The sequence below is a fragment of the Ochotona curzoniae genome, unplaced genomic scaffold (genome assembly GCF_017591425.1).
Source record: "Ochotona curzoniae isolate NIBS_2020 unplaced genomic scaffold, NIBS_Ocur_1.0 scaffold_3223, whole genome shotgun sequence".
NCBI classification, from domain to species: domain Eukaryota; kingdom Metazoa; phylum Chordata; class Mammalia; order Lagomorpha; family Ochotonidae; genus Ochotona; species Ochotona curzoniae.
The window spans coordinates 263817-334330 of record NW_024467108.1 but is presented as its reverse complement, the minus strand read 5'-3'; the positions used below and the strand labels follow the sequence as shown (position 1 = coordinate 334330).

The following is a 70514-nucleotide window of genomic DNA, read 5'->3' as shown; positions in this document are numbered from 1 at the left end:
TGAGCCAGGCCAAAGGCAGGAGCCAGGAGCTTCTTCTGGGTCTCTCACATGGGTGCAAGGGCTTGAGAACTCAGGTTTGGGCCGTTGTCTGCTGATTTCCCAGGCCATAAACAGGGAGCTGGATCAGAAGTTGAGCAGTTAGACCTTGAACCAGTGCCCATACGAGATGTCTATTCTGCAGGCAGAGGCTTAGCCTGATACCAGCATGCCAGCCCCTAAGCTTCATTTTTAACTGGTTGGGAACCCTATTTCCAATTGACACACTAAGATGTGGGATACTGGGGTAGAGTCAGAGTGATGAAATTGGAAATAGAGATACTAAAGAGAAATCTTGCTGTGAATAGGTATGGGGTTTTCCCTGGGAAAATTGATGAAGTGTTAAAATGATGCAAATTTAAAAGAGGGGCTCACCGAGACCCTCGGAGCATGCCCCACATCAGGGACCTGGGATGGGTGGGAGACTGGGTGGGGCTTCTCCCTTTATCTCCTCCTTTACCCTAGATACAGAAAAAAAAAAGGTGGAAATAATAGTCTTACCCACTTTCCTGTAGCTCTTGAACCTTTGTACCCTAATTAACTACGTAAAGATTGCCAAAAATAAAGAAAAAAATGAAAAAAGGGGGACACTCACAAAAAGAAATTTTGTCAAGTCTAAAATCCAGAGATTTTGCGCAAAATATAGAGGTCTCTTCCTTTTGAGAAGTGAATAAAATTCCAAATTAGAGTGTGCTGTGCTTTCCTCTTTGACATTGAATTGCCACTCTGAAATTGGTCTCAACTCCTCCATAAAGAAACCTGCTGATAACCATGTAGGTTATTGGTAATTTGGGGAAGACTGAAGAGAGAGAAATGTAGAAGAAAGAAAGATGTGCCCTGAACATCTCCTCATTTATTTCCTGAAGAGAACCATCAAATGGACTATAAGGTTGAGCTGCTAGTGGAGACAGGCCAAAGTGGCAGCTGGGGGGATATTCATGATGATAGCAGAACATTGCAGGGACAATCAACACAAAGAGAGTGAAGCGTAAACTTTTCAACTCCCTGGAAACGACAGGAGACTGCTCTCTAAAGAGGAAATTGGAAAGGCTAGATATTCAAAGTGGCAAGATGTCATCTCATTAAAAATTGTTCCTGTCTCGGGTTCAGACACAAAGTTCCACCCAGCCTAAAATATTCACACCTGCCGAAGGTTCGCACATCCCTCTTTGCCACTTGCGTTCTTTCACTTGAGTTAGGAGTCAAGCATAGTTTTTTCATCAATTTTCACAAAGAAATACATTCTGTACGTGGAAGATTGGTCACAGGAAATGCATCGTCAATTTTACAGCTCCTATTTTCCACCCCCATCCTCTGCTTCTTCCCTTCCTTTCCATGGTAATCAGCAAATGCTTTTCCTATCCAGTAGAGACATCTTGCCCATACTCAGACCCCTAAGCCTCTAAGCTCCTATCTCGAGTGAGCTTGTCATCAAAGTTCTTTCACAAGACACCAGTACATTCTCTGCAGCATGTCTAATAATATGATTTCTTCCATCTTGTAAACTTGGGATCAAATGCTAATGGGTCACAGAATCTAAAGACAAGAAAATTCTGGAAGACCAAAGTAAGATCTGAGAGCCAGTCTTCTAACTCTGAAGAGGTTCCTGATCTCTTCCCTCCATACCCCCTATTTGCCTACTCCATTCTGCTTGCTCTGTAGCTGGGCTTTCTGTGGCTGCTTATCAGGAATGTGTGTGGTGGAAAAATGGCCATTCAATCCAGAAAAGTGACTGCCATTAAGTGAGAACAGATATTATGGCTTGGTTGAAATCTTGAGTGATGAGAAGGGGGTGCATCTAACTTACAACCTCAAATCAGATCTAATCAGCTGCTGCCTGGGATAAGGGAATAAGATGAATGGAAAGCATGGTCAACTCCTCCAGAATCTGTGGGCGGGGAGACAGACGACTGTCTTAACAAAAGTCATCTATCTGTTTTTAATAGCTGCGGGAGGATTTAAAGGCTACAGCGTCTTATATTCTGGTCTTCATCCTAAGCTCGGAGTCCATCGAGATACAAAGCAAAAAGCAAACGAGACTATATTACATATCAAATAAATTGCTTATTCTCATTGCTTCTTTCCCTTTTAGCTAAGGTCAAGTGTATGAATTTTTTTTAATTCTGAACCTTAGGATTAAGGAAAATAACCCACCCACCTGCTCACACACTGTACAGGGAAGCAATATCTGTCCTACCCCAAGACATATGGGGATGATTCAGAATTGATGGTGAGTTGGTAATTGTTAAAGTAGGTTTTGGCTGTGTAGATTGTTTTACTATTATGCTATTATCTTTCCCTTTTAAGTGCTCTGCTTTCAACACTTTCAGGGGGTAAAATTCAATTGTGCAATTATATCTCCTCTCTGAGAGAGACTCTGAAATATTCTGATCTTCTTCAAAGTACAGAAGTTTGCAGTGGTAGGGGCAGCATTGTGACATAGCAAGTAAAGCCAATACTGTGTGCAATACTGGCATTCCATCAGCTCTCATCTTAGCTGCTCACTTCTAATCCAGCTCTTTGCTTATGGCTGGGAAAAGCAGTGCAGAATGACTCAAACTGTAACATGTTGGGTCACTGCTCCTGGCTCTTGGCTCCTGGCTGTGACTTTGTCCAACCCTGGCCTTTCACCTGAGAAGTGAACCAGAAAATGGAAAATCTCTCCTCTCTCTCAACTCAAACTCCAACTTCTAAATAAATAATTATCTTATGTAAAAAAAAAAAAAAAAAAGAAGTTTGCTACAGTACCACTTCAATCACCAGACTATTTTCATCAGTCTCCAGACTATTCAAAACTTGCTAAGTTCAATACCCCTATTGAGCTCCCAGCTGCTGGCATCTGAGTATATGCCAAATATATACCTGCTGTATCAAACCCCCCCGTCTATGGTGTTCTGATATGTTGAGATGGGAACAAGGAGCACTTGGACCTCCTATTCTCCAAGTGACTACCACCGCTGCTTACTGTGAAGCCCCGCTTAGGCCCTAGGGAGCTATCTCCACACTCTGCATTCTTTCACACTAGGTAATGACCACCGTACCAAATTCCTGAACTAAAGATGCTGTTGACATTTGGAAAGTTGGGCTTAAAAATAGAGTGACCAACTCTCTGGATTTACTTTGGATACAGCATTTGCAGTAATAAACTCAGGAAAACCTAGATAATTGGTCATCTAGCTCAGACCAACAAATAACTCACTACTATTTTCTACTGGTTTTTAAAAAGTTTAGGTTTTCTGTATCACATTTTTCTGCCATTTGAACATTTGTTTTAACTTATTCTAAAGTTTTTCCTTGCAATTAATCATTAAGACATGAAATCAGTGAGTTCTGATGAAACCGAAGCACTCATCATTCACAACTTGTTAACCGTAAGATCATTGCTGTGCACAGCAGGTGAAACATGCAGAGCCAGCATCCCATACGGGTGCTGCTTCCAATCGCTTCTGCTCTGTGCTGATGTCTGGGAAAGCAGTGGAAGATGTCCCGAGTGCTTGGGTCCCTGTACCCATGTAAGAAACCTGGATGAAGCTCTCAGTTCCTGGCTCCCATTTTGCCCAGTCCCAGTCATAATAGCCATCTGGGGAGGGAACCCATGGATAAAAGCTCTCTCTCTCTTCCTCTCTCTGTAACTCTGCCTTTCAGACTATTAAATAAACCTCAAAAATTCTTATCCAGAATTAGATCATTTTACCCAGGAGATACTTTCTCTCAATAGGCAAGCATCAACTCAAACTGAGGCCCTGTTCATTATTTTTCTTCCTGGTTCCACATTAAGATGTCATATATGTTCCATATCTTCTCTTAATTCAGAAATATTTCAGATATGTTCTTTAAGTGCACAAGCAATGTCCAAATACCTCATAAACACAATATTATGTTACCTAGAATCCCCTATGATGCTCTGAGTACCTTGTAGTGGCTTTCCCAGTTCTGTATTTCTATGACTTGGCTGATTTGCTTGTTTCCATCTTTGAGAAGTGGATCCCTAGCTGTTTATACTATGATCTAATTTCTCTCTATATATCTGTCTCCATCCTTTCCTCTCCTCCTTTCCCTCAGAAACAGCTTCTCACGCTTTTTAATGATTTTCTGGATCTCGACTGCTTTTGAAGGAGGTATTCCAATCAACTCAAACTCTGGGTTTTCTGTTTTGTAAAATTCACCTAGAATCTATTCACTATTAATAATTTCATCTCACCCTGTGCTGATGCTCTCTTGTAGAGTGTAAACACATCTCCTTTTTCCTATTTTTATTCATTTGTCTTGATCTTTTGAACACGTTGTGCAGGATGGCTCTTCAGCCTGAGATACACTGTAAAAGTTCAAGTTGTGTCCTTCCTTGCTTCCTTTCTGTGTTGAAGTCGTTTCCAAGCAACATGTAAGAGTATGAGATTTGGTGTGGATAAGTAATTGTCCTGTATTTCCTGCAAACGCACAGGTGCAGAAGGACTCTTTCTCTCCGTGACTGAAGCCTTGTTTCAGTTGCTCCCATCTACGAGGGCACTACATCCCCGCAGTATCTCTGCGGTCCCTACGTGGCCCATCTACCTGTGCCAAATCTATTTTCTGTATAGGTCTGCCACACATTTCACCCAAGAATCTCGTGTTTGACGTGGCTGTGTCTCACTTCTGAGACTGGTACACCCAGAGGTGCTTGGTAGGCATTGTGTAGCAGGCATCTGTTGAGGCCAGAATTGGCTGAGCTGCCCACAGGCCCTGCCCCAAGGGTGTCTGACTAAGGTCTCTCTGTGTGAATGCTGAAACCATCAGCATGCACCAAAGCAGAGGCGTTTGCACTGAAAGCAGGCAAGGCTCTGCTATATCCTGCTGGATATTACTATATGCCAAAGGCAGCCCACTGTTCTGCTTCTGCAAAAACAGATCCTTGCCTGTGGATAATGTTCTGGAAGTTGTGGAGTGATGCTGTGGCATAGTAGGAAAAGCCACTGCCTGCAGTGGTTGATTGTTTACCTTGTGGTTCCGGCACTCCATATGCTTGCCTATATGGTTGCTGGTTTGTGTCCCAGCTGCTCCACTTCCCATCCAGCTCTCTGCTTATGGCTAAGAAAACAGCAGGTGATAGCTTAAGTCCTTGGAACCCTACACCCACCTGAGAGGCCCAGAAAAAGCTCCTGGCTCCTAGCTCAGCTCTGGCATTGCAGCCATTTAGAAAGTGAAGTATTTGAAGAATCTCTCTCTCTCTCTCTCCTTCTTTCTCCATAAAATCTGCCTTTAAAATATAAATTAATTTTTAAAACGCCAAATAAACACAGAATACCATACCTGTGTAGCCAGCACATACTTGCTAGACACTGTGTGGCAAGCATCTACGGAGGACAGCATTCTTATTTTCAAATAAAAACTAAATGCCTATATATTGCTTTTATTGCTCATAAGGTTAATACTGAATCAGATGATTTATATCACTAGATAACTTTCTATTTTAAATATTTACTTTTATTTTTATTAGAAAAGTAGGTTTACAGAAAGAAGGAGAGACAGAAAGATCTTCTGTCTGCTGGCTTACTCACTGATGGCCACATAGCTGGAGCTGAGCTGATCCAAAGCCAGCAGCCAGGAGCCTGCTGCAGGTCTTCCATGCGGGTGCGGGATCCCAGTGCTTTCTCAGGGTCCACTACTGCTTTCCCAGGCCATAAGCCGGAAGCTGGATGGGAAGTGGAGCAGCCAGAACATGAACTGGCACCCATATGGGATCCCAGCATTTCAAGGTGAGGATTTAGACACAGAACCATCATGCCAGGCCCTAGTTAAATGAGCTAATAGTGACTTTCATCAGTGGAGAATGGGTTACCACCATGGATTTTATGGATAGCCCAGGTCTCGTCAGCCCCCTTTGGAGGCTCCCACAGCAAGCTTGCCACTGTGCTCAGCCTGGTTGCCCAGAAAGCAGTAGGAGCTGAACAGAGATGGTTAGTTGTTCTTCACAAACCACCCTGCAGCTGAGTAACAGAGGCCAGAATCAAACCACTGAGGGTGGAAGGGAAGCACTTCTCCCCAGCAGTGGTCAAGGTTAAGCATCCAGCGCATGGACACCCCTTTGATTTTTCCACTTTTCTCAGGAGAAATGTGAAATAACCCCGTTCCATTTTCAATTTAGTAGAATAATTATTATGGCCTCTGAATGGAAATATTCCTGATTTGAATAGTGAAAAAATCTTGGTGTCAGGAAACCAATATTTGGAAATGATTCTTAAAGTGTAATGACATTTCCATTTCTACCTCTTAATCCTTGAGCCTATGTGCTCTAATTCTGGAAAAGGGTGTTGGAGATGTACACTTCCTCTCTCTCTCCTCTCCCTTCCTCTCTCTCTTTCTCCCTCTCTTTCTCCCTCTCTCTCTCTTTCTCCCTTCCTCTCTCTCCTCTCTCTCTGCCTATACCCAAATCTGGATCTAGATACATATGATATAGATCTAAATGGAGACACCTACAAATCTGGCAGAAAGTGTTTAAATAATCATCAGCAAAGCAAAACAACTTGCCAAACCCATGAGAAATCATTCACTATCTAGTGTCAAAGCTGAGCAATCCTTCTCTGTAATACCTTCTTGATGGGATCTATACCACATATCCTACTAATTCACAAGGACACTCTCAGAGTTCTTAAGATTAGAAACCCCAAATCCAGGTCTCGGTAAGGCAGGCTCCTTCCTAAGGCTCTGGAGAAACCCTGCTTTGCTGTTCCTGGCTCCCAGCAGTCCTTGGCATTCCTTGGCTTGCTGCATCGCTTTACTTTCTGCTTATCTTCACGTGGCCTTCTGTCTTTTGTCTCTGTGTATCTCCAAATCTCTTTTAAAAGCACATGCTCATTGGATTTATACAGTGTGATTTTAACTTTTTTTTAAAGATTTATTTATTTTCATTTATACAAAGTCAGATATACAGAGAGAAAGAGAGACAAAGAAGGTCTTCCATCCAATTGATTCACTGCTCCCCGCCCCCGCCCTGCCCCACAAGCAGCCGCAATGGCCAGAGCTGAACCCATCCGAAGCCAGGAACCAGGAGCCTCTTCCAGGTCTCCCACATGGGTGCAGGGTCCCAAGGCTTTGGGTCATCCTCAACTGCTTTCCCAGGCCACAAGCAGGGAGCTGAATGGGAAATGGAGCTGCAGGGATTAGAAAACCAGTTCCTATATGGGATCCCATCGCGAGCAAGTTGAGGACTTTAGCCACTAGGCTACCATGCAGGGCCCAGTGCGATTTTATTTTAACCTGAATACATCTACAAAGACCTTATTTCCAAATAAAGTCATCTTCGTAGGCACCAGAATGAGACTTCAACATTTGTTGGTGGGAGAAGGCACAATGCAACCCACAACAGGTCTGATGACAGCATGAACTTTAGTTCAGTTTCTTGTTTATTTTTGCTATGAAGTGAATTTTGACAAACCTGTGTTGTATTCCTTACAAAAATGCACACCTCTAAGATGTAATTTTTCACAGAACAGCCTACTATACAATGAGAGAAGCAGGACCCAGCCTTTCACCTCGCCCAATCTCTAGACATGTGTAAACGAGACCATGATAGACTATGCAACTCCCAGCTTACCAATAAGATGGCCAATAGACCCACGGACAGTGGTATGTGGTTCCTGTTGTGGTGAGCTACTAACTTTGGAATGGTTCACCATGCAGCATTAGATAACTGACAAAGGAAATAATTATGCATGTATGTATTTTGTTTATGTATATATATGTGTGTGCATGTATGTTATTTATATATGAATTTTATATAGTAATTAATTACATAATTTGTATATATACAAATAATTCCGTGAGAACATATAAGGAACTCAGTAGGTTCACAGACAGTGTTGGCAGAAGCGTGACAAATAGAGGAGAAATATGCAAATCCAGGGTAAGTATCTATTTCTCTGAGGACAAGTTTCTATCACTTATGTAATGGGAAGTGTCTAAAACAATTCTAAGCTGTTCCCAGTAGCTGGCAGTTCCGCTTGAAATGTGATTCTATGACGTAGATGGGGAATTTGTCACTGTTAACTGGCAATTTGGGTACCTGGCAGTGGCCAGGAAAATTTTATGATGAGGAAATTATATTATGTCAAACCTGGTTGACATCTCTGATCTCACCACCAATTTATCTGTGAATCCATCATGCAATGAGTGAAAATGTTGGGGAAGACTTGATTAGGTTATCAGACACTTGTGCCTTCCACACATATTTTCTTGGATCTAATTTTTCTCCAGCCATTGTCAACCACCTCCATGTTTATGGAAGGTGTCAGCAGCTGGATTCAGTTTCACTTTTTTCCCAGGACACACTTCTATATGCACAACCTTAAAATGTAAAGCAGCAAACATCCCAGGGCAATTCTTGACCAATGGGAGATGAGGCCAGCACACAAGTGGATGCACGGAGCACTTTAGAAGATCCTGGCAGACGGACCTCAGCTGCTCGCCTCGGTGATTAAGCCCACTCTGTTAGCTCATCTTCCTCTTGCTTTGCCATTCTCTATCCTTACACCTGCTGTCTGGGATCACTTCTATAAAGCCATATACTCAAAAAGCACTTGACTCGGGCTCTGGTTGATGTGTGTGGCACAGGAAGAGCAGGTGGGATTGAGGAGGGAGGAAGATGCTCAGGATAACACAACTAAGGGGCACAGACTGAGTCATTCTGCCCACCCAATAGCTAAGAATATCTTCTGCAAAGGGAAGCTTCTGGTAAGCATTCATCAAACATGAATATATTTTGTTTCCAAGCTCATTCTGAGAGGTTTTCCATGAACCCTTCTCCAAGTCTTTCCAACTGATTTGCAATCTTGCCCTTTCTGGTCTCTAACCATCTGTAAAATGGGCAGATACCACCCAGGAATCAGTGCCTATCTGTCCTAGGACACGTGTGCAAGATGGGCTCCCCGCCTCCTACCCGTGTGTGCTTGACTGTGTCCCATGCAGAGCAACACGCAAGTCAATCATGTCCTCTCTTCTGACAACAGAGCCCGGGTAGGACTTTAGGGACGTGGCATGAGTTCTCACTCACTTGAAGATTCCCTCATATTCCATTGCAAGAAACATTCAATCCCACTTATTTTTAAGTTTTGTGTATCTATTTATTTGAAAGGCAGAACAACAGAGAGACAGAGGGAGAGAGCCAAGAGGTTGGAGAGAGAGAAAGAGAAATCTTCCACTCTCCAAATGTCCTGAGCAGCTATGTGCAGGCCAGGCTGAAGCTAGGAGCAAGAAACACTGTCCAGGACTCCCGCTGGGTGATAAGGGCCCAAGCATTTGACTCGTCCCCCACGGCCTTCCCAGGCACAGCAGGCAGATGGACCAGATGACAAGCTGCCAGAGCTGGCACTCACACAGAGGGTGTACAGTGTCCCCAGCGGGGGCCTCTCCTGCTGCCCCACAGTGCTGGCCCCAGGGACGTAGTTTAAATCTCACTCTGGAGGCAGTACGGAGAATGGCCTGCTGCAGGACGGGACTGAATGTGAGGAACCAGGGGCTGCAGGGACACAGCCAGCTGTGTGGCCTTGGATACGTCACATAGTGCCTCTGGGTCTCAGTTTCCTCACTTGATAATCATTTACACCTTAGAGATCATGATTCCCGAGTTAAAGTTCGGTCACCCGCTGCATCGTCCCCAACAGGGAACCACACGTGTGACGATGTTGCTTAGTAACATCGCAGCTTTGTCATTCGTGTAAGAACTCTCCACGATGTCTGAAGTGACAAAACTGCCTGATGTATTCCATCAAGTGACACTTAGCTGTATCGCAGAGATTAAATGCTTATTGAATATCAACATGTGTTATTTTCCTAAATTCCTCATGCTCCCTTACCTTTCACATCTACTGGGACACAAAATCTTACTCATCCCCCCGCCAAAGGTCCCTCCAATCTGTTTTCTGCTCCTGGGTGCCTGCCTGCAGTCTGTTCGTCTTGTCATTTCCTGGGCATTTTAACCACGAAACTGATTAAACAGAAACCTGAATATTTTGTCTACCTGCTTGAAAACTCTCCTGAATCTTCAAGGACCACGACCAGGCCCCAGCATGAGACCAGGCCCTGTGTACAGCTGTCATTGCCATCCTCGCTCCCAGCTCACCCTCTCCCTCGGGGTCTTTCAAGTAGCCACGTCCTGACTCCTCGTCTTCTTTTGCCTCATGCATGCTTCCCATGCTGTGAGGCCCTGCTTCTAGGCCAGCTGTTTGTCCCCTTGTGCTCACAACCTCCTCAAACTGTGCATTTTATCTTTCCTGGCCTCCCAAATCACTGTGTATGTCCTTGTTTAACAGTCCTTACCACATATTGCAATTTTTAAATTTATGTTAAATGTTCACCCCCAAAACTGTGAACTTTTCAACAATGGTGACCTTCTGTAATCACCCTTGAATCCACAAGACCTAGCATAACGCACACATATACATGCACTCATGTGCACTTGCTCAGTAAATGAAGGTACAGGCGAATTAAACAAGTCACTCTGCACTTGGAATTCATTGATCCGTCAGTAACAAAGTTGGCTTCTAGGTGACCCGTGCTTAGGGAATCTGCCTAGGGTTGTCCAGTTCGGTTCTTTCCTGCCTCCGGGGAGTCTGGTCAGAGGAGTCACTAATGTCCTCTGTCTTAGCTACCTGCACCTGGGCCCCACCCTGGGACTGCAGCCAGCTCGCCCTTCCACGTGTGTGGCTGCAGTGCCCTCTAGTGGAGATGAGAAAACCTGCAGGTCAGGCTTACAGTGGCAGATGGAAAGGGAGCTAAGAGCATTATTGTGTTTTAACCCTGCCTTAGTCGAAGATTTCACTCCACACTGGACAGTTTCTCCTACCTGTGGGAGCCCACAGCTGACGACAGACCCTTTCAGCTATCCTTGTCTCAGGGGTCAGATCCCCTTTCTTGAGCCCTCTCAAAGCCACAGCCTCAGTCCCCTGAGAAGCTGGTAACCCTAAGTCAGTGACCCACAAATCCTCCCACTCATCTCAGGACACAGCCTGTCACTCAGGCCATTGACCACACTCGAAAATCTGTGCAGGCAGCTCCGCTTAGCCTTGGTGGACATAGAGAGCTCCAGCAGGCTCCCCCATAAGCAGGACCCCTGATGCAAACCCCCTTTCCCAAGTCCTGGATGAACAGGGCAGCATGTCCAGGCCTCTCTCTGCCCAGAGCCCACCTGCAGCACAGTTAGTGACCACCCCCCTTAGTGACCGGTGCGCTGACAAAGCCCTCTCAGTGGTCAGAGCTCCACCCTCCTGCCTGCCCTCACTCAGGTTCCTCACTCAGCCCCTCTGTGACCGGAGCCATCAAAGAGAGACCTCTCCACATTTCAGGGTTGTTTGTAAAAAAAAATGCATGTTTGCTAAAAAGCACTGCTGTGACCATCAATGGGACAAACCCAAACTTCACCAGCCTTGCTTCTAGTTTTAGTAACAGATGGGGACCAACCATGATCTCTAAAGTGTTTAGACCTTAACACCTTGAACCTGCCCCATCCCTCGGGGACTAGTCTGCACCACTCATCATTTGTGGCTCGGGGCTCAGCTGCCCAAGCACTGTCACTAAGGCCTAGTGAGCCTAACGAGGGCCAGGCAGCTCCCCGCAGTGCACACACAGTTATCCTCCAGCATCCTCTGGTCCCACACAAAGGTATCATCGGAGCCTCTTGCCAACCAGGGTTGTCCCTGAGCACTTTGTCCAAATGGAAGCCACAGCTGCGTCCACATCTCTTGAGGAGGGTCTGGCCTTGATGGGGTAATTGGCACAATCCAGGGACCGTCCCCCAAAAGGCCAGCTTGGGCCATCTCTGCCCCAGCTCACAGGGATCTGGAGTGATTAGCAATTACTATCTAAAATGTTGCTCACACACACACACATCAAGCCATGTAAACAATGTCACAGAAAAACAAACCAATATCCACGTTTATTCCCAACCCTCTGTACATGGCTTATCGGGGGAACTGAAGGTCAGATGTAGGGCACTGTGACCCCCCCCGCCTTTTATTGTTCTGTCTATCCTAGCTCCTTGGCCTTGACTGAGCTGCCCACATTGGCCACTGACTTGGTCACCAGCTGCCCCAGGGCCTGCTTTTCCCTCTCTGTCTTCACCCTTAAGGCCTCATTTCACAGCAGCGCAGTACATTCAGTTCATCAAAGGTCAACAGAGACTACCATTGGGTTCATCTCCCCACTCATTCTTCCCATGCTGTATGTTGTTTCAGACCCTGAGCTCAACTGTGCTAGGTGTGCGGGACACATTGAGACACAGATAGGACCTTTGTACTTATGTGACTCACCTCCATCCGGGTTACACAGACAGATCAAGTCCACAGTTATTTATTAATGGAAAGCATGATGCATGCTATCAAAGAGATGGGCCTCACAAACATCGAGGCCTTGCCCTTGCTCTAGGAGACAGCAAAGAAGCGAAAGCACACAAATCTACTACAAGGATTAGAAATCTAGGTGGACAGCTAAGGGCTAGGGGAAGGAGAAATTGGGAGAGACCTCTAAGTAATGAGAGAATCGCAGAGCTCCTGACCCCTGGTAAAGAAAGTGTGCTGAGTCAACAGGCCCAGGACGAACGCAGCTGCCCGAGGCTGGCTTGCTGGATGAGTGGAGATGGGCCAAAGAAGAAGGCAAGCTGCATTTACAAAGCCTAGTGGCAGAAGTGGCCCAGGGATGCTGACACAGAGGATATGAGCGTATTTCTCACAAATAAATGGGCTTGTCCACGCGTTCATTCAACTGTGTGTGGACCAAGGCCCGGCCCTGTGCTGGGCGCTGGCAGTACAGTCATCAACGCAAAGGGTTCACACCGGGCTAGCGCAGTGATGTAGTAGGCAAAGCGAGGCCTAAGATGCCGGCATCCCATATGGGTGCTGTTTCAAGCCTCAGTTGCTCCACTTCCGATCTATTTCTTTGCTATTTCTTCACAGAAAGCAGAGGAAGATGTCCTAAGTACTTGGGCCACCGCACCCAAAGAGGAGACCTGAGAAAAGCTCCTGGCTCCTGGCTTCTGTCTGATCCAGCCCTAGTCATTGCAGCCATTGGGGGATTGAAGCAGCAAGTGCAAGAGCTCTCACACACATGCTCTCTCTCTCTCTCTCTCTCTCTCTCTCTCTCTCTCACCCTCTAACTCTGCCTTTCATATAAGTAAAATAAATCTTTTTTAAAAGACACAAGTTTGGGGCCCAGCGCGGTGCCGCAAGTGGTTAAGGTCCTCGCCTTGCACGCCCGGGATCCCATATGGGCGCCGGTTCTAATCCCGGCAGCCCCGCTTCCCTTCCAGCTCCCTGCCTGTGGCCCGGGAAAGCAGTCGAGGATGGCCCCAAAAGCTTTGGGACCCTGCACCCGCGTGGGAGACCCAAAAGAGGCTCCTGGATTCGGACCAGCATAGCATCGGCCGTTGTGCTCACTTGGGGAGTGAATCATCGGACGGAAGATCTTCCTCTCTGTATATCTGACTTTCCAATAAAAATAAATAAATCTTAAAAAAAAAAAAAGACACAAGTTTGAGAGATCAGTAATGTAAACAGGCAGACACTGATACAAGACAACTGTTATTAAAAACATATACACGGGCCCGGCGCGGTAACCTAGTGGCTTAAGTCCTCGCTTTGCATGCACCGGGGCATATGGGCACAGGTTCTAATTCCAGCAGCCCTACTTCCCATCCAGCTCTCTGCTTGTGGCCTGGGAAAGCAGTTGAGGACGCCCCTACAGTCCTGGGACCTGCACCTGCATGGGAGACCCAGAAGACGCTCCGGGCTCCTGGTTTAAGATCGGGGCAGCACCAGCTGTTGCATCCGCTTGGGAAGTGAATCATCGGATGGAAGATCTTCCCCTCTGTCTCTCTTCCTCTGTATATCTGACTTACCACTAAAAATAAAATAAATCTTTAATATATGTGTATATATATGCATGATTCCCAGTGGGATCCCCTCATTAAAGCTATCCCTAAAATAATGTCATCCTCGCTCACTTGAGAGAGCAGAGTTGCGTCACAGCCAGACTTGCTAACCAAGTCTCCAACGCCTGTGCTCCCTGAGCAGACAGCGGAAGTGGGCAGACTGTGAGCACAGCAATGGTGCTGCCAGCTCCCAATCCTTGCAAAGCCACTACAGTTATTTTTACCATTGGCTTTGATTTGCTGCAAAAGCTCTTACAGGGATTGGATAAAATTGGGTTTACCCTTTGAGAGTGCGGATGAATGTGGATGCCATCCACGGTGTGTGGGCGGCAGAGAGAAGATGGAGAAAGGCAGCCAGGCAGGGCTGACATGAGTCACCATCCTGAGACCAAGTAGGGAGTTGAGCAGGTGGGCCCAGCAGGAACGAGTGACAAGAACAAAGAGGGGTCATGTCACTTGGAGGAAACAATGATGACGTCGGCAGACCTCTCCAGCGTGGCTTCCCGTGGAGGTGCCCAGATCTGGCCAGGCAGGAGCCAGGAGAACGGTGCCAGGAGGCCCCGGGTGCCAGAGCAGGCTTGCCTCCCTGCAGAATCTGAATACTGTGCCTTGGAATCTGACTGGGGTGAACTATTTATATCTCCTATTTTTTCTTCCTCTCTGTTCTTCAGAAAAGCTTTTAAAAAAAGCCATCTCTGCACTCTCTCTAATAAGTTTGTATTGCCCATTCAATTTTCTTAAAGGATATTCATTAAAAGCAATACTTTGAGAACAGCCATAAATTGCAAATGCCAGTTTGAGTTGTGAGCAAAGAAATCAAAGTTTTGTCCATATTCCTGGACAGTTGTGAAAAGGGGAAGCCCAGCCTCAGCTGGGGGCTGCAGACCAGGGTGGTCTCCAGCCAGTTCTTAAAGCTCTCAGTTTGAGGGGAGACTTGGACAAGAGTCTGAGCCCTTGGCCATTTCCCGGCCCCAGTGCTCAGAAGCACCCCCGCTGCCAGCCTCTGGGCTTCAGGGCAGCTTCTATGAGTGACTTTTCCATTATACCTAGAACATGGCATCCTTCAGCTCCGGCCTGCAAAGCTGGAGAGCATCAGGGGAGCTGGTGTGCAGGAGTGCCTCACAGACATGAGAATGCCTGACGTCCATTTCTGCGAGAACAAGCCCTCATTCCACCGCACCTTGGGCTGGCTCCTCTCCTGCCACTCCTGAGTTTCCCTAAGTGTTCAGATTAAGCAGCAACTCCATGTCTTTCCAACTTTTGTTAACCATCTGCTCAGATACGCTGCCTGTTTAGGGGGCCACACTGTATCCTTTTAAAACTGACTTGCAGGACTGGCCATATTTCTGTGGCTTCTTTCCTGTTGCATTTTGTTTCCTTTTTATTTTGTTGTGAGCTAAGTTTGAAATAGGACCATAGCCAAGTTACTCAACTGCTTCCTTTATGACTGCTTCTGTTGCCTCCAAGACGGAAGCATTATTTCCTCCCAGAGAATTGATAAATATTTACTTGTTTCTGGATTTTTCTTCTTTCAAATTCCTTAGTCCATCTGGAAAGTTCCTGGTTGTACAATGTAATGAGAAGTGCCAGATTATTTTCGTTTAACAAGTTTTCCCCCAAAATCCCATGGAGGATAAATTTTCCTATTACTTTTGATCACGTATTTTTAGTATATTAAATACACACCATTCAGGACCATATTCTTTCCCCTCAATCTATATAGTTCCAAGCAAAGATACATGACTGTGTATTCTAGATTACTCTCCATTGTCTACGTTTAAAATCATCTAAAGGAAAAACCGACATACTTTGTTCCCAATTGCTCACTCAACAAATATCTGCTGAATGTTGACCATGGACCACATATTTGCCAGGTGCTGAAAATAGAGTGAATAATAACATATGCATCGTATATGCCAATCCTGTGCAATGCTAATAACCAACTCACGAGTAACAGTGGGATATAGAGAGTGTTATTTTATTTGATTTGCTTGTTTGAAAGACAGAAAGAGACACAGACGCTCACACAGAGACAGATCTTCTGTCTGCTAATTCACTTCCCAAATGCCTGCATAGGGCAGGGTTGAGCCATGCTGAAGCCAGAAGTCAGGAGCTCAGTCCAGATCTCCCAGGTGAGTGATAGGGCCTCCACCCCTTGCGCTAGCACCTGCTGTCTTGCTGTGTGCACGTTCACAGGAAGCCAGAATGAGGAGCAGAGCCAGGACTCAAACCCAATCACTTGGACACAGGATGTGGCTCTCCAGGCAGCAGCTTGACCACTGTGCCAAATGTCCACTCCCACGGAGTGCTGAACAGCAAACTGTGCACCCTAGGTGTGATGCGAGGGAAGGCTCCCTGGAAGCTCCCATCCACCACCTGAAGCTTGCGCTAAAACCAAGAGGAGCAGACACGATGCGACTGGGGCCAGGCGGCTTCTGATCCACTTCCACAGGACCAGTGAAACCTTACAGAGACAGATGAAGATTAGAAACTCAATAACCCCAATGTGAGGGCCTAGAGCAGGAAACAGGAGCCGCTCTACGGCAGACCGCACACCGACATTCCACAGGATTCTCCCTTCATTGCCAGCGTCCTCCATGAGGTCACTTCATTTACCCTCAGCAGGGACGGGGAGACGAAGGCTTTACCCACTGACCTAGAATATGAAGTCACCTAACTAACACTCTTCTCTTCTTCCTCCACTGACATCTTCATTGTTTAAGGACTCCCCAGTGCCCTTGGATGGACAAGGGCCTGGGTCATGTGCAGCTTCCTTTTTCAAGTCTGAAGTTCTCCACCCAGACACCCTTAGGGCCCGATGAGCTCGTAGTCCGCAGGCCTTGCTGGTTGTTGCGGATAGCTGCACCAACACTTCAGAACAGTTTTCACACATGCGCGTTTGCAGGATCCTTTTGGGATGCCTTTCCCATCCCTTTGTCCCATACCGGCCTGGATGAGGCCGCCCATTTGGCTACCATCTCTCTGTCCCCTGCACCGCTGAGCTCTGCCTATTGACAGCTTCTGCATCTTCTTGCTCTCCTGCCAAACCACTGGCAGAATGTCTGTATACCAGTGCCACCCTACAGGCCAGGCCAATCTCAAATGGCTTGCTTCCAGTTCCTGATGAAATAATAAGGTCACAAATCAAGAGTAAGCAAGCACTTTAAAAAAATTCCATAGCAGTTTAGAAAAATAATTGCATATCATTGGAATCTAACAATAAAAACTGCACTAAATGCAATGTGGCATCCTGGATTGGATCCTGAAATAGAAAAGACATAGTGGAGGAATTGCTGAAAATGGAAGGCAATCTTTCCTTAATAACACATTCCAAAGTAAATTTTGTTAGTCTTGACACATAATTCGTGGTTATCTAAGATGTCAAAATTAGAAAAGCTGACAGGAGGGTTGCCTGCAACCTAGTTTCAATTTTTCTATAAATCTCAAATTATCCCGAGAAATAAAAGTTTAGTTTTAAAAAGTAAATTCACACTTGATGAGTGTTTCAATGTTATTTTCCCACTAATCTGCCCGTGTCTTATAAAGGGTTCACAGTGCAAATTTAGCAATGCAAGTGGATTTGTCATGACAGATGGTGGAGAAGCAGCGTTTCCTACATTCTGTGTCCCCCATAACACTTGTCGCCACAACCACTGTGAACACCAATCGTAAATGCTTGTTAGCCAAACCCCCGGGTATCGGTGAGGGGATCGGTCATTGCACACTGTGGACAAAGCCACAGCCCTGAGCTCTGGCCCTCCTTAAACACAGGCACATCCCAGGGCTCTGTCATAGACCCTACACAGTCACATCTCAGGGCCTTGTCACAACCCCACTGTCACATGTCAGGTCCTGTCACAGCTCAGAGACAAGCATCAACTGCAACACGACCCTGGGAGGCACCGACACAGAAAGACCAACAGGACAGGCCCTGGACTGCTCTCATGTGTAGCATCGTGGGGTATGCGTCTGTCTGAAGGCTGACAAAGCCCTGTTCTGCATGGGGTGTGACAAGGCCATGAACGTGATTGGGCCCTGTGGCAGGAACTGATCCTAATCCTGAGCCTGACAGCTCTCGGGGACAGAGTGCTCATGTTCAGGCTGGTTCCTGGTTAGCCTGGGATCTGTAGTGTCGGGGACTGCAGTCAGCCGCAAGACAAAGCACACCTGGGTATGTATGTTAGGCCAACTTTGGAGTGAAGTTTGTTCTGAGCCCCAGAGCTATTGAGCAAGCCTGCCCCACCTCCTGAGACTTGGAACAGACCAAGGCCTGCTAACTCAGAGCCTGGAATTCTCTGCTTCCAGGGAGGGGCATGAAGCAATCTCCCAGGGGAGCTTGGTCATGTTCGTCTAACCCCAGCAGCTGTTGAAGCTGGGGAGGCTTGCACCTGAGGCCTGTCCCAGGTGAGCTTCCGTTAAGGACTGCCTGTCTGCGGCCCAGACCTTGTGTGGGGTGAGACCACAGTGCCACCTGCTGGCCATTGTGAGCCGTGCAGGTCAGGCCTAGAACAGGCACTTCTTCCCTCTCAGCTCGGTGTTAGCAGAGGTGCCCTTTGCCGGGTGACCCCACGACTCATGTGTCAGCGATCAGAGCCCCCTACTCAAGAGTCAGTGTCCTCAACCATCAAGGCTCCCCACTCACCTCCCAGTGACCAGGGCCTCTTCTCAGGATCCCTAAATCTGGATGCTCGGGGCCTCTTGCTCATGCCTTATAATAACCAGAACCCCTCACTCAAGCTCCCCAGTGTTAGCGGCATCTCACTCAGACCCCCCAGCCCAGGGACCAGCGTCCCTCAGGCAGGCCCCTATGACCAGGGCCTTCCCATTTGAGATCTTTTGTGTTAGGTAACCAGAGACCAGCGGACATAAGGAGGGGCATGGGGGGTTCCTCTAGTTCCTCTCCTCTTGCCATCACAGGTCCCGTGTTACACCAAGGCCAGATGCTTTTCAGACACGGCATCGCATCAGCCCCTCACACCTGCCTGGGCTCCTTGTACCGGTACTTCCTCCCCTCCTCCCCTCCAGTCCCCAGCGTAACTACCTTTCTCCATCCCACCTGGGATCATGTATTTATTTAAACAGAGCTCCACTGAGCCTCTGCATGTGGAAGGAACTAGAACCGTGGAATGTGGCCGTGGACATGGAGGGGATGCCGGCACAGGGACCCGACTTAAAGGTTCAGTAGGAATTTGTCATCATGTCAACCAAGGGAAAATATTTGAAGAAGAAAGAACTATATGTGCAAATGCCCGGCTAGACAAGGAGCTCAGAGCCACACAGCCCTGTGGAGCACAGTGTGAGCTGGACGGGGAGGAGGGAGGAGCCACACAGCCCTGTGGAGCACAGTGTGAGCCGGACGGGGAGGGAGGAGCCACACAGCCCTGTGGAGCACAGTGTGAGCCGGACGGGGAGGGAGGAGCCACACAGCCCTGTGGAGCACAGCGTGAGCCGGACGGGGAGGGAGGAGCCACACAGCCCTGTGGAGCACAGTATGACCTGGACGGGGAGGGAGGAGCCACACAGCCCTGTGGAGCACAGTGTCAGCTGGACGGGGAGGAAGTAGGGGCTTGAACAGGCAGGTGTCAGCAGACAGCCACCTTGCACCTGACCTAACGAGTGCAGATATTGTCCACCAAGGATAGAAAAGTCACTGAAGACCTCCAAGGAGGGAATAAAAGGATTCTCAAAACTGCTTTCTCTAGTTACAAAGATCCTTCTAGTGGCACGGAAGAAGACAGACTAGGAAGTGTCCGGAACAAGCAGAGTCTAGCCGGACAGCAGTGAATATCCACCACATGCTGCGTTGGGTTGGACGGGGGCCTCCAGGAGGCACATCCATGTCCCAGATCCCATGAACGTGACTTTATTTGGAAAAATAGATCTTTGCAGACGTAATTAAGGTAAAGATCTTAAGATGAGGTCCTCCTCGACTATGTGTGGAGCCTTCATTCCAGTGACAGGGAGTCCCTATAGGAAACAGGCCCAGGAGAAAGCTGAGTGATTACAAAGGCCTGAAGGATGGAAGCACGCAGTGCCTGCAAAAGCAAGGCAGCACTCAAAACCTTCGACTTGCTTCCTCCTCGCCTCTTCAAATCTGTAACCATCGGGGCCAGTGCAGTGGCACAGTATGATAATGCTCTGCCCTGTGGTGCCAGCACCCCATGCGGGCACCAGTTCTGGTCCTTACCACCCCACTTCCCATCCAGCTCTCTGTTTATGGCATGGGAAAGCAGCAGAGGACTGCCCAAAGCCTTGGGCCTCGACATCCACGTAGGGAAGGCAGAAGCTCCTGGTTCCCGGCTTTGGATCAGTCCAGCACTGACCATTCTGGCCTTTTAGGGAGTGAGCCAGCAGGTGGCAGAGCTCTCACTGCCTCTCCTCTCTTCCCTGTGAAATCTCTTTCAAATGAAAATAAATAAATCTTCTTAAAAATTCTGGAACCGTGCCTGGCACAAAATAAGTCTCTATATTAATTATTGAATTAATTAACTGAACAGGGAAGTGAGTTAAATAGCAATTTCAAAAGAGAAGAGGGCCTGGCACAGTAGCCTAGCGGCTAATGTCCTCGCCTTGCGTGCGTCAGGATACCATTTGGGTGCTGGTTCTATTCCCAGCAGCCCCACTTCCTATCCAGCTCCCTGCTTGTGTCCTAGGAAAGTAGCGAAGGATGGCCCAAAGCCTTGGAACCCTGCACCCATGTGGGTGACCCGGAGGAAGCTCCTGGCACCTGGCTTCAGCACAGCTCTGACCATTGCGATCACTTGGGAAGTGAATCAACGGGCAGAAGATCTTCCTTTTCTCCCTTCTCTGCTTCTTCTGTCTCTCCTTCTCTCTGTATATCTGACTTTCCAATAAGAAGAAGAAGAATAAAGCAAACCTAAATGCTAGATTCTCTGCATGGTCCATGCCCACAATGATGGAATTATGACTGGTTATGAGCTGTGCTGCTGTAATAATATGGAGGAAATCAATATGGGGGGAGGGGTTGGGGGAATCCCAGAGCCTATGGAATAAAAAAATGAAATAAAATGAAATAAAAAAATAAGAATAAAGTAAACCTTTTAAAATTTTTTTAAAAGAGAGTGGGAAGAGCAGGCCATGGAAGAGAGGTTTTGTGGTACGGCAGGTTAAGCTGCCACTGGAGACACCCACATCCCACACCAGAGCCCACTCAAGTCCTGGCTACTTGGCCCATTCCAGACCTCCCAGGAAGCATGTGGGAAAGCAGCAGAAGATGACCCAAGCACCCGGGATTCTCACATATACAGGAGATCTAGATGAAGTTACAAGCTCCTGGCTGCAGTGAGACCCAGACCTGGCTACCGTGGCCATCTGGGGAATGAGTCAGTGGGTAGAAGACACTACCTCTCCTTCCATAACTCTTAGCCTTTCTCACTCTGCCTTGCACATAAATAAATATGCAACGTTCTTTAAAACAAAAGTCAACATTATGACAATGTAAATTCTGCATTTCCAAATAAATAAATAACACTATAAGCAAAAAAAAAAATTGAACTGGAAAAATATAGAAACATTTATTGATGTTTAAAAACTAATTTCTCTAATATGGAAGAAGCTTCCAGAAATTAGTAATACCAACAATCCAGCAGATTGCATTGGCAAGAAGCTTGAATCGGGAGCAGAGCCAGGACTGAAACACAGGTTCAACTCCGACAGGAGATGCAGATATGCTAATATGTATGCCAAGAGTCTGCCCCGGGTGTTTGAGTACTCCTGGAAGGGTAGGGAGAAGCTGGCAACAGTACCTGCCTCTGGGAGGGGAAACTGGCTGGCTGGGGAGCAGGAGTGCAAGTGAGATTATTACTTTTTTAACTTTTTTAACTTTTGCAACTTTTGAATTTAAATTTATGAGTGGTTATCTATTTTAAAATGTTATTAATATATCACTTAATACATTAACACACATTGAAGTCGATAAAAATGCTCATAGGCTCAGCCCATGTACTCGGGATGCCGCATCACTCTGCTTGGTCTATCCAAAGCCAATGTGCCCAGAGGCCCATGACCTGTGTCTTTCCTCTGAAGCCTTCTTTGGTCACCTTAGCCCGCACTGACCTCTCCCTACCCTGAATACAGTGACCATTATTTACACGGAAGGTGAAGCAATGCATGGGGCAAACTAACAACAAACTAAGAATTAGAAAGCCTGGGTTCTAAGCTCTAACAATTAAGCCATTCAAAAACTCAGAACCTTCTCCGAGCTTCTATGGGCCAGACTGTGCAAGTGTGAAATTGCCAAGAGGGAACAGCAAGGTGAGCCTCCTTAGACCCAGGCCTGGAGGAGGAGTACATGGCGACAGAGGAGATGGCGCCTCTCAAGACTGCCCTCCTCTCCTTCCTCGGCACACAGCTGAGCTGGATCTGAGCTGGTTCCCCCAGCCCATTGGGCCGAAGGATCTAGTGTGTGAAAATTACTTCCACGTCTCAGTTACCAGCAAGTCCTCCCCTTCCCTCTCTCTGCCACGCTTGTGCTGTCTTGATTTCAGCACCCAGAGCCACTTCAGGAGCCATGAAGTACAGGTGACATATAGCTGCTCTCTGTCTGGGTTCCACTGACTTCTCTTTCACCAGAATCTGCTCTTATCTTCCCTCCAGACTATGTGGATTAAGTCCTGGCTGTGGTAATTGAAAATAAGAACTCGATCGTATTTCATCCAAAGGTGCACACTGTACAACTTGGAATGAGACGAGGCTCGCAGGGTTTTGCCCTGTCAATTCCCATGTGTATTTGAATGTCACATTTCTGACGCGTGGTTTATGCTAGAACTCTGACACATGGTTATGCTGGCATTCTGCAGCCAGAGAAGGAGGAGGGGGAAGGGGAGGAGGAGGGGGAGGAGGAGGGGGAGGGGGGTGGGGGAGAGGGAGAAGAAGAGTAGAATCCATCAGCAGCTGTTGATAACTGGGAAGAGTAGATAAAGGAGAAAAGCAGTTTAGAAAGTCACGTACTTTCTTCTCAGATAGAAGCTAGACAAAAAAGGGTAAGAGAACTACAAGAGGGAAGGTGATAGGCAGATAGCAGGCCCAGTTAAAGGATCCGCCTTGTCTGTGGTGGGCTTCTTTATGCCTTTAGATGAGGGAGGCTGAGATTAGCTACCTTAGCTGCCTTGGATAACAGGAAGTTCCTCCATCCTGTTCCACTCCACCAAAACCCTGCATCAGAACATGAGGCACACGTGGTATAGGTTGGCTCTGCCAGCCAGGCATTAGGGAAACCAGCTTCCAGAGGGTCAAGCACCAGGAACAGAATGCAGGACGGCTGGTGCCCTTGGGTGCCGAGAGCAGAATCGTGACTTTGCTTATCAGCCCAGGCATGTTCATTGCACTTTTGAACCCTCTGCTGCTGCTAGGAAGAATTTCTACCCAGGGAGGAATATACATCCAGTCCTATACTGCAGGATGATAGTTCAGTCAATAATAGGTGGCCCTATAAGTATACAATGTAGCTGAAAATTCTTACTACCTCCTGGGGCTGTGCCTATCATTGGGTAACAAGCACCTGCAGTACTCAATACAATAGCATGCTATACAGGTTTGCTACCTAGGAACAACAGGCTACAGGCCAGAATGGTAAGCCATACTGCCTGCGCTTGGGTTAGCACACCCCGTGATGTTTGCACAATGACATAATTGCTTAATGACACCTTTCTCAGTGGAGCCACTCGTGATCGTACGAGATACAGGACAAAAGAGACCGTGGGCGAACAGCAAATGTCACCTTGTGATTGCAGCACCTGCTATAGCTCACGAAGCTCCGAGAGCTCTGGAGTAATCAGACGAGAAGGGACAGCAAGGGCAAGGAGCAGATACAGGTCCAAGGGCGGGGGCACCAAGGCTGAGTCACCAGGAAAGCCAAGCAAAGAACATGGAAGACAGCGAGAGTACTCAGATGTGTCCAAACCAGAGAGAAGAAACTGAAAAGTGTGCCTTTGATGTGCCATTGGGGCACCATGGCATCACTAGCCATCTTAGCAGGTGGAAGAGGGCGGGAGGCACTAGAACAAAGAAGTGAGAAGATGGAGGCAGCTTGGAGGATAGGGAGCTAGCTCACTTTCTTAAGAATGAAACAAACAAACAAAACAATTTATTTATCTAAAAGACTTACACAGAGAGAGAAGTATTCCATTAGTTCACTCCTCAAATGATTGCAGCAGCCAGGGTTGAGTCAGGCTAAACCAGGAGCCAGGAGCTCTTTCAGGTCTTCCCAGTGAATACAGGGTCCCAAGCACTTAGGCCAGCCTCTGCTGCTTTCCAAGGAGCATTAGTTGGACCAACAGTGGGGAAGCTGGTACATGAACCAGCATCCATATGGGATACTGCAGCGTCACGGGTGGTGGCTTAACTCACTATGATACAATGACAGCCTCTAGGGAACTCTTTATATACGTGTGTGTGTGTGTGTGTGTGTGTGTGTGTGTGTGTGTGAGTTACAGAGAGGGGTGTGAGTGGGAACATAGAGAGATCTTCCATCTGCTGATTCATTTCCCAAATGGCCATAACATCTGATGCCAGAAGCCAGAAACTTTTTCTAAATCTCCCACATGCTTGCAGGTGCCCAAAGTCTTGGGCTACCTTCCACCCATTTCCCAGGCACATTAGCAGTGACCTGAATTGGAAGTGGAGCAGCTGGGACTTCAACTAACTGTATAGGATGCTGGCATTGTAAGCAGTGGCTTAACCCATTACGGCACAATGCTGGACACCTGGGAGATTTTTTGGGAGCAGAGGAAGGTTACATCCGGAGATACATTTATATCTGTCTTGTGCTGATTTCCCTCATTTTGAGTTTTCAAGCAGTCTTGGGTGAATTTTTAAGCTGAGTGGAAGAGGTGTCGGAAAGGAAGAAGCCGGCTCTGGGTGTCGGTGCCCTTACACAGCCATTCTCCTATATTCTACAGTGCCTGAATATGCGCTTTCACGGGGTAAGCAGTTACCGGAAACCAAAACCACAGTTTTCCTCCCCAGCAGCCTCGTAGCATCGTGTGACCAAGCTCTAGTCATGAAAGCAAAGGCAAGTATGTTGTGTGCAGCTTTGGGGAGTGCTTTTAAAGGAGACGGCTGTTTGTTCCTTGCCCAGTCTTTCTTCCTGCTGGTTGGAATGTGCACATGATGGCTGGAGCATGAGCCATGACATAAAAGCTCATTTGTGAAGCACGGTGGCAAAAATAAGTTCCTGAGTCCTGGGTGGTCTCAGGTTCAATGATTATTGAACCAGTGCTGGGTGGCTCCATCTCCATAAGAGAGGAATAACTGTTGACTCTGTCTGAAGCCGATGTTACTTTCTGATGACTGTCATTCACTGCAGAACCTAGTTTTAACTAAGAAAGAAGAGGTGACTAATCTGGTTAATATCCCAAGTAGAATGAATGACGTGGGGCTAACGAGCATTATAGAAATATCAGTTCTTTGTAGGAGAGGCACTTCTGCTGTTGGGAACTGGACTCCACCACTTGCTAACTGTGAACTTAGGCAAGTTGCTTGGCCTCGCTGCGCCTGCTTCATCTGAAACAGTGAGGGGAGGGTTGATGCCCTACACATGAAAGTGGGTTTTGCCATGGCTGTCAGGACGAAGGAGACGGCTACAGAAGCACGGAAGTTTTTAATCTTTGCTAACAAAGAGAAGGGAATGTCTGTCTGGGTGACTCCTAAAATATATGTAGAATAGGAAACAAAATTATTTCATGACTGTGGGTGGTACAGAGACAGAGGAATCAGGTATAAAAAGATCTGTGAAGTTGCAGAGCAGTTATTAGACAGGGCAGAGCAAGCTAACTACAGAAACATGGAAAAATAACCAGGCAATAAATGCCAAGGTCCCAGTCCGAGGCTGGAGATCATGACTTCGTGGCCACACTACTTTACCCACTGACAGATTTTTCAATAACGATTTCAGCCACTCATGTTCAGGAGCAGAAAAGAGGAATGGTTTTGGACCATTAGAGACTTGAGTTCAACCACATGAACTGATAAAAATATTGAAGGCATCTAGGAGAGACACATTAGGTCAGAGAATTTGAGTTAACACAGGCAGGAATCCACAAGAGAGGGGCAGGCAAACAGAAGAAAAAGAGGAAGATCTAGGTGCAGTGATGAGGCCAGAACTGGGCTGGGGGGCACCTACCCATGCATACCCCCTTGTACCAACACAAACGTGCAAGCACAACCACACTTGTCGGTTTTCAAATTACTTCCGTTTCCTGGCTGAGATGTGATGCTAAGGTCTCTCCGAGAGACCAGATATGGCAAGAAATGTCTATCTTTCTGGCCTGAACTTCCCAGCAAGTGCAGGGCTGAGGCCATCTCTGGCACATCACAGCCCCCATGACTTTACGGCTCAGTGGGAGTGGCAGTATCCTGAGTCACTGATTGCAGCATGTTCACCTGCAGGCGCACAGCAATGGTCCGGGTCACCGATCAGTCACCTTGCTTCTCCAGACGAGGAAGAGAGCTGTGGGTGGAGAACCTTCCCTCAGGCACGACTGGCAGATCATCTGGCAACCCTGGTGACAGGAGGTGACTGTGTCACAGCTGACAAGTCTGGGGAGGATGGCTCTTCTGCCACTTCCTCAACTTGACTCTGAGTTTAACCCCACAGAGGCCCAAGGCAACGAGAACATGGTCCCTGTTGTGAAGACACCCAATGTGGCTTTCAGACAATGTCACCCTCCCATGAGCTCTGTGACCAAGGATGTATCTGCTGTCCCTTAAGAAGGAGGAGCTTCTTGTTGCTGGACAAAAGAGGAGTGATTATCATACGTGAATGGGATTGAAATGAACCGCCTTAACCAAAGTCAAGTCTATCGGCTGTTATCAAGTGTTCTTAGATATTCTTCAAACTTCAATATTATAAATTACCATAAATCCGTCTTATTTAAAACTGACTCAAATATGTACTCATCCTATAAATAAAATATAAAAACCGTAACCAAACTGGGGGTTCTGTAAGCAAATTCAAGTAACCAACTGGTTGTTAAGCCTTCCATTTGACTAGAGAAGTAAACTTGAACTCTGATCTTCCGATCAGACTGGCTGCTGGGGCATCCTGAGGGCTACAACAACCTATTCTAACCTGACCTTCTCACTTCAGACCTTCCCACAACCTCCTTGCTGATAGAAGGACCTGAGGTTTGAGTTGTTCCAGGGCCAGGATGGGAATCCGAGCTACGTGCCCATCTACTAAAATAACATGATTCTGTGCCTTGAACTTCTTTCCTTCTTATTCCCAAAAACTTGGTTGAAAGTAAACACATACCTGCAGGCACACACCGAAACCAGGCTGACCCTTTGCATGGTTTCTTTCCTGCTAATAGCTTCATTTTCTCTGTGATAACATGATTACTTTTCCACATCTAGGCCAGAGACAGCAGCCCTTCTCTCCAAAGGGGCCGGGTCACAGATACATTAGTCTTTGAGGGTCACACCACTGCTGCCAGAGTTACTGCAGCAAGTGCTCAACTTTTCTGCCAGAAAAGCAGAATGAACACAGCTACATTCTGATAAACCATTATTTTTTAGATACCGGAACTGAATTTTATATAATTTCTTTTTCTAAATTATTCTACTTGAAAACTGTAGGTGGAGTTTAACATCAAATGCAGCATACTTTTGATTTGGAAACATAAAAATGAATTAAAATTTGGGAATATAAGTTGTACTTGATATTGTTTACAATTAGTTTTCTTATGTTTAAATTGGAATCTTCTGGACCTGGCATAATGGCCTAGTAGCTAAAACCCTTGCATGCACTGGGATCCCATGTGGGCACTGCTTTGTGTCCTGTCTGCTCCACTTCCCATCCAGCTCCCTGCTTGTGGGCTGGAAAAGCAGTCGAGGATGGCCCAAAGCCTTGGGACCCTGCATCCATGTGGAAGACTCAGAAGTTTCTGGCTCCTGGCTTCAGCTCAGCTCTGGCCATTGCAGCCACTTGGGGATTAAGCCAGCGGATCTTTCTGTCTCTCCTTCTCTCTGTAAATGTCTTTTCAATAAAAATAAATCTTTTTTTAAAAAAATTGGAATCTTCTATACCCTGTCCTTCTATTTGTACAAATGCAGGGGCTGACACTGCAGAGCAGCAGGTGAAGCTGCTGCTTGCCCGTATCAGAGGGCCAGTTAAAGTGCCAGTCATTCCACTTATGATCCGTCTTCTTGATAATACATAAGCAAAGCTATCTGATGATGGCCTAAGTGTTTGGGCCCACACAGAGATCCGGTTACAGCTCCTGGCTTCTGGTTTGGCCCGGCCCAATGCTGGCCATCATGACCATTTGAGGAGTGAAGCTGCAAGGAAAAACATATCTCTCTTTTTCTCTCTTGCTCCCTTTCTGCCTTACAAGCAAGCAATAATTCTCCTTTAAAAATCTTGAAAGATTTGTAAGCAGAGTTAAAGGAACATATAATGCTTTGTTGCTCTTTGATGTTATTTTTAGCTGACAAAATAATTATGCATATTTACAGAGCACAATGTGATATTTTGATATGAGTATACATGGTATAATGATCAAATTAGGTAAATTAGCATATTTGTCACCTCAAATACTTATCATGTTTTTATGATGAGAACATAAAAATTTCTCTGGTGGGCTCAGCGCCGTGGCCTAACGGTTAAAGTCCTCACCTTGAATGCACCAGGATCCCATATGGGCGCCAGTTCTAACCCCGGCAGCTCCACTTCCCATCCAGCTTCCTGCTTGTGGCTTCGAAAAGCAGTCGAGGAAGGCCCAAAGCCTTGGGACCCTGCACCCGTGTGGGAGACCTGGAAGAAGTTCCTGGATCCTGGCTACTAATCAGCACAGCACCGGCCGTTGCGCTTGGGGAGTGAATCATCGGACGGAAAATCTTCCTCTCTGTCTCTCCTCCTCTCTGTATATCTGATTTTGTAGTAAAAAATAAACAAATCTTTTTAAAAATTTTTTCTCTGGTATTTTTTTAAGATTTATTTTATTTTTATTGGAAAGTCAGATAAACAGAGAGAAGGAAGAGAGACAGAGAGGAAGATCTTCCATCCGTTGATTCACTTCCTAAGCAGCCCCAACGGCCAGAGCTGAGCCAATCCAAAGCCAGGAGCCACGAGCTCCCCCAGGTCTCCCACACAGGTGCAGGGTCCCAAAGGCTTTGGCCGTCCTAGACTGGCTTTCCCAGGCCATGGCAGGGAGCTGGATGGGAATCAGAGCCACCAGGATTAGATCCGGTGCCTGTATGGGATCCTGGCACATGCAAGGTGAGGACTTTAGCCACTAGGCTACTGCACTGGACCTGGTAGTTCTTTTGAAAAATACTTGACACACATGGCCAAATTAGCACCTAGAAAATCGTCTGATTTAGTATAGATCAAAGTTGAGATCTTACATTCTTCTATGTATTCCTTAAAACTGTCTTATCATTTTATATGGTACATCTGGTAAGAGAAGATGAGATATTTTGTTTCAATTTGTGTTTTTGATGTCTATTCAGTTTGACCAATTTTCATTAGTTCCCTACCTACTTTCTGCTGATTTGAGACATTGCTTTGCATATGAAGATGATTAATGCTTTATGATTCATATACATTAAAGATATGCATTCTTGATAATCCATTTGGCTTGATAACCATGATATGTATTACACATCAGATTTAAATTTCATGCAATAAAATGTGTCAGTCCTTCCTTTTCTTTTACTATGATTCAGTTTGATTTTTTTTCCCACGCAAGTTTCTTTTTCAGACTTTTTCTCTTAATTATTAATTTTTGGCAAATTTATTTTTAAAATTTTATGTTTGACTTTCTGTGTTTATCTGGCTTGTAACTCATTATTTCTTCAGTATGTTATCAAGATCCTCTAATTTTGGAAAATTACCAGCCATTCTATCTTCAGATATCATTTCTATTTTTTCTTTGTTTAAGATTTATTTATTTATTTGTATTGGAAACCCAGATTTACATAGAGGAGAGACCGAGAGAAAGATTTTCCATCTACTGATTCACTCCCCAAGTGGCTGCAACAGCCGGAGCTGCGCCAATCTGAAGGCAGGAGCCAGGAGCTTCTTCTGGTCTCCCACATGGGTGCAGGGTCCCAAGGTTTTGGCCCATCCTGGACTGCTTTCCCAGGCCACAAGCAGGGAGCTGGATGGGAAATGGCAGACCCTGGACACAAACTGGTTTCCACAGGGGTCCCGCCCCATGCAAGGTTAGGAATCTAGCCATTAGGCTACCGTGCCGAACCTCAAATATCATTTCTACTCCTCATCCTCCCTAACCTCTCAAATAACATGATGTTATTCCTTTTCACTATAACCTACGTATCTTGGGGTTATTTTTCTCCTATAATTTTCCTTTCCTAGACTTTTCTCGTGTCCTTGTCTTACCAATTGTATTAGCCAACTTTAAATTCTTTATTTGGTCTTTGCGAGGCAGTGAGACGAAGAGAACAAACAGATGGAAGGAGAGCACCGCTCTCTCCTGCTTTACTTCCCGCGGAAGCTGAGCACGGGCTAGGACAGGCTGGAGTGGAGGGCCAGGAACTCAGTCCGGTGTCCCAGAGTGCCAGGCCCAGTACCTGAGGCATCATCGATACCTTACAGGACAATGGAAGAGGGCTCGAGTTGGCGGAAGAGCCAGGTTTCAAACTCCAGCACTTTGATGAAAGGCAAATGCATCTTAACTCCTTGGCCAAACACCTACCCCAGTCGGATACCTGTAACAGCCAACTGGCGAAGAGAGTTATTCAGCTCACAGTCCGGGGGTTCAAAGCCTAAATGGTGCAGTGCTGTCTCCGTGACAAGGGCCACCCCAGGCTACATTACCTCCTGATGGACAGGAATGATAGCAACGTGGGTAGGAGTAAGATTCTATCGCAAGCTGGGAATCAGAGCACCGTCGGGGCTAAGCGTGGTCCTTTCATAAGCACCTCTTCATGAGAACTGCACAAGGATCACATGAGAACTACTTCATGCCTCCAGTGACCTCTGAACCTCCTGCTAACCCCAACCTCTTTAAGTTTCATCACTCCCCAATGCTGCTGAAATAACGGGCCTGACGCGAGGAGCTCCGTGCTGAGCTGAGCTCCATCTTAGGTGAGGAGACTGTAACCCAGCCGAGAAAACTGCATCCTGCTTAGGGAGAATGTGTGAACCCCTGGCTAGGCTGCTCAAGCATAATTAGGGAAAAAATGAGTTTCACCTGGCTCACCAACTGAAGCTTACAAAGTTAGTCATTTTTCATCCCTGAGATCGCTCTGCATTAACCCAGCACCTCTCAGCTTGTTGAGTTTTGCCTTTGTAAATCCTGCTACTCTGAGCATCAAGGTCTTTGGGGCAGGAGCCCACTCTCCACCGCCAGCAATAAAAGGCTTGCTCATCAGTGTGGGGCACTCCTCTGTATCTGCTCACTTAGGTACAACACTGCTGCCTAGGGGCCAAGCCCCCAATCATGAACCGTTTGGGAGCACCCGCACCATAGCCAAGCCACGGCTTCTGAGCCGAGGGTTCGTGTCTGTCTCACAAGACATCCCCGGCAGTCCTGGAGTTCCAGTGTTGCTCAAAAAATCCACCCTCCTCCAAGACTTGAGACACACTCCTTCAACTGGGAGCCCCCAGTAAACATAAAAACTAAGACACACATTTCTAAGATACAAGAGTGGGACAGCTGCAGGTTTTTTTCTTTCAAAGGGGAGGAATAAGAAGTGGAAAGGAGTAACAGATCCAATGCAAGCTCAAAACCCAGCAAGGCAAACAATAAATCCCAAAGCTCCAGGTGTAGCATCCTCAACACACTGCGACAAAGGGCGGACCCCCAACGTGTGGCACGGTCCCTAGAGCTCTCTTCCGATTGCAAGCCACCGAAGACCCTCTCGGGTTGCTTTTGCCTGCTACCTCCAGCTACCCCAGGCTTTACACCTTCCTGGAGGTCTCTTCTGGTTCAGTTCCACCCCGACAGCTCCACTGGGTATCCCCCCCCATCAGGGTTGGCCTGCAGACACTCTGACAGACACTTTATTGTTTTCCTCCTTAGCCTCCCAGGTCTTTGAAATCTCGCTGGAAGCTGCCGTGAAGCCATCACTCTTGCATCCTGCACACCTGTGAATCCTGCATGATGCGGATGACACCGAGGTCTGTTGGCAGCGTGAGCTGCACCTGAGCCTGTTTGAACCTTGACTGCAGTAGCCTTGGAGCACTTCACCAGCGAGGCAGGGTCTGGAGGTGGCACAGCACTTGCAGCAAGCCCCAGGCTCTTTCCTGAAAGTTTGAGACGGATCGTATTGCTAGATAGCTGGGCCTGGGAGAAGAGGCGGCCTTGAAGATGCGTAGCATACGCTTGAGCCAACTTTTCAATTGTCTTGCTGCAAAGCACTTGACCTCTTCTCATCTGTGCTAATTTTTTTTTAACTTATTGCTTTTGCCAACCAAATTGTCCTTGGCTTCGCTCTTAATGGGCTTGTTTTTTTCTCCTTTCCTGGTCAGACTTCAAGTTTTCAGAATCTTCCCATTCTGTTTCTTTTTGGTCCATTCTATTGTGTACATTTATTTTCTCTTGATTTTCAGTTAAATATTTTGTTTCCTTACACATGGTTGGATTTGATAGGTACTAGATATCTTTTCATGGAAAAATTATATGGATTGTTGAGACTCTGAAAGATACTGTCTTTCTCCAGAGGCAGCGTCTGCGTACTTCTCCTGGGTCGCTGTTCTTGGAGCACTGGCGATCCCAGGTCACTTGCTCAGATATTTGGATGATGCAAAGCTTGCTTTCTGTCCCCATGACAACAGTTTTATGCTGAATTTCACACCATTTGTGCATAGCATATATATTTAGTTATTTATCTATTTCTCTGCCATTTAAGAATGAAAAGACCATCATTAGCTTGCAGAATGTGAAAAATGGTGGTGGGCAAGATTTGGCCAGAGACTATAGGTGTATCACCCCACCTGGGACATAAATAAAGGAGAAAAACACGGTGAAAAATGTTCTAAGTACAAGCATTGTCACTTATAGTGGAATACTACACAGATGTCTTAAGCTTTAAGCTTTAAAAGGAGAAATTTGAGAAGGGAAGGATGTGGCTCAAAGAGCTAAGTTTGAGGGGCTGGCACTGTGACACTGGCTAATTCTCTGCCTTAGGCACTGGCATTCCGTATGGGCACCATGTCTCAGCTGCTCTACTTCCCTACTTGTGACCTGGGAAAGTAGCAGAGGATGGGCCAAAGCCTTAGGACCCTGTACCCGTGTGGAGAGCTGGAAGAATCTCCTAGCTCCCGGTTTCAGACCAGCTCGGCTCAGCTCAGCTCAGCTCTGGCCATTGCAAATTTGGGGAGTGAATTAGCAGGTGGAAGATCTCTCTCTCTCTCTCTCTCTCTCTCTCTCTCTCTCTCTCTCTCTTTCAACTCTTTCAAATAAAATAAGTCTTAAAGACAAAGAAAAAAGATAAATGTGCATTAGTGCATCTTTCAAGTTTTCCTGAAGAGGAAGAAACCCTCCATTCTGCAAGACAGACTGCTTGTCTGTGTGTCCTCTAACCTAACCTACGAGTATTGGTGAAGTGGGACCAAGAGACTGCCAAAACCACATGAAGGATTTGTGCCAAATTGTCAAACCTCCAGCTGAGAAGAAAGAAGAAAGGAAGGAAATAAGGAAGGAAGGAAGGAGGGAAGGAAGGAAGGAAGGAAGAAAGAAAGAAAGAGAGAGAGAGAAAGAAAGAGAGAGAGAAAGAAAGAAAGAAAGAAAGAAAGAAAGAAAGAAAGAAAGAAAGAGAGAGGAAAGAAAGAAAGAAAGAGAGAAAGAAATGAAGGAAGAAGGGAAGAAAGAAAGAGAAGAAAGAAAAGAAAGAAAGAAAAAAATCCTTAAGTAAATATTTTAAAAACAATAATTCAATTTATAGCCGTCTGATAATTCCCAGAAACTCCACAAGAGGGAGACATTTCCCACCAATTTCAAGCAAGCAGCTGGCATTATGGATTTAATCTGCAGTGTCCTAGGCAGCTCAAGAGTACAGATTATATAGGGGTTTCCCAACACAATGGGAACATTATTCTAAAATAAATTATTCCAAACTAATTATGCTGTTCTTTGTTCTGACCTGGCAGCCCATGTTAACCCTTTGCTAATCTCTAATCCTGACACCCAATTCATCATGGTGGCAGCCTTAGGGGACTATTTCCAGTTGATGCATTTGGATGCTCTTAGTACCCCCTGCCCTATTCTGTTGGTAAAACAACTGGAGTATCCTCAGTTTGATGTAGACATGGATTTTAGAGGCTCACAGCCTCAGGATTGAACATCTGATACGTCATCCAGTGAGTCCCTGAAGTCAGCAGATACGAGCTAAGGATGAAGGAAGCGAGAATGGGTGGAGGTCACCTGCAGAGAGCTGGAGAGACTCGTGAGGGTGACAGAGCCGCTGCTTTCAGAACGTACATGAAATGCGTCAGCTGGCGTCAGAAGCAGACCGGTGGATGTGTTATGACTCCTTCCCCCAGCTGCTAAGCGAGCTCAAGGAAAGCCCTCAGTCATCAGCCCCCTTCAGAGTCCCTAAATCAAGCAAGCCCTCCCGCCCCGTTTCATAACTGCAGGGCCAACCCAGCTGCTAGCCTCCCGTGGAGTTCAACACAACCTCTCTGAGACAGCATCACGGATCAGCTCACCCATCTACCCAGATCCACTTCCTTCCCTCTCCTTCCCACTATGAGTATTTATTCCAAGAGTACTTCCTTGTCAATTTATCATATATTGGGCCCGGTGTCATGGCCTAGTGGCTAAATCCTCGCTTTGAATGTGCCAGGATCCCATATGGGTACAGTTCTAATCCCGGCAGCTCCACTTCCCATCCAGCTCCCTGCTTGTGGCCTGGGAAAGTAGTGGAGGACGGCCCAAGGTCTTAGGACCCTGCACCCCTGTGGGAGACCTGGAAAAACTCTTGGCTCCTGGCTCCTGATTGGCACAGCACCAGCCATTGCAGTCACTTGGGGAGTGAATCATTGGACAGAAGATCTTCCTGTCTCTCCTCCTCTCTGTATATCTGACTTTGTAATGAAAATAAAAATCTAAAAAAAAAAAAAAACTCATATGTTAATCTCTGTCTCAGAACCTAATTCTTCGATACCAGTGGTGCCATCCTTGTCGGGGGTGGAGGGGTTGTGATAGCCTATCCAGAAGTGAAGCAGGAGAGGGTAGCTGTTCGCAGACACCTGAGTGCATTGTCTCATGACATGATGAAATCACCGACACCGGCACTGATGGTTCAACTGGCTGATCCTCCCCCTGCAAGCGACAGCATCCCATATGGGCATTGGTTCATTGTCCCAACTGCTCCACTTCCCGTCTAGCTCCCCACCTGGAAAAGCAGTGGAAGATGGTCCAAAGCCTTGGGACCTGTACCCGTGTGGGGACCTAGAAGAAACTCCTGGCTCCTGGCTTTGGATGGGCTCAGCTCTGACCATTGTGACCATTTGGGGGGTGAACCGGTGGATGGAAGATCTTTGTATCTCCTTCTCTATGTATATCTGTCCTTCCAATTAAAAAAAAGAAGAAGAAAATCATGGACACACACAGGAGGGCATGTGGATACTGAAGCAACGTTTAATGAAAAGAAATAACTAACGGTACACCTGAGAAACAAGCCAGGTATCTCAGTAAACAACTGGGAGTCAGTCTGCTGCGTTCGGAGAGTGTTTTGTGGTCTGGGTTATAAGCCCTCTCCTTGGATCCTGTGTCATCTCCCTGCGTGGAGGGTTTCCTGGGAGTGGAATTGTTAAAATTCCTCCCAGAGCCTCCTAATGTCCCCGAAGGTGTAGGGCAGATGAGATTCCCATTAGTTGCCCCCGGGGGGAGGGCTGCCTGAGGACCCGCCCAACAAGGTTATTGAACAAGAGCCAGTACTTCAGACCCATAATGTTGGTTTGCTTTTATCCTTTTCCTCATCCCACTGCACAGAAATCCCTATTTTAATTTGGTCCCTTGTACACACATAGGCTATCATTTACCTGTCTACCATAACAGAAGGATAATGGCACATGATATGCAGCAAGTGGTAGTTCTATCAAAGCAATGACATGTGTGAAAATGCTGTGTCACAAAGGATAGGGGAAATGAGAGGTCATGGAGGGGCCTGGAAAATTGTTGTGAAAGACGTGGGATACGAGTTAGGGTCTGGTATAACAAGTAGAATTTGGTTCCCGAAAATTATCTGTTATTTTGCATGAGTAAGGGCAGAGAGTCAGAGCATTACAAATAAAGCAGAAATAATGCTACTTGGAATTTCTAACAGAGAAGTGGGAAAGGAGAAATCATGCCACAGAACAATCAAACCTTCACACTCCATGCTTTGTGCATGACTCCTCGCCTCCTCCTTTCACTTCTGCCTAAATTCCAAACGTTGAAGACTCAGACGTTACAGACGCAAGCACATAATTCTAAGAAGCACATATTTACCTGGAGGAATAACTGTTCCCAATAGCCTTTTATGCTCAGTGCCTGTCGCCGTCCCGCAGCGACGGACTTGGTGCACGGAGCCGATAATAACACGCGTGGACCCTGACTGATGGTCAAAGCCGAAGTTTATTAGGGGCATCAGACTTTATACACTGAGAGTCCCTATGGGATAAGGAAGGAAGTATTGAGCTCATCAACAAAACCCATCTACTGTTTCCATACTCTTGATTGGAATTCCTTTTGTTTTGTATATTCCACCAGGTGTTCTCATTTACATGCTGTTTACTCAACTTATACAAATTATCTCCCCTACCCATTTGGTTGTTGTCATGCAAATACTGTCCAATGAGCTGTAATCCTGTGCTTGCCAACCTTCCAGGGTCACAATGTCCTCCTACAAGTGCCCATACTGTGCCAGTTCAAATCCCAGTTGTTCCACTTCTTATTTGGCTCCTTGCTAATCTGCCTGGGAAGGCAGCATAGGATGGCCCACGTGCTTGGGCCACTACATCCATGTGGCAGACCTGACTTCTGACTTCAGAATGGCTTAGCTCCAGCTGCTGCGGCCACTTAGGGAATAAACCAGCAGATAGAAAATCTCTCTCTTTGTCTCTCCTTTTCTCTCCATAACTTTGTCTTTCAAATACAAATAAATAAATCTTCCTTTAAAAAAGATTGGGACAAAGGAGAAAGAAAATCTAATTCTAGCGCCCGGCATGGTAGCCTAGCAGCTAAAGTCCTCGCTTTGCACACATCGGGATCCTTTCCAATAAAAATAAATAAATCTTTAAAAAAAAAAACAAAAAGGCAGATTGTAACCCCTTGATGCCTCTTCCACTAACTACTACAACAGAGGCAGTAAAAGTCAGCAGAGGGTCCAGTGCAGTAGCCAGCAGCTAAAGTCCTCACTTTGCATGCACTGGGATCCCATATGGGTGCCAGTTTGTTGCCAGCCGCATCCGTATGTACTGGCCACATGCCGTACCCAAAATGGCACTGGCCGGAGAAGCCACACCTTGGTGCTTGGTGGAGAGTCACATAGCTTTTGCGGTACTGCGCAGGTGCCTAGCGCATGCGCAGTGAGCTGCGGCGTGGTTGGCGCATGAACACTGGGGACTGACAAATCCGGTCGCCCAGGACCCTGCGTGATCATGATGCCGACCTATCATCGGCGGAGGCGGGGCCAGTCAGCACATAAGAGCAGACAGCCTGCCAGGGTCGGAGCCCTTTCCTCTTCCTCATCTTGGTGCGCGCAATAAAGACTACCGCAGAAGACTTCACTCGCGTCTGCCTCTTATTGCTGGATGATAAGACATGTGGGCGCGACACCAGTTCTAATCCCGGTGGCCCCACTTCCCATCCAGCTCCCTGCTTGTGGCCTGGGAAAGCAGTCAAGCACGGCTCAAAGCCTTGGGAACCTGCACCCACGTGGGAGACCTGGAAGAAGCTCCTAGCTCCTGGCTCTGGATTAGCTCAGCTCTGGTTGTTGTTATCACTTGGGGAGTGAATCAGTAGACAGAAGATCTTCCTCTCTGTCTTTCCTCCTCTCTGTATATCTAACTTTTCAATAAAAATAAATAAATCTTTTAAAAAGTCCAATTCTTTGACAGTGTTTTTCTCTACCTGAGAAGTCTCGCCCCTCTAGCGTTAAACGTAAGGTGCACCTACTCTGGGTCTTTCTTCTGGGGTGGAGTCTCCCCAAAGAGGAAGCTTAAGACAGTCCTGATTGCGTAGAGATTCCCGCTTTTTGTCAGATAAAGGAACCTTCAAGAAGGTTTCTTTTATACCTAGTGAATCTGAAATGTCTTTGGCTTGCGATAATTTATATTGTTATGGGGAAATGGAAGAAAGAAAGACGACCTCGGTTCTTGTCTCACACGAAAGAAGAGTTTCTATGTAGATGATCATTTAGCAAAGCAAGGTTTATTAAAGCCAGAAACCTCCTGCCACAGCAGCAAGGGATGGTGGGAACTCCAAGGGAAGATCTGAAAAACACGGTCGAGAGGAGACTTTTAAGGGGAAAAAAAATAAAACTACAGCTAACAATCAATCAGAGGGTGCGGACAAAACCTGTCAAACGCCCAGAATTAAAATCCTGTCTGACTTGGCCACAACAAAACAAAAATCCATCAGGAGGGTGGGAGTGGTAGCTTCTTTTCTATTCTATTCTAGAAACTCAGTATTGGTGCTATTTCACAGACAGGTCTGAGCAGAAGCAAGCAACGTCTTGCACATTTTTAAGGAGATTGCCCCTTCTGCTCATTCTAACAGAGACCTGACCCTAGTTACCTGTTAGCTCGTCTAACTGTCACAGCACCATTCCTGGAGCTCCACACGGGAAGGCGTCGAGCTAGATGCTGCCTTCAAACTCCAGGGAGCAATGGGATCTTGACATGGCTACTGCAGCCTACTTTACTCGTCCGCAAAATGGACATTATCATACTAGTGGGTCTTAAACATCCCAGCACTCCACATCCGTGGATTCAACTAAGCTGAGTTGGAGATAGTCTTTTTTTTTTTTTTTCATTTCTGTGTTCTTTTATTTATTTATTTATTTATTTATATGTGGGTAAGACTATTGTTTTTCCATATTGTTTCCTTCATGTTAAAAGGGCGGTATTAAGGGAGAAGGCCCACCCAATTTCCCACCCTCCTCAAGTCCCGGATGTAGGGTATGCTCTGAGGTTGTTGCTCAAGTGGTTTTGGTACTTCAACAGTTATGAATCGCTGCCAATCTTGCCACTCCAAGCACCATGAGGTCTTTGAAGAATCCACTGATTGACCTAATCCATCATAGAGTCTCTGAGTTGGAGATAGTCTTAAACTGGCTCTGTATTGAACACGCACAGAGCTTTTCCTGGCTTCCCAAACACTACAGTGTATCAACTGCGTACCTGGCATTTAGCTCACAGCAGGTACTGAGGATTTGCAGCTTGTACACGTGTGAGAGGGAGGCGATGTGCATGGAGTCTATGGCACTACCCCATTTTCTGAGTGGAACTTGAGTGTTCACAGATACCTAGGGTCCCGAGGCCAAATTCTTCAAGATACAGAGATGACTGCACTTGCCTACTACGTGTGTTGTGACGGCTGAAATACAGAACCCTTAGGAAAACATCTACCTCTTAACCTTAAATAGTAATGCATAATACTGATGAGCATGAATACCATGTCTTCTCATTATATTTATTTGCTAGAGGTGCAGAGATGGAGCTCTGGCCCCTGGTTCACTCCCCAAAATGCCCAGAACATCTGTGACTGACCAGGACATAGCCAGGGCTAGGGATTCAATCTTTGTTTCCTACATAGCAGGAACCAACTTCTTGATGATGCTCTCAGACCTCTGGGACTGGGGGAATCACCTGGAAGCAACTCTTACAGGAAAAATCGGACACCTTTGTGGAAGTCAAGTAGCTTACGTTGCAATTGCTGTTCTGCCTCTTAACTTCCCCATGCCGCGTTTCCCCCATAATAATAGTGTTAAACCTACTTGTTGAATTTGTAAGAATTGAAGATGGTAATTATGAAGTGACTGGATTAGTGCCTGGACCATCGTAAGAAACACTTATCATAAAGGTTAGCTCTTGAACTGTTATAGTCACTTGGTAGGGGACTGAATTTCCAGCTGTGTTTCTGGTCCCTGTAGCTCCAGAATTTCTGCTGCTTCTGGGCCACCTGACCATCCCGAGCCATAGTTTCCTAAGGAAAGGAGGAGAACAGGTCCCCACATGAGCCTAAGGCTCCCTTCTGTCTAGGGAATCTTGAGTCATTGGTGATTCAGAGTCCAGGTGACTGCAGGGTGTGGCTATGGGCTGAGACAGAATGTCAGAATGGAGGAGAGGAGCCCGGCCCCAGGAGACACACTCACTGGCAGGACCTTGGACGAAGCTGTGGTGCCAGTACTGTAAGCCTTTGCCTCTAGGACCTTCAGGTAAGGCTGCGGGTGCACTAGCTTAAGTCTTTGCCTGCGGCACCGGCGTGCCATAACGGCACCGGTCCACGTCTTGGCTGCTCCACTTTCAATCCAGCTCCTTGCAAATGTGTCTGGGGAAGCAGCAGGTGATGGTTCAAGTGCTTGGGCCCCTGTACCCACGTGGGAGACCCGGAAGAAGCCCCAGGCTGCTGGCTTCCGATTAACCAGGTCATTTAAAGAGCGAACCAATGTATAGAATATGTCTCTCTGTCTCCTGTTTCTGTAACTCTGCAGAAAAGAAATCGAAGACGAACCATAGGAGAACCCTGGTGCGGCTTTGCACCTGACAGCTGGTGCAGGTGTCTGCGTGCGCAGGTCTGGGCAGAGGCGCCTGGGACCTCGGGAGGGCTCCCATCAGCCACACCAGGTCCAGCCCGGGAGCACCAGCGCTGCGGCCGCTGCGGTTTCCTGCGGCTGTGGCCTCCAAGCGGTGCCCCTGGTTAACCGCGCAAGGGGCGAGATTCGGGGCGGTCCCGGGCGCGCCCTGCGCTCCGCCTCCACCTACTTGACAGGACTCTGGGCGGCCGCGGGGATCAGCTGTTGCTGTCGCTGACAAGAGGAAGAGGAAGGGGCGGAGCTGCTTTGCGGCTGGCTGCTGAGCAATCAGCCGACTTAGAAGGGTGATCGGGTGTCCCCAGCGCCTCCGGGGGCCCTGAGGGCCGCCCAGGGTCAGACAGGCGACCTAGACCTGTCTAGGAACCCTGGCGATGCCCTGCCACGGAGTGTCACCTGGCCAAAGCCCCTGCAGATCCGGCCGAGAGCCAGCGCCGCCGGTCAGGTCTTGGGAGGCCTCCCACCGCCACCGGGGACTGCTTTGGATGGGCCTGGGCCTGACTTTGGCTCTCGCTCTACCCGACTCCCTCTTTGTCGGGACGCCGGCCCAGGCTCACCCTCTTCCTGCCCAAAGCCACCCTGCGCAGTTCAAACGCGTAGTGCCCCGGCTCCGGAATGCTCTGGGGTGGTGGAACCTCACCTGCCCTGTCTGCAAAGGCCTGTTCACTGCCCTCAACTTCGGGCTGAAGGTGAGTGCTTTCTGGGGCTGAAGTGGAGGCAAAGTTGGAGGGGTGGGGTAAAAGCAGGTGCCCCCGGGGTCCAAACACGTCCCTGATGGAGCAAGTGGCACCTACAAGCCTTTGCTGAGTTTGTTCCCCTTGGGGACACCTGCCTACCTGCCACCACCATTTCGCGGTTACCCTTGAGAAGTAAGCCAGCTGGCCAAGTGGAGGCCTGCCTGAAAAAGATGCCAAGGAGGGAAGCTGTGGCTGGCACTGCCTGAATCCCCCCCACCGGGGGGAAGGCACTGATTGGTCCAGCCCCTCTTAGGACACTGAGTTTCAGGGAGTGTTGGCCTGGCCCCTGCTGTGTTTGTAGCTCCTCACCCCTCCTGCCTCCCTCCACAGAAGGAGCCCAATGTGGCCCGGGTGGGCGCTGTGGCCATTAAGCTGTGTAACATGTTGAAGATAGCACCACCCACTGTGTGCCAGTCGGCAGTCCACCTCTTCGAGGATGACATGGTGGAGGTGTGGACACGCTCGGTGCTGAGCCCCTCCGAAGCCTGTGGCTTGCTCCTGGGCCCCACCTGCGGCCACTGGGACATATTCTCCTCCTGGAACATCTCTTTGCCGGCAGTGCCCAAGCCACCCCCAAAGCCGCCCAACCCTCCCAGCCCAGGGGCCCCGGTCAGCCGTGTCCTCTTCCTCACTGACCTGCACTGGGATCATGACTATCTGGAGGGCACAGACCCCAACTGTGAGAACCCATTGTGCTGCCGTAGGGGCTCCGGCCCACCCCCTGCCTCTCAGCCAGGGGCCGGGTACTGGGGTGAATACAGCAAGTGTGACCTGCCCCTGCGGACCCTGGAGAGCCTGCTGAGCAGCGTGGGCCCGGCTGGCCCTTTTGAGATGGCATACTGGACAGGTGACATCCCCGCCCATGACGTCTGGCAGCAGTCACGTCAGGACCAGCTGCGGGCCCTGAACACCGTCACGGCCCTTGTCAAGAAGTTCCTGGGACCTGTGCCCGTATACCCTGCTGTAGGCAACCACGAGAGCACACCTGTCAATGGCTTCCCACCCCCCTTCATAGAGGGCAACCACTCCTCCCGTTGGCTCTACGAGGCGATGGCCAAGGCGTGGGAACCCTGGCTGCCTGCTGAAGCCCTCAGCACCCTCAGGTACGTAAGGTCCATGAAAACCCTGGAAAGCAGAAGAAGGGTGGATGGAAGGGGACTGGGGAGTTGGAGAAACCGAGCCGTTATCTCTGGCTTAAGGTCTCAGCTCTGTCCCTCCCTAATGTGATGCCCCCATCCCTTTCTACCCTGTTCTCCAGCTTCCCTCCTTCCAAGGACTCATAGCTCTGCATTTCCCAGCCAGAGTCTCGACTCACATTGACTCTGCAACTATCCTCTCCCCCACGTTTTCCCACCCTGCTCAAGTCCCGATCGTCTGCTTCTAGATCACTCTGCTTCCTGCTCCAGCTCGTTCTTACCTCTCCCAGCTCCTAGAACCCTCAGCTCTGAGCTGTTTCCTCCTGCCCACCAGCCCTGTCACCAGTGTTGTTGGATCTTCTGTTAGTGTGTGAGCTCTTCAGGGTAGGGACGAGGTCATGTGTGCCCCCCGCCTTGCCCTCCACCCAAACTAGCACAGAACTGGGCACCCAGGACCAGATTTATGAAGAAATGTTCACATCCCTCATGTTCCCTTTGTTGCAGAATTGGGGGGTTCTATGCCCTTTCCCCACGCCCCGGTCTCCGCCTCATCTCTCTCAATATGAATTTTTGTTCCCGTGAGAACTTCTGGCTCTTGATCAACTCCACAGATCCCGCTGGACAGCTCCAGTGGCTCGTGGGGGAGCTTCAGGCTGCTGAGGATCGAGGAGACAAAGTGAGGGGATAGTAGTGGGATGTGATGGAGTGGGTGCTGCTCAGGGTGGGGGAGAAGCCGACTTCTGCGGAGCTGGAGCACTGGGAGCAGGGAGCCCTGCTTTCCCAGTGAGCCCAACAAAAGCATAACCTGGGGGTCCAGTCTGTGGTCATCTTTGCAAATGCTTTTCCCTGATACATAGCCTTAACTCTCCCCTCACCCAGGTGCACATCATTGGCCATATTCCCCCAGGGCACTGTCTGAAAAGCTGGAGCTGGAATTATTACAGAATTGTAGCCAGGTAGGAGGCAGTAGAGGTGAGAGCGGGAATGGAGGGGTGAGGGGACGGAAAGTCAAAGATGGAGACTTCCCTGGCCACCTTGCCGTCCCTGCCGCCCCCACTAGGCTACTTATTCCAACAGACTGGAGAAAGAGTGTTGGGTCTCCCCAAAATCTTCCTCCTCCCCAGACACAGCTGACTGTAACTGCTGTTTTCTGGCCAGGTACGAGAACACGATAGCTGGTCAGTTCTTTGGCCACACTCATGTGGATGAGTTTGAGGTCTTCTATGATGAAGAGACCCTTAGCCGGCCGCTCTCCGTGGCCTTCCTAGCACCCAGTGCCACCACCTACATCGGCCTTAATCCTGGTGAGTGAGGGGAGGGGTGAGGGTGCCTCCCGCATCCTGGAGTAGATGGGATAAGCATTCTGAGCCTGTGAGAGATAAAGGCAACAAAAGGTGGGCAGGAGGCGTGGCCCTATCTGGAAATGCCTTTTATCTCCTTTCCTTATAGGTTACCGAGTCTACCAAATAGATGGCAACTACTCAGGGAGCTCTCATGTAGTCCTGGACCATGAGACCTACATCCTGAACCTGACCCAGGCAAACGAACCAGGAGCCAAGCCACACTGGAAACGCCTCTATAGTGCACGAGAAACCTATGGGCTGCCCAATGCGCTGCCTGCTGCCTGGCACGACCTGGTATACCGCATGCGGGGTGACACACGACTCTTCCAGACCTTCTGGTTTCTCTACCATAAGGGCCACCCACCCTCAGAGCCCTGTGGCGCACCCTGCCGCCTTGCCACTCTGTGCGCACAGCTCTCCGCCCGCTCTGACAGCCCAGCTCTATGCCGCCACCTGGTGCCCGATGGGCATAACCCAGATGTCCAGAGCCTGTGGTCAAGGCCTCTGTTCTGCTAAGAGTCCCAGAGCGCAAAGCCGGGAAGCTCACATCTTCAGAAAGAAGCGAAAACTCAGTGTGGATGAGATTCAACCCTTCAAGGACATGCCATGGAGACCCATCCAGGGCCTCAAGCACATCAGGATAACAGGCCCCTTTCTGCTGGGGCTGGTTTAGCTGGATGCAGGAAGAGTTTGCTCTGCCCTTGCTTGCCATCCAGTTGCCCTGGGGCTGCCAAGGTTCATGGCCGTGGAGCTCAGGCCTAAGCTGACAATGCCCTGGGCATCCCAGACTGGAGGTCTCACCCCAGGCCCGTTTGCTGTCCAGCGTGGAACTCTGCACTGCTGCCTGTTACTTGATGTTGCGGGGCTGTTAAAATAAAGAGACTGGGACTCCAGATCCCTGTGTGACTGCCTCGGTTTATTCTGCCCCAAGAGGCCAGGGCCAGGAGACGCTGGGAGCAAGAGCATGGCTGAGAGTCAGCAGTGGGGTGATGGTGAGGTGCGGGTTGGGGAAGACACACACAGCAGTGCAGACAGACTTTATTAGTGATATCAGTACAGTGGAGGTGCCAAGGGGGCAGGGGAGAGGGGACCCATGCCTGGACCAGTCCCTTCCTCCTTCTGCCCCAGCTGGGTCCTGTGAGGATGGGGCCCTGGCCGACCCAGTTCCTCTTGCTCTGTCTGCAATACAGGATGGAGAGCCCCGGGCGGCCTTGCTTCCTGCTCCCCTTGTCATTGATCCAGTGTGATCACTTCCTGGAGAAGGACAAGGCTTTCCCTCCCCAGCCCCAGGGCAGGGAACCACAGCTACTAGGGAGAGGCAGCTATGGGGGAGGGGAGTGGGAGCTGAGGAGGCCTAGGAACAGCCTCCAGGGCCCTCTCCCTGCCCCAAGCCCCTGAGTACCCTGGGGCCCAGCACAAACAGGTGGAGGGAGGAGAAGGGCTTTTTCACGGGGTATGAGCCCCCAGGCGCTTGGGCTTGAGGGAGCCCCACAGTGACTGCACGCCCCTGCGGACAGTCCACCCCACTCGCCGGGCCACGGACTCAGCGGGCGGTGCAGGGAGGCAGGAGGTGGAGGCCTGGGAGCGGGCATCCAGACACTTCTGGTAGCGGAGCTGCAAAGAGGTGGCGGGCCTGTCACTAAGGCCAGCCCCTCTCCGTGGGGCTACTTCCTGCCCACCCCTTCACCACTGCCCTGCTTACCATGCACGCAGCCTGCACGGCCTCTGAGAGGCTGGCAGCATTGGGCTCGCACCAGAACATGTGGCAGCAGAAGGAGGCTGGGCCGGCAGCCATAATGAATGCAAACGTGTGGACATCTCGGCCCACAGCCAGGAAAGAGAGGAACCGTACCCGACACTCCCCCAGGACTGCCTCTGTCTGCAGGGAGGAGAAAGCCAGGTAAGGGAGAGACACTTCTCCCCGCTGACCCTGTGCATTCCACGGAGGTGCCTAGGTCTTAGCAGCTGCTTTTCTCCTCACCCCCAGACTTCCCTCCATGGCAGGCACAGCCATGGCTTCTCCTATCCTGGGGCTTTACCTGCTGGTGCAAGATGGTGAGAGTAGCAGGGGCAACGCTGACATGACTTGGGGTCCATTGTTCACGGCTGCTGGAGGCCAGGACCGACTCCAGGGCCCCGTTAATCACATCTACCCCTGGAAGACATAGACGTGGACCACTGAGGCAAGGGAGAAGATAGCTTGCCCTTGAATTTCCCAATTCCTACTCCACCCTCTTCACCCCCCTACAGCCCTAAGGGAGGTGCTGCCTTGGGCACCTCCTCCTGGGTGCTCAGAGACCGGACATTGCCTACCTGAATTTTACTATCTCAGTTCCCAGCTTGGGTCTTCTTCACTAACTTTGCCTCCTAAATGGAATGATGTGCCCACCTCCTAGTTTGTGGCTTTCAGGAGTTCATCTGCTTTCTGCCACATGCTGTTCCACAACACAAAATGACCTCGTCAACCAGACCAGTCCTCTGCTAACCATGATTTTTTAAACATAGCCATTGGGGCAATATTTACTTTGTGTCATGCTTATGCTAAGTAATCATAGTGGATCATCTTATTTCTGCTGGCACAACAATTCCACCCAGATTCTTTTATTACTTTTTTACAGATAAAGAAGCCAAAACAGAGATTAGATAATAGGTGTTCATTACACAGAAGAGGCATCTGTCTTTCCCTACCTCTTTTCTCTCTCTCTCTCTTTTTTTTTAAAGATTTATGTATTCTTATTAGGAAGTTGGATATACAGAGAGGAGGAGAGACAGAGAGGAAGATCTTCTGTCTGATGATTCACTCCCCAAGTGACCGCCACGGTTGGAGCTAAGCCAATCTGAAGCCAGAAGCCAGGAGTTCTTCCGGGTCTCCCACATGGGTGCAGGGTCCCAAGGTTTTGGGCCGTCCTCGACTGCTTTCCCAGGCCGCAAGCAGGGAGCTGGATGGGAAGTGCCAGCCCGTTCAAGGTGAGGACTTTAACCTTAGCCACTAGGCCACCGTGCAGGGCCCTCCCTACCTCTTCTTTTATTTCTAGTCTTTAGAATGAGAAAGTAGTTTTACAATCTTTGATCTACTCAAGAATATAATGTTCAAAGGCCAGGAAACCTAAAGTTCTTCCTTGTTTTTCAGATAAACCAATTCTTGCTTGTAACATAAGGTCCTTCAACCTGCCTCTAATAACTGCCGTCAAACATTTCCACTCAGGACTGGCATGTGACAGTGAGAAAAGCAGCCACCTGTGATGCCAACATTCCAAATTGCTGCTGGTTTAAGTCCCGGCAGCTCTGCTTCCAATCCAGTTCCTTGCTAATGTTCCTGGGAAAGCAGTGGAAGATGGTCCAAGTGTTTGGGTCCCTGCTACTCTCATGGAAGAACCAAAAGAAGCTCCTGATTCCTGTCTTTGGCCTGGCCCAGTACTGATCATTGAGGCCATTTTGGGGAATGAACCAGCAAATCGAAAATATTCTCTCTCTCTCTCTCTCTCTCTCTCTCTCTCCCCATCTCTCTGTATCTCTGCCTTTCAAATAAGTAACATAATGTTTAGAACATACCCACCCACACATATTCATACTTTCACTTGTGGCCCCTACTTCTGCTCACATTTAGCAAGAACCAACGTAAGAGCACATAGCTTGGCAGAGACACAAGTTCCTGCTCCATGCCTGAGCTAACAGTGTGAGTTATTGTGTCTTTACACAATGTCAATGCCAAGAGCACATGTCTCTCTTGTCCACCTGAGACCTTCTGTGCCTTTCTATGCCACCAGAAGTAGACTGTGCAGACCCTTCGTAGGTAGAGGAGAAGGCAGAGGACAAGTGCCTTCCTTGGAAGTTTTCCTCAATCACAACCTTGCTAATATCACTTCTGCCTGGACCACGCCAAACTCTACTCCCAAGCAGGCAAGCTCTCCAAAAACTGGCCTCGCTGGAGCTCTCAAGCCTCTTATTACTGCTCCCCAAGCTCCAAGTGATTTATGTAGAATTATGATCATCTGGACCTGGTGAATGTTCTGCTAGGCAGATGGGGAATAGAAAGCAACCAAGGAGAATGCTCTCAAGGGATACAGACTAGAGTTGAGGGAAAACCTTCGTCTGGAGTGCCTTCCCCTCCTCGACGGTCTGGGACACCCTGGATTCTCATCCTTCAGGGCTCTACCCTTGATCTGCCTGGACGCCTTCCCTGCCGCAGGGCAGGGAGAGCAAGCCTGAGACAACTCCTAGCACAACATCCTGTAATCGCTTTTTTCCACACAGACCTGTGACCATCTCAAAGCCAAAGATTAATTCATCTCCATGTCCCCAGTCCTAACTCAGGGTTTACCTGCTGAACTAATTCCAGATGCATGAGTAAGTCACCCCTGAGGCAGCATTGGCAAATACACACACTGGTAAGAACCATGTAAGACAGAGCCTACTAGAAGGATGACTGCTGTCCAGGAGTGGGGTGAGCCAGGTCAGACCGTAGAGGGCCTCAAAGACAGGCAGACAGGTTTGTTTATGTTTAGGCCACAGCAATGGGAAATTTCTTGAGTTCATGAATATAGAAAAGTACATTAAGGTCAAACTGCTGAATATGCAGACGGCACAGCGTGGGTGGAATCTAACCTTTCTGGAGGATCAGTATGGAAGGATACAAGCAATAAAGCAACGTGATCTGGAAAAGGGCTCTCAGATTTGGTAAGAACTAGGGTTGAAATCTACACCCTGACCAAAATTCCCAACCCTTTTACTCTGCTGTGCTTTTTTTTCATGTCACATAGTATATAACTTACCTATTTAACTGTCTTTACTTGCTAGAATGTAAGTTATTTGAAGGCAGGGATTTGGCCAGTTTTATTCACCAATGAATAACAAGGGCTGGCATAGTAACTTGGCACTAGTCAAGTACTTAATAATCCTTTACTAAACGAATGAATGAATGAGCAATGCAGCTTTGGGAATGGTCAAGGTCAAACAAGGAGATTAAAAAGAGAGTTTAAGGGGCCTGCAATCTGACACAGTGGATTAAGCTGCCACCTTCAGTGCTGGCATTCCATACTGGTATCAGTGCAAGTTCCAGCTGCTCTGCTGATGATCCACAACCTGCTGACAAGCCTAGCAAAGCAGTGAAGATGGCCCAAGTGCCTGTTCCCACATGAGAGACCCAGATGGAATTCTAGGCTTCTGGCTTTGCCTGGCCCAGTCCTGGCCATTGGAAATCAATCTCTCTCTCTCTCTCCACCACTTTCTCTCTCTGTCTCTCTCCCTCTCTCTCTCTTACTCTCTCCTTCCCTTTCTGTTTTTTGGGTTTTTTTTTTTTTTTAAGATTTATTTTATTTTCATTACAAAGTCAGATATACAGAGAGGAGGAGAGACAAAGAGGAAGATCTTCCATCTGATGATAGAAATTGAGGGTATAGAAGTAGGAACAAACAAAAGCAAAGGTACAGGAATCAGACAAGCCCCCCTTTTGTTCCTGAGCATACTACCGTCATATTCCATTCCAAGTCTTTGGCAGTCATTAACCACAACCAGAATCTCAATCCTCTCTCCAAAAGCCTTCCTGTGAAATGTCAGCTCAACCCAACCTCCTTGAAGAAGGGTACCCTCTCTGGAAGTATGGTTTTGGTCCTTCAAATCATTGTGGGCTGAGGGGAAGAGCAGAGAACTGAGGATGTCCAGTATTTGAGTCAGGTATATCATTTCCAAGTTCTGTAATCTGAGAAAAGCTTCATTCATTCATGCACTTATTCATTCAACAAGTATTTGTTGAGCTCTTTGTGTCTTGTGGCAGGACATTCAACTATGTGATCTCCCTCTCCTCCATCCAACAATTTAATGTGGGAGAGCCTCAAGGCAAAGCCTTGCCCTATTTCCCTTCTTGCTCCAGGACGTTCCCTTTCCAGGGCCAATCTACTCCACACCAACAGCTGATTACCCCTATTAGCCAATGGTGTCTGAAAGTTTATCCCTAACCCAGCCCATCTGCTCCACTCATTCCTGTAAACCCAGTGTCAGTCCAATGTCCCAAAAGGCACCTAAAACTCAGCGTCTTCAAACCAAACTCAGTTCCCACATCAAAACTGACCTCTTCCTCTTCCTCTGCTCTAGAAGCCAGAAAGTCACTCAGTGCGTCTACTGGCTTTAACTGTCTAAAGCACCTGCTAAACCCCACATCTCTCCTCAGCTCCGCTGCTGCCCAGAATATTCTCACTATGAGCCCTAACAGCCACAGGATCTTCCTAACTAAGCTCCCCACTTCCACTTCTTTCTCCACTGTACAGGCAGGTGAGATTTATAACATTTGAATCTGATTATGTCAAGAGCACTTGTTTAGAGAAACTTCTCCACAGCTCCTTGCTACCCATAGGCTGAAGACCAAATCATTAAGGTTTGCCAGAGGGGCCCCTCAGGGTGTGACTGCTGACCACTCTTAGCCTTATCTGGCACCACTGGCCTGTGTCTTCCAAATACCAAAACGCCTCCCACTGGAGACCAACAACAGCCCTTGCCTCTTCTGTCTCCACCTCCATCTTACTCAGTCTCATTAGCTTCTACTCACTGTTTTTAATCTTAGTTCAAATATCAAATATTACCACAGGGAAACCTTTTCTGAGTCTCTGCTTCCCACCACCACACACACACACACACACACACACACACACACACACACACACACGGTAAACGAAGTTGCTCTGCTACATCTTGCTGCTTTCTTTCAATGAATGACTTCGTTTAAAGTCACACATCTGTGTGATTATTTGATTGACTGTTGTCTGTTTTTCTAACAAAGCCCTATGAATGATGGACTGTAGCCATTGTTTTCCCAGTGCCTCACACAGACACTGGTACGTGGCAGGCTTCAGAGGTATTTTATGACAGTTACTATGAAGTGCTGAAAATACGAGTGAATTATATAGTCTCTTCTCTGGGTTCCTCATGCCCAAGATACTTCAAAGAGTGCATAGAAAGGGGTGAGTGTTATGGGCTACACAACTGCTTGAGATGCCCATATTCCATTTTGGAGTGCCTGGTTCAAATCCTGGCTACTGTGTGCTTCCAATCCAGCTTCCTGTCAATGCACCTAGGTGGCAGGAGATTATGGCTCAAAGGTTTGGGTTCCTGCCACCCAGATGGAATCCCTGGCTCCTGGCTCCGGCCTTGCCTCATCCTGTTTTTTGCAGGCATTTAAGGAGTGAACCAGCAGATGGAAGTGCTCTCTCTATTTATCCCTCTCTATCTGTGACTCTTCCAAATAGCTTTTTTTTTTTTTTAATGTTTTAGGGACAGGTGCTATGGCAGGTTAAATCACCTGTAGAGCCAGCATCCCATATGGGCACTGGTTCAAGTCCCAGTTATTCCACTTCTGATCCAGCTCCCTACTAAAGCGCCTGGGAAAGAAACATAAGATGCTCCAAGTGTTTGGTCCTCTGCATTCACATGGGAGACCCAGATGAAGCTCCTAGATCCTGGCTTCCATTTGAGGATTGAATCAATGATGGAAAGTCAATTGCAATGCCTCTCACTCTCCCTTCCACCTCTACCTTTCAACAAACGAATCATTTAAAAAATTTTAAACCTATACTTAATGGGGGTTCCTTCAGAAAGTTCATAGAAAATGTAAATTATTTTAAAATATTTGGATACGGATAAAAGGTATCTTTTAATTCCATTTTCCATGATTTTTTTTAACCCAGCCCTAGTTGTTGCTTGGTGTTTTGACCATTCAACACCTGCCTCCCAATACCACTGCAACTTTTCCATAGGAGGCAGGGTGCAGGCAAAGGGTCTGCGATGAGCTTTGGGATCAAGAGAAGGGTGGACACACATACCCACAGGCTTAGCAACAGGCACATTCCCCAGGTAATAGACTTGGAACTTCTGTACCAACTCATTCTTAGGTGCTGGGAATTCCACTGCAGGAAAGAAGAGAAGGCTCAGTTGTGGTCACAGCTCTGGCTCACTCCCCATCCCCACCACCAGGGCAGAAGCCAGCCACTCCCTTAATCCAGCACCTCTTCCTCTTCCTCTGACTCCCTTGGACTCCCTCCATCTATCTAATCCAATGTGTTCAATCTCCATGTGTTCATTTTCCAGGAGCACGTGCCTCCACTTGGGTGGCTCCACCTCTGCCAACACAGCTGAGTTGGGCCTGGTGGGGTTGACACTGACCTTGGAAAGGGACATCCACGAGTTTAGAGTGGTCCAAGGAGAGTCCATTGACCAAGCAGCGGGCACTGCGCCGTTCAGCCATGATCTGAAGAACAAAGGAAAGGAAGGGTGCAGCACGGGAGATTCTGTTAGATCTGTGCTGCCCCTGGAGCCCTCCTCTCCCCATGACCCCACCCATTCCCTTGTAGAGCAAAGGTGGCAGCTAGTCCAGGGAGCAGAGCGAGCCGTGCCTTAGAGCAGATCTCATGCAGGCTGGTGGCGATGTTCTTGGCAGGTGCCTCACAGCGAAACACGTGGCACTTGAGCATCTGGGTCAGCTTATCTCGAGCTACGTAGGCAAAGTCCCTGTGGGGGGAGGGGCACCTCAGTCTCTCCCAGTGCCAGCCCATCCTCCTGCCCGTTACAGCTCCTCCAAGGCATCAGCCCTCAGTTGGGGGCTGCCTTCTGGGGGAGGAGTAGACAGACAAACATGCTGAGGTGGGGGTAACAGGCCAGCACAGCAGGCAGGGAGGAAAAGGACAGGATAGAGGCAACTTGAGTGCTTTGTGTCTGGTCCAGGTGTGAAAAGGGGCACCAGTAAAGGAGACAGACATATACCTCTCTCTGGGTCCGGCAGCACAAGAGAGACAAATAACACAGTTAGGGAGCAGGACTCTAGCTGCTGCATGGGCCTCCCACCCTGGACCCCAGGCCCTGTTCCTACCTTCCACTGTCCCGCCCGACACCCCACACACGAATGCTGACAATGGGCTGGGCATGCAGCAACGCCTGGCTCTGTGGCTCCACCAGCTTCAGAGTCTCATCCTCCAGCTGCAACAGCAGATTCTTGCCCTGCAGGTCCAGGAAGAGACACTCAGTGGTAGCCCAGCAGGGAAGGGGGCTGGTCTCAGCCACCTCCGAAGCTGGAGACATCAGTCACAGCTCTAGGGCTCCTGTGTTGATGTCAGGCTGCCAGCTCTGCAGGTGGATCTCCAATAGAAGTCACATGTCATTGTTCTCACGATTCCTTTGAGGTTGGGTAACCCTCTCTCAATGGGGTCATTCGTCCATCCCAAAGGGCTGCTGTCTCTTGGGGTGGGCCAATGCTGCCTCTCCCGATCCTTCCTTGGGCACTCAGACCACTCATCTCATGATTTCCTTCACATTTGCAAGATACCACCACACCTGAGTCAGGCCCTCACCTCCCCCCAGCCCCCAGACATGGGGTCATGCAGATTGTTTTTGTGGTAGGAGAGTTGACGGATGCAATTGTTGACTGCCACACTGCTGCGTCCAGGTGCCAGCTCTTCCTCGGTCATCTCCACCCAGCCCAAGGAACGCACAGCGAAACACTGCCAAACACAGAAGAGAGGTCGGGGGAGGATGGTATGAGTTGAAACTGCAGGAACCTCCAGCAAGGACTATAAGGAGTTCGGGGAGCAGGGGGCAGTCATTGGGAACTTCCCCACACAGGATGCAATTATGGAGATCTCAGGGGAGACCTGCTGGTTCAAAGGAAGCATCTGTGCCAAACCTGGAAAGGTCCTCTGCTGGGCTACCAGAGTTAAAAACTCAAGTGCCTCCAGCTCAGACTAAGGGCTCTGTGCTGAGAATGGCTGAACTCCCAACTCAGGACTAAGGGAGCTATATTGAAACCAGAGACACCCCTAGAACACAGCAAGAGGGGTTTGTCCTGCACACAGAGGGATCCCAGCCTGTTGAAGGGGTGTTGGTTTTGAACAAACCTTGATCCCTGGGCTGGCATTCTGCGGGGACAGCTTCTCCTCCTCTTGGGGCAATGGATCTGGGCTGGAAGCAGATGGTGATGCTTGGCACCCAGCCTCCATATATGGAACTGTCCCACGGTCCCCTCCAGACAGATCCAGCCTGCTGCCAGCCCGCTGCACTGGCAACTCACCTGATGCTTTGCGCTGGGAAGGGTACTGCCCCCTCTTCAGGTTCCTTCAGTCCCAACTCCATGGGGGCCTCCTCACTAGGCTCATCCTTGGGCAGAGAATTAAGGAATCAGGAAGAAAATGATGTCCCTTCCTCAGCTATTACCACAACAAAACAAATACCCTCACCTACCTTCCAAAATTCTCCATCCTCAAAGCCTTCTCCATGGGAAAAGCCTGTCCAGGTAAGCTGAAAGGAGGGATGGGAGCAGAGAGAGGTGGGCTTATCCAGTTCTAGCAGCACACTCCCACTCCCCCTCCACCCTGGGCAGGCCTGTGATCTCACCTGAGACTCCTCTTGGGGGCTGTTCCCCTGGGAGGGGGAAGCCCGGCCAGGGGGCTCCCACTGAGTAGTCCCTGTTGGGATGTGCCAGTAGTAAGTCCCTGACGTGTCCTGGACCCTCATCCATCCAGCCGGTAGGTCGGAATCCGTCTCGAAGGCGTTGGGGTTCCAGAAGGAATCTGCTAAGTGGGAGACTTGTTGAGGGTGAGTCCAACCAATAAACAGATGGTGGACACCTCTGCTCAGCCCCTTTCCCGAGAGCCCATAGTTGAGAAGAAGGGGTAGGGAAAGGGTACGACCAAGCAAAACATGGTCCCTGCTTCCTCCTAGGGCAACAGACTGGAGTCACCTCTTGAGGGGCCACCAAGAGGAGGGGACATGGCTCAGGTCTCCTCCTGAGCCCTGTTACTGGCTAATGTAACCACATGGAGGGAAGCAGGCAGGCAAAGAGAAAAGAGAAAAGAGAGGGAATGAGGGAGGTTAGGCGACCCCAATTCACATCAGTTCATATATCATAGAAACCCACGTCTCAGGGTATACAAAGGTGCACATTTACCAGTTCCTTCATACACGCAAGTACACAGACATGTAATACACGCAAGCCTCACCACACACCTGTGTAATCACAAACACAAGGCTTGGCAATCTACAGAAAACGTCAGGACAGCAGGAATCACACAAAAGTGCACATGTGTATGCTGGGGCAAGCACATGCACCAATTTCAGCCATATACCCATGCAGACACCATGGCCCCAAGCCATATATACCAGGCCTCAATAAACTCTACAACAACCCCAGCATACATGTGGGTTTCACACAAATAGGTAGGTACACACGCAGACACACAGCATACATTAAGATCTGTCACAAGTGTGGAGACACTAGCTACTTACACCTTAACTTCTGTCATACACAGATAGAGACAAACCTGTCGTGTGCACACACAACACACAGCCCTCCTTTGCCGGCAGAATCACACCATTCCATCCCTGGAACCCAGCTCATGTATCCTGCTTTCCCAGCCAGCTGCACCCCAACATCACACCTGGGCTGTCCCTCACCTGGGCTGCTGTCCTGCAGGATGATGGCCAGGAAGAAGTCCTGGGAGAACATGGTGCTCATTCCCGGCCCCTCCTGTCTCTACCCTCCCTCCTCACAGCCCCTCCAGCCTGGCCAGCTGGGCTCACAGCCTGGTGCTGGGCTGCAGAGAAAAGCTCATCCCACCCCCTTCTCACCAGGGCAGAGCGTCTGCCAGGCAAGATCCTCCCCCGCCCGGAACTCACTAGGGAGGGACCAGGACCACCAGAGGAGGGAACTTCCTCAGGGTGGGGAAGTAAGGAGAAAGGGAGGCTCATGAGACCCCAGCCTTTTCTAACACCTCTTCTTCTTTACCCTGGTACCCCTCCCCTAGTCCCCAATCTTCATCACCCCACCCCACCCCCAACAATCTCCTCAGCAGTACAGTCAAGCCCAGATTCGGGGAAGCCAGGAAACTTAGCCCCTCCGGGAATACCCCAGCCACCTGAGGCCCTGCAGAGCCTATATGGCTCAGCATAAACTGGGTGTGGCCTTAAAGTCCCCAGGGATCTCCTCCCATCCCCAGAACCTGCCCAGCGGTTTACACCCAGGGTGGGCCTTGAGGGCCTAGGCCCCAGAAAACGTGAGGTTGAGCTTGGGGCCTCCCAGCACCACCCCCCCTCACCTGCCAGGGCCCAGCTAGGCTGCAGTGTCTCCTCGGCAACCGCAGCACCAGGACCGGCTGGGAGCGCCCAGACTGCTGACGTGCTTCCCGTTACCAGGGAAACCAGGAATCCTGACTGGTCCAAGCGGCAGCTCTGAGGGACAGGCAGTCCCAAGACTCAGGCTGCTGGGCAACCAGGCACACAGTGGCTAGGAGTAGGTGTGGTTACACCAAGGTGGATGCACACCTGATGGGAGTTTTAGGCAGCCAAGGTGCCTCACCATTCTCAGTTTCCAAATGAGGCGGCCTCCAGATGCCTGATAAGGAGAGGCTTCTCCAGCCCATCCATCAGGCAGCCACCACTGCCTCTCCTTCCCCCACAGCGCCCCTTTCTAGCCCTGGGAAATAAAGTCTGCAATGTGGACCTGACACTTGGCTAAGGTTCAGTGAACATGTTCTCCCAATACCCTCCATCGACCTCAGGATTCTCCTGTTAAATCCTTCCAGGAACACCAGCACCCAGAGCTTCCTCCCTCTGCAACCACGGCCCACATGTAGAAGGGCCAGATACTTCTACGAAAGGGGGCTGGTTCCCCATCTCCTGACTGAATCAATCTCTCCCTCTCTCTCACGCATACACACACCTCCCCCTATCCATCTGCCAGCCCTGTCAGACCGCACCTTCCTGCTTCAAAGAGCTTCATCCTTCCGATCTGTCCTGGAGGGGCAGCTTCTCCCCCTTGACCATCTGGGAGGCCCTTCTGGGGCTTGGCACATGTCCCTGGAGTACGGCCCACCTGGCTCTTGGTTTCCACACACATACATCCACCTTTGCTCCTGCACCATTTCATGCGGATGCTCACACACAAATCCTAATGCTTGTGGCTCCCGCAGGCCTTCACACAGTGCTCATGAATCATTTCTCCATTCACGAGTGGCTCAACGGCCAGACCAGGTATGGCTATTTTCTCAGAAATCATGGCTTCAACAAACACTTGCTCTTCTTTCAACCATGATCTAGGCTATCTTTTTATTTTTTATTTTATTTTTTGTAATCTGAATGTTTGCAATAGCCTCAAAACCCTCTTCCTATCTAGTCATCTCCAATCCGGGCTGCACACTACAGCTAGTATGATTCTTCCGAGATGCTAAATGAATCAAGTTACCATCTAGCTAATATACTTGTCTGTTTTTTTCATTGCTCTCATGATAAAAGTCCTTATTTCCCCCACAGGTTTTGTATATTAACATCTGTCTTTCCCTCACCCTTTTTCTCTGACCACTCCCCACTTGCCTTGTCTTTCTTTGTTTGGGATATGCCTATCATCAGCTCACAACCCAACCTCCCTCCTCTTGACCTTCAGACATCAGTGTAAAGGTCACTTCTCAGAATGGACCCACTCCCTTCCCCCCGACCATGCACACAGGGAGGTCCAGCGCCCCTTCTGTACCTCCCCTACCCGAGAACTTATCACCTCAGAGCTTCTTGGTTTCTTTGTCTTCCCAATAGAATGTGAAAACCCAAAAAGCATAAAACATTTTTCACTGCCTGCAGCTCCGTCCTCATGCTGCTAGAGGCTCATGGGTACAGCCACCACAGTGACCACTCTCAAGAGCCACTGGACAGCAAGGTATCTTTTGCCTGTGACTCGTACCCACTGTGGTCACAGACTAGTAATCTATAGCCTACAAGCTGATGCAAGCCTCAGATAAAACTTGTATAACTTGCACAATAATCTTTAAAACCCATACTTTCCTGCTAACATTCAGAAATTGGGATATTTGACATCAATCTCTGTCTCTTAGTTTCCCTTGAAATGGTTGCATCGGGGCAACATAATCCCCCTAACACAACTCTAAAAGTGGCCTGCTGGCATGAAGTAAGGGCTTTTTCCTTCAAAGGGAGTGCAGGCAACGATCACTGATGACCACAAAATCAAAAAAAGAGAGGCACGTAGATTTCACATTCAGTTAATGTTCTCAGCATCAAGTCTGAAGTGTCCTCACAAACACCAAACACAAGAATCCTTAAATCTGAACCTGATCAACACTCTGGAAATAACAACAAATTCACAGGAAATCCAGGGCAAGAGGAACATGTGAAATCTCAAATCAGGGAAAGAACCTGAAAAAAAAATCCAGACCCTGGAAATCCCAGGACAAACAACATGGTTTCTTCTGTAAAAGCAAAAATAGGACAACTGCAAAGACAAATGTAAGAACTTACAGCTCAAAGGAAACTTTCAGAGTCACGTCAGTCACAGAACAATTTGAATACTAATTCACAAAACCTAAACTCTTTAAAAAGTGGCACATTCACTGGGTATGATAATGGTATTGTGCTTTTTAAAAAAGAGTTTCATCTTTGAGAAATGAATAAGTAAATATGCAAATGAACATATCTATTTCAAAATAACCTGGGCTGGGGTGCAGGAGTGGACACAGAGGTAGCATGATTCGTTAAATAGGGAAGGTCCTTCAAGAAGTTTGTGAAAATGGAATTAAAAGATACTTATTTGGGGGACAAAAGATTTTGAAAACCACGCATTTTTTTTTCAAAATATGCATTTTCTATGAACCTTCTTGAAGTAACTATGTGTCAAAAAGTTGTTGAAATTGGATCACTAGGTAAATCAGGCTCATGACTCTGCTTCCTGTGGTTCTGCAGAGGTTTGAAAACGTATGTTTTAGTTCTGCCAAGGAGGATGGTTTGCAGTGTGGGTTCATCTGAACTGTCTGCCCTTTGCAAAGATTCCAGGCTGGGAACAGTCTGCAAGGCGCTGGCTGTCTGGCATGAGGAGAGTCTTTCTGGACCTATACTTCCACTCCCATGCTTGGAACTCCATGTGACACTAGCAAATAAGGAGACACCACTCACTTAAATGAGACCTATTTAAAGATTTAGCCTTGCAACCTTAATAGCTATCCTTCCTCCCCAAACACAGAACAAGTTAATTCTTCCTCAATTTCATGCATTGTAGTCAACATCCTACTTCTGATAAAACTGCATCTTTGCAATAGTCAGTGTGGTGCTCTGCATAGAGTTTGCAGGTTATAAGCACACAATATTCGTGGAGTTCCGTAGGCAGGTCCTGGATGCCCTCTCCAGACCTGGCCTCCTGAAACCGGACAGAATGTCCCAAGTGGATTTGAGTGCATATTGTTACAGGTATTGGTGGCAGTGGAACAACGGGCCAAGAGCTTGGGCCTGGATCCAGACCCGTTTTTGAGCTCACTTCTATTGTATCTCACACAGTCTGAGGAAGTCGCTAAATCTCTTTAACTCTTGTTAGATCTCTTCAGATCTTTAGATCTTTTTCTAGCATCTGTAAAATGGGCATAATAATCTGTGCCTCACAGCATTATGCTGAGGAATAATTATAATAATGGGGAGTAAAGTGAGCTATTTGGTAAGTGCCCAATAAATAGACTTGTCTACACCTTCCAAACACAACAGCATGCATGATGGATAGATCCAGCCATCAGCATGTGCAAGATGGAAACAGTTGACAAACTGCCCACTTGCCCTTTGAATAAGAACACTTGGGAAGGCTCTGTTACACACCAAGGACATGGGTTCTGTAACTCATACCCATGCTGACCATGGCCTCTGACCTCACACCCTCCCCCACTGCCACATGAAGCTGCAAAAGGTACCTGTGTCTTCCGGAGAGCCATAGGAGGGACTGCCCTGGGATAAGGTGGCCCAGCTTGAGTCCTCATCACTGGCTGCACTGTTGCGCATGCCGAACAGGAGGCTGGCACTCTTGCTGTGTTCCCGGGGACCATCTGTGAGGGCCTGGGGCCCAGAGGGAGCTTCCACATTCTCCAGGGGCTCTGGCAGCCCTGGAGGAGAAGACAAGTCCTCCTCCTCTTCCTCCTCTTCCTCATCCTCTTCCTCATCATCCTCTTCAGCCTCCCCTGCTGCCTTCTCCTCTCCCTCATCTGGCCCATGCCCTTGGGTGCTGATGATCAGGCCTGGTCCTCGAAGCCCTCGGTTAGCCGCATTGTGAGCCGAGAGTTCCAGCTCAGAGTACAGGTGCATCAGACCTTTGGGGCCCAAGGGTGCTGTCTCAGGCTCTTGGCTGGCCTCTTCTGCCAGGGTCATGGTCACATTGCGGTTCTGGTCTCGGTGAGCTGTGGCAGCCCGTCGGAGCTGGTTTTGGCCCTCCTTTAGCCACTTGGCATTGGCGGGGCCTGGCTCAGGCCCACCGCCCTCCCCCATGGCACTGCGCAGGTCCTTGGGTCCCACAGCTGTGGCCTGCAGCTTGGCGTTGAGCAGCTGGTTGTGAGCAGCGTGCAAAGGCAGGGGTAGGCTCAGTGCAGGGCCTCCGTGGCTGTTGGCATTAATGGCCGATTGGCTCAATGATGATGGAACAGACATGGCCTTGGTAGATCCTATGGAATGGGAAAGAAATCAGGTTGAGCCTCGGGGTAGCACAATGGCATTTCTGCTTCTGTCCTCACCCACATTTCCCCACGCTCAGGCCAACACACCATACTCCATGTGCTATTTTCCCAATGAGAATTACTGGGCTCAACTTCCATCCCTACAATATCACCCCCACTACAACTCAGCCATGTCTGCAGTCAACCCTATCTTCCAAATTCCCCAGATTTGAGCTTTCTGGAATGGCACAGCTGGAGCATGCTCTGCCTTCACTCCCACCAGCACAATGGCTCTCTGTGTGTCCCCAACCCCCAGCTCCTCCGGCGGGGGCATACTGTACCAGGGACATAGTGGCATGGGACTGGCTCACGCATTTTGGACACTGGACACTGACTGTCTCTTCCCTCCTATTACATTGCCTTCCAGAGATCCACCATTGGGAGCTGCCCAAGCTGTATCCCTGCATCATAAATCACTGAGCTCATCCAGTCCCCAAACCCACCCCTCACCAGATATTGTGTAGACTGGAGAGAATGAGCATTCTAGAACCAGCTCATGAGGAAGTGGAAGGTACATCACAGAGCAAGGGCATTTGGCTCCAATCCATGCTCCTTTGGTGAACTGAGGCTACATTTTGGTGATATATCTATAGAGCATTTCACCACATCCAGCAATCCCCAAACTCTCCCCTCATACCTAGCACCATCTGACAAGCTAACTTCCATTATTTACTTGTTTAATGGGTGCCTCTCTCATGACCCAACTGTGAGTTCCAGATTAATGAGGATTTTTCCTTTTTTGAATATTTTAATTAATTAATTTAATTAATCAATATTTTGACTTTTTAAGGCTATTCAAAACAGTATTCTTAGTGCCTAGCATAGTTAATAAAGATTTGCTGAATGAATATATGAATCTGCTCACCTGTCTTCTGCAAGCATCTCCCCTGTCAGTGTCAGAAACTCCTGGCTGTGTGACTGTGACTTCGCCATTGGTGCCCCAACCAAACTCCACCTGCCCTTCAGAAGGGGAGTTCTGTTCTGTGACCGCTTGTCCCTCCCCTCTTCCTTGGACTTCTTGTCACAATCCCTTCTGAGGATTACTTTCTGCTCCACGGTTTCAGTCCAACTTACCCTTCCAGTCTCTCTGTTCCCAGGGATCTCACTCCCATGGCTTAGCCCATCCCTCCTACTCTACCTCATCTTTTACTGCTCTGTTCCTCTCCTTCCCAACTCCCCAGCATGAATTACATGATTCTTGCACCCTTTCTGGCCTCCACCTCCTAGTTCTTTCTCCCTGACCATTCACTAGCCATTCTTGCACATCCTGAGCCCTCACTGTGCTCTCTTCTTTCAGCACTGCCCACTATTTTGTTCTCTGCTTCCTTGATATTACAGTTCTCTTTTCTTTTTCTCTCTGACACAAACTCTCCCATCCTTGCAGAGCACCTCAAAAACAGTGCAGTCCTTTCTGATTCCCACTGCAGTGTGCTTGGACCTCGATTTTCTCACCTTACAAGTCTTCCTTCTCAATTGCCAATTTCCCCAAGCTCTTGTGCATCCCCTGCAGGGTGCACAGCAGTGAACTCCACGTTTGGTTACCTGAGCAAGACTTCCCAGTGTTTATCTGTGGTGCACAGTCCTGAGGGAGGAGCCACAGCTCATCTTTCTATGCCAGAACCTAGTACAATGCTACATGTGTCTCTAACATAAATGAGAAAGAGCTTCTGTCCATGTGTCTGCCTCACGTGTAACTGCTGGTCTGTTCAGTGCAGCTCCACCTGGGCTATGAGAAAGCTCATGGTCACTGGGATAAGTGAAGAGAAAAATAGACAGCTCTGCCTCCACCCAGAACCACAGTAATCTTCCAAAAATGGAAACCAGATTGTGTCACTCCCCAGTTCAAAATTTTAAAGGGCTCACCACAGCCTTTAGGAAAATATCTAAGCTCACTGACAGGATGTCCAAGAGCCCTCCTAAGCCAATCTCAGTCCTGGTCCCCTTTCCTGCCTCATCATTCCTTATACTCCAGCCACAAGGATGCTGATGGATTCTGAAACAGGACTCTTACAGCCCAGGTCTTTGCTTACCCTGCTCCTTAGGTCTTGAATCCTGGCTCCCTCTATAAGAACCTCTGCTTCAGTTTCAGATTTTGGCTCCTAAGCAGGCTTTCCTGACCCTGAAGTGACTATTCCCTCCTTCGTATCTCACAATACTCACTACCGCACTTCATCAGAGTACCTGAGGCCATGTCTTCTAAATTTCACATCCCCATCACAGTGGCATGTGCTACATGTTTGCCACCAAGCAGGCCATCATTTGGAAGGAAGGGTGAGAAGAAGTACCCACACAAGGCGGTGAGAGGACTAGGAGCCAAGTTGCTCAGAAGTGGCTCTGGCGGCCCCATGGGCTGGAGCTGGGCAAAGGGGGTGTTTGGGAGAATTCTGGAGAGTGATGAGGAACTCCTGAGAGGGAAGATGGGATTAGAGTCCTGGACAGGGAAGGGCTGAGATTTAGGAGAAGGAGGAAAGGGGGTAGCTTAACCAACATCCTGGCTCAAAGATTGTGGCAGGAAATGAAGGCCCGTAAGTCTGTGCCAAGCTCAGAGGACCTTAGAAATCACGTTCCTGCACACTAAGAGGAATGCTCCCATACGCACTGTGAGGCTGGGACTACGAAAGGCCTGGTCAGCTGTCACTGTGTCCCCTCACAAACCCTTTGTGAGGAAGGGCAGCCCTGCCAGTCTGCTCACTAGGGCAAAAAGTTCTGGGTGGGAGAATGGGGAAGTTTCACCAAAGCTGAGCATCTAGCCCAAAGCAGTATGGTCGCCATCTCCTTATGTTTTTTTTTTTTAAAGATTTATTTTTATTATTTTTTCATTGGAAAGGCGGATATACAGAGAAGAGAGACAGAGAGGAAGATCTTCCGTCCGATGATTCACTCCCCAAGTGAGTGCAACGGGCCGATACTATGCCGATCCGAAGCCAGGAGCCTCTTCCGGGTCTCCCACGTGGGTGCAGGTTCCCAAAGCCTTGGGCTGTCCTCGACTGCTTTCCCAGGCCACAGGCAGGGAGCTGGAAGGGAAGCGGGGCTGCCGGGATTAGAACCGGCGCCCATATGGGATCCTGGGGCGTGCAAGGCGAGGACCTTTAACCACTTGCGCCACCGCGCTGGGCCCCATCTCCTTATGTTTTAAAATCGAGAGGAGGACTAGCCACCCAATGTCATCATGAAGAAGCACAATCCAACCTCTCCTCTCTCACTGAAATTATCAATGCCTGCATCATCTCAAATGATGGAAAGAGCAAAATGGGTCCTATCTCAAGATAGGGAGCTGAGCAGGGACATCGAGTGAGAAAGTAACAGGAGTGGCTACTGAGCTGTTAGAAACTTGTAGGAGACCACAAGGCTAGGGAGAAAGCCTTGTACAGTCTTCACACCTGACAGCTTACTTCATGCTGGGAACTATGGTAGGCATGGGGGGAGAGTAATAAGGAAATGGTCCCTCCCCTGGAGGAGCTCACTGTCTAGGCGAACACAATTCCTGAAAAATTCACTCCTAAGCAGTGAATTGTACAACCGTGCCTGTTCATACAAGCACTTCCTACCTCTCGAATGAGCCATGGAGTATTACAGAAGAAGAGCCTGGGGCTTACTCCAGTGCACACAAGTGCTTCCCCACCTCGCTCTCTGAGGACAGTGTCCACTGCTAATTGATGAAGGGACGAGAAATTGTGAGTTAAGGAACATCCTCAAACAAATTCAGCAACCTTGGCACCCAACCTTTTTCTTTCCTAAATCCATTGTTTTACCTCTAATTCAGATCCCTGCTATTACTTCTTTCCAGGTATTCAACACTACCATTTATCCATTGCTCTTTGGCATAATCACCGTCTCCTCAATGAGATTCACTAGTTCCCAACTTGTAAACAAAGTATTTCTTGACCTAACAATGGTCCAGAGCCATATGCCACCCTATCTCTACTCTCCTACACACAGGCAAACTGCTTAAGATTTGTCTCTACTCACTGTTGCCATCTCTTCACCTCCCACTCACTGCTCAACCCTCCCATCATGACTGGGTAACAGCTCCCACCCAAATCAACATGATGCTTATGCCATTTAATCTTACAGACACTTACAGCCCTTATCTTGTCTGTACTTTTAGCAGCATTTGACCCCGTCAACCTTTCATCCAACTGTCATCCATGGCTTGCACACTCCACAATTCTTGTTTTTTTTCCCTGTAACTCTGGTAATTGTTGACTCCTTTATCTCCTTGGCTGGCTCATCTTCCTCCATCAGCCATTGCATACTGAAATCCCCGCCCCCCTCAGCTTGTCCTTGGGCTGTTTTCTCTTCTACATTCTATATCCTACATAGGTATTCATTCATCCCCACAGCATCAGTTACACCTGCACATTGGTGTTTACTAACTTTACCTGTTCAATGCAAATCGTTCATCTGACTTATAGATACAAACATCCAACTGTCTACTCAACATCTCCACCAGGATGTCTCAAAGACCTCTTGAACAAATATGTCCATTCTTGTGTCTCACTCTCAACCACTAAAGGTGCTCATGAACCTTGGCACCCAGCCTTTTCTCTTTTCTGATGATATGGCCAGCCATCCTTGACATCCTAGTAGCTTATTCTATATTCAATTCATCCCCAGGTACTTGTCATTTTCCTTCTGAAAACAAACAAACAAAAAAAGACTTCTGAACTTTGTCTACTCCGTGCAGCTGTCACCATCAACAATGTATACCAAGGACAAAATCCAAAGAACACAATTCTTACCGAACCCTCAACTGTGCTGCTCAGCCTGGCTCCTGCCTTCTGTTCTGCCCTGACTGCCCTCCTTCCCTGAATTCCTCCCTTACCTTAGCCTAATGTAACTGCTACCTCTCCTTTCCATCGTAGTTCAAATTACCTGTTCTCAAGGATGGCTTCTTGCGCCTCCTCTCCCCATCTTCATGGCCACATTAGCTTCTGCTCTTGTGTGCTCTTAAGACACCATACATCTTTCCTTCACTGTATTTACAATGTTCGTAATCTACACTTCTTTGATTTTCATCATAGATTGTCAGATGCCTGGACAAAAAGGAGCTGGCCTATTTTCAGTACTACGCTCAGTATGTATTAGGTGCTCAAGACTCATCTGTTCAATCAATAGATGATCAGATGTATTTTTTAAAAGGATTTCTCTGGGTGCTATGTTAGAGGAGATAGAGTATACTGTTACAGCTGTCAAGGGAAAAACAGTGGTAGCAGTGTGAATGAAGTGAAACTAATGGACTTGAGGACTATTTAAGCAGCAGATGTGCTAGCACATGGTGAAATCAGATGCAGAGGGGTGGGGGAGAGAAGGAACCAGGGAAGATCATTTGAGATTTGCAGATTTGGAATCCCTGCTGTACATCCAAGGGGCTGTCAGAAGGATGGCTGGATATATATGTGTGGGGACTTTAGGAGAGAGGTATGGGCTAGAGATATGATTTGGAGACTCGTCAGCACACGTATGAAATTTGGAGCCTTCAGAGTGAATAAAATCCTCAAGGAGAAAGGACAGAAGAGACAAGGCCGCTCAGGACAGAACGCAGAGCCTCACCTCTGAAGAGGAGGAGGAGGAGGGCAAATGATAGAGAGAGGCAGACAATGCCCTGGGAGAGAAAGCAGAGACTGTTCAAGGAGCGGCGACTGCCACACAGCACCAAATGCTCCTCAAAGGTAAGGGGATCAACAGGAAAACGTCCACCGGAGCTCGCTACACGCAGGTGGTGGGTGACCTTGACGTGGTCAGCTTCAGTGGGTGGCAGGCACCCAAGGCACAGTGAAGTGGTTTGACAAATGAATGGGAAGTGAGAAGTGCGGACTGGGTCTGGGCTTTGCAGAGGGAGACAGCTGGGCCTATAGCCTGGGGAGTCCCGAACACAAGAGACGCAAGGACAGACTCAAAACAGGTTCAGAATAGCCTCTCCACTGGCAGTGGGAAACTGCTACTAAAGAGCGCTCCTCAGAGGGCTAGGCCTGCTGGCCGGCTGGACGCACAGCTGGCCCCAGGGCACACCCCTCGCTTGCGGTAGCCAGGGCTGCGAATGCAGTGTGACAGATCCCCGGCCAGGGAACCCCTGCTGGAACCCCTGCCGCCGCCTCCCCACCCCACCCACGTCCCCTTCCCAGCCCTAAACCTCCCCTCCCCCATCTCCCACGGCCCCTCGCTGTGAGTCCTCTATATTCGTGCTCCCTCCCCCTCCCGTCATCCCGAAAGAGCTCCAGAAAGGGCCGAGAAGGGAGCGGCGTGAGGACCAAGGCGGATCCCCGCGAGGGGCCAGGAGGGCGGTGCACAGGCGCGCGGCGGGAGGGGGATGGGGCCTGGCCGGGGGGCCTGGGCCGCGGCGGGGCAGGGGCCGCTGCGCTGCCTGCCGCTGGGACTCAGGGTCCTACCACCCGGGTTGGTCCGGGCCATTGGTAGCTCCTACCTGCGCGGCGAGGCCCCAGGCCCAGGTGGTGGAGATGGTTCAGGCTGCGGGGCTCGGGCTCCGCCGCGGCTTCTCCATCACAACATCCCCCGCCCAGGAGCGCGCGGACCGCGGGGGCGCGCCCCGAGCGACGGGGACGCGCGTGGGGGGAGGGGCGCCATCTTGGCCCGGGCGCGGGCGCGCGCGCTGCAAGCGGGGCTGCACTTGCCGCAGCTTGCCTTGGGGGGGGGGGGTCCGCCCTCGCTGCCCCGCGGTCCGGTTCTGAGAGCTCCCCCCTCGTCGCCAGCCAACCTCCCTGCGCCCGGGGCCCCGGAACCCCTGCTCAGCCCGGCACCACCCTGCGCTGCGGTGCCACAGACTCACCCTGCGAGCCGCAGGGCCCCTTGCCCCGCACAGCCGCGGGGCGACGCGCCGGCGAGGTGGGAGCCCGGGCGGCAGTGGCCGTGCGGGGGCCGCGGCCGCGGGGAGGGGCGCGGAAGAGGCGGCCTGCTGGGCTCCTGCGGCAACGCTGCCTGTCGTCCGGGTGGGGAGGCGAGGGCGCAGCGCGGCTGATAATAATAGCTCGCGGTTATTGACCGCCTCTCTGGTGCCAGGCTCTCTGTTAAACCGTTTGCTGGCATCTACTCCACAGAGCACCTCTGTGGAATCGCCACAATGAGCAGCCTCGTGTTGCAGACGCAGATGCAGGGATTCAGAAAGGTAAAGCGACTTGTCCTCAGTTCCAATCAACGTTGACACGAAGCTGGAACCCAAGTGTTTCCCAACGCCCTATCCCTGCGGCTGAACATTAAGGCTGGGACACCACAGCTCCGCAAACGTCTAGAACAAATTGCTCCCGGGAGCCGTTCGTAGGAAAGGAAAGAAAGAAGGGGGGTGGTGGGGAAGATGTGAATGGAAAATACCGAGGAAGATATGGCGGGGAGCAAAATTTACTGCAGGCCCGTCCTGGGTCAGATCCCAGTGTCGGATCAGTAACCCGGGAGGCATCAAGGAGAACAAGGGTGTTTGGCACCCAGCAACCCTCCAAGGGCTCACCCCTCTCAGGCAGAGGGTCTAATTGGCTGAAGTTGTAAACACGTTGAGCAGTTGACTGGAGACACACTCAAACGATTTGTAACTAAAGCTGTCTGTCTCCAAATTCAGTTTTCCACACCCCTTCATTGGTCTGCAGACATTCTCTAGGGTAAGAAAGAACCCCCCACATTCATTCACCGCACCCCACCCCCTACGACCGGAGGCAGTGCAGCTGCATCCATCCCAGCGAATGGCACCAGCATCTTCCAGCGTGCCCAAGGTCATCGTTGGATCGACTTTCACTTGACTTGAGGTGAATATAAATGTCTTAACCTTTTATTATGGAAAATTCCAAAGGAGAAGAGTTATAATCCCTCTTCTGGATTCACCATCCAGTTTCAACAGCTGTCAACTCATGGCCAAGAGTTTATTAGGATTTCACAATCACCTATGCCAAGTCAGGCCCCTATGGTTGCAGACAATGAATAGAATTTCAGTGTAACCCACTGAGGGGAAATGAGATCTTGAAGAATGAGCAAGAGTCATTCAGAAGAAAGCTGTCTTTGGCCTCATGTGTCCTTTTTCAGCAAATATTATGTACCAGGCACCATCCTGGGTGCTAGGAACCTGTAAAGGAGCAAGATTCAGTTCCTGTCCTTGTGCAGCTTGAAATTCAGCTGAGGAAACGTGTCACTTAGAGATGTGAACATCCCGAAGGGGACGTGCAGGATACTACACGAATGGGCTTCCTTTGGCCTGGGAGGTTTGGGAAGCTTTTGCTGGAAATGACACTTAAGCAAGGGGAAGGGATAAAAGAAACAGAGGTCAGACGAGAGCAGAGAATGAGAAGGTGTCAACCCAAGACTTGCCTTCGCTGTTGGGCTAAGGATGGTTGAACTGTGTGTAGAGGGCAGTGGAAGACCAGTCAGGAAGGCAAAGTAGGAGAATGCCAATAGTCATGGCTACATTTTAGATCACTTCTGACTGCTGAGGAAGATTACATAGAAGGAAAGCAAACTCAGAGACCAGATAGGAAGAGCGATGGTGAGGTATGTCGGAGATGATGAAGGCTTGGACAGATGGGACTAGGAATGAAGAAAACTGTATAAGTTCAATGCTCAGGAGGTGAAACTTACAGAAATTAATGATCAGTTGATCAATCAGTTAATGCATTGTAGAGGAAAGTGGGACTTCCAGATTTTTGAGCAAATAAAAAAAAATCAGATATAGCTCCTGTCTATAGGTAACCTATCAGAATATTTGTCTTGTTAATCTTGCTGAGCAGGAAGGCTGCAATTTTCAGTAAAATGCTTTCACGTAATCTGTGGACATGAGATAGCATGATGAAGAGTGAGAAGGTAGTTTAGCTACCATGCAAAAGGACAATGTGCAACCCACCTGGCTATCCTCCTGATATGTATGACTCACAGACAGTATCCTTGAATTCCTGATTTCCCCCACGTCTGCAAAGTCTATGACTGGTGCTGGTGTTATGGTATAGCAGATAAAGCTGTTGCCTCCAACACCAGCATTCCATGTGGGCACCAATCCAAACCCTGGCTGCCCCTGCTTCTAATCCAGCTCTCTGCTAATGTGCCTGAAAAAGCAGTGGGGGATAGCCCAAATCTTGGGCCCCTATACCAACATAAGAGACCTGGATGAAGCTCCTGGCTCCTGGCTCCTGGCTGCTAGCTTTGGCCTGGCCCAGCTCTAGCTGTATAGCCATTTGTACATTCAGTGATTTATTCATGAAAAAGGGTAGTAATAACTTGAAATTATAAAATTGAATGAAGTTCATCTCTCAGATCTAAAGGTTTTTTTTTTGTTTTGTTTTTTTATGGTGGAGGCTTAACATGGCTATAAACTACAAAAATAGCAATAGAGAAGATGTGTTCTTAAAATAAAGATGAATGAGCAAGATTCTGGAGACAATGAAGACTGAGATCACAAGCTCACTTGAAACAACTGGATACTTAACTTTGCATACTGAAGGAATAGGGTATTATTTTTAAGATTTACTTATTATTTTTATTGGAAAGGCAGATATACAGAGGAGGAGAGACAGAGAGGAAGATCTTCCATCCGATGATTCACTCCCCAAGTGGCTGCAACAGCCGGTGCTGTGCCAATTTGAATCCAGAAGCCAGGTGCTTCCTCCAGGTCTCCCACACGGGTGCAGGGTCCCAAGGCTTTGAGCCGTTCTCGACTGCTTTCTCAGGCCACAAGCAGGGAGCTGGATGGGAAGTGGGGCTGCCGGGATTAGATCCGGCACCCATATGGGATCCCGGTGCATTCAAGGTAAGGACTTTAACCACTACGCTATCATTCCGGGCCCACAGTATTTTCAAAGTCTGTAACTCAGGAAGGAATGAAAGGAAGGTTGGATGGGGAAAAAGCAAACCTTAAAGATAAACGATATCCTATTGTGAACAGTGATGTTGTTGTCACTATTGTCCAACATTATTTTCTCTTTCTATTGACAATAGCACAACAGTTTCCTTCAGAGACGCTTTCTCTCCAGATTCTAAGTCCCTGTGGCTCAGACAGAAATCATCCCAGTCCCATAATCCATTTCAGAGGTGGCTCCAACCAGAGATTGGACTATCCGAGCCAATGTGATTAATTCAGGGATGGGCATAGGATTAAATCTGAAACGGTGGAGGCAGGCATTTGGCTTAACATTTAAGATTCAGGTGAAGATTGC

General features: G+C 48.7%; 2 protein-coding genes across 13 annotated transcripts; one reads left to right on the top strand and one right to left on the bottom strand.

Moving 5' to 3' along the window:
- The first annotated feature begins 40935 nt into the window (after window positions 1–40935).
- Window positions 40936–44766, top strand: SMPD1 (sphingomyelin phosphodiesterase 1). 3 transcript variants are annotated; one of them, XM_040964078.1, is made up of 6 exons: window positions 40936–41346; window positions 41728–42497; window positions 43035–43206; window positions 43410–43486; window positions 43689–43834; window positions 43980–44766. In XM_040964078.1, the coding sequence occupies exons 1-6, from the start codon at window positions 41032–41034 to the stop codon at window positions 44387–44389; spliced, it is 1890 nt and encodes a 629-aa protein (XP_040820012.1). In that variant the 5' UTR covers window positions 40936–41031; the 3' UTR covers window positions 44390–44766. The 3 variants fall into 3 exon arrangements, with proteins under 3 accessions (XP_040820012.1, XP_040820011.1, XP_040820013.1); XM_040964077.1 differs by having other exon boundaries at window positions 41725–42497; XM_040964079.1 differs by lacking the exon at window positions 43035–43206 and having other exon boundaries at window positions 41725–42537.
- A 129-nt stretch (window positions 44767–44895) lies between these two features.
- Window positions 44896–67259, bottom strand: APBB1 (amyloid beta precursor protein binding family B member 1). Of its 10 annotated transcripts, XM_040964069.1 has the most exons (16): window positions 67160–67213; window positions 60132–60321; window positions 59581–59722; window positions 54245–54420; window positions 54092–54148; window positions 53922–54007; window positions 53749–53812; window positions 53206–53355; window positions 52728–52855; window positions 52622–52627; window positions 52255–52369; window positions 52025–52109; window positions 51685–51768; window positions 45913–46028; window positions 45576–45752; window positions 44896–45487 (listed from the first exon to the last, which is right to left on the bottom strand). In XM_040964069.1, exons 3-16 carry the CDS (start codon window positions 59666–59668, stop codon window positions 45320–45322), a joined length of 1500 nt encoding a protein of 499 aa, XP_040820003.1. In that variant the 5' UTR covers window positions 59669–59722; window positions 60132–60321; window positions 67160–67213; the 3' UTR covers window positions 44896–45319. The 10 variants fall into 10 exon arrangements, with proteins under 10 accessions (XP_040820003.1, XP_040819999.1, XP_040820002.1 ...); XM_040964065.1 differs by lacking the exon at window positions 67160–67213 and adding an exon at window positions 66797–67009 and having other exon boundaries at window positions 59581–60321; XM_040964068.1 differs by lacking the exon at window positions 67160–67213 and adding an exon at window positions 66797–66923 and having other exon boundaries at window positions 44896–45046; window positions 45564–45752; window positions 59581–60321.
- Between the last annotated feature and the right edge of the window lie 3255 nt (window positions 67260–70514).

Excerpts from the sequence above, each read along its gene's own strand:
- SMPD1 (XM_040964077.1), top strand. The coding sequence starts at position 41,032 with ATGCCCTGCCACGGAGTGTCACCTGGCCAAAGCCCCTGCAGATCCGGC. Across the intron at positions 41,347-41,724 it reads CCCTCAACTTCGGGCTGAAG|AAGGAGCCCAATGTGGCCCG; the intron begins GTGAGTGCTTTC and ends CTCCCTCCACAG. Across the intron at positions 42,498-43,034 it reads GAAGCCCTCAGCACCCTCAG|AATTGGGGGGTTCTATGCCC; the intron begins GTACGTAAGGTC and ends CCTTTGTTGCAG.
- APBB1 (XM_040964065.1), bottom strand. The coding sequence starts at position 60,307 with ATGTCTGTTCCATCATCATTGAGCCAATCGGCCATTAATGCCAACAGC. Across the intron at positions 54,149-54,244 it reads GCCCCCAAGAGGAGTCTCAG|CTTACCTGGACAGGCTTTTC; the intron begins GTGAGATCACAG and ends CCCTCCTTTCAG. Across the intron at positions 51,769-52,024 it reads CGTGGATGTCCCTTTCCAAG|TGGAATTCCCAGCACCTAAG; the intron begins GTCAGTGTCAAC and ends TCTTTCCTGCAG.